Source organism: Ruditapes philippinarum, unplaced genomic scaffold (assembly GCF_026571515.1).
Source record: "Ruditapes philippinarum isolate M1 unplaced genomic scaffold, ASM2657151v2 ctg275_1_1_1_1, whole genome shotgun sequence".
Lineage (NCBI taxonomy): Eukaryota > Metazoa > Mollusca > Bivalvia > Venerida > Veneridae > Ruditapes > Ruditapes philippinarum.
Genome location: NW_026852998.1, coordinates 1 through 54,753, shown reverse-complemented (window position 1 = coordinate 54,753; position 54,753 = coordinate 1). Strand labels below are relative to the sequence as shown.

At 33.4% G+C, this 54,753-nt stretch overlaps 2 protein-coding genes across 2 annotated transcripts; both read right to left on the bottom strand.

Annotated features, from left to right (window-relative positions):
- Positions 1 to 1,719: 1,719 nt before the first annotated feature.
- Positions 1,720 to 8,666, bottom strand: LOC132730659 (cornifelin-like). The gene is made up of 5 exons (XM_060716637.1): positions 8,516 to 8,666; positions 7,619 to 7,816; positions 4,527 to 4,644; positions 3,056 to 3,195; positions 1,720 to 2,129 (listed from the first exon to the last, which is right to left on the bottom strand). Exons 2-5 carry the CDS (start codon positions 7,802 to 7,804, stop codon positions 1,977 to 1,979), a joined length of 597 nt encoding a protein of 198 aa, XP_060572620.1. The 5' UTR covers positions 7,805 to 7,816; positions 8,516 to 8,666; the 3' UTR covers positions 1,720 to 1,976.
- Positions 8,667 to 14,697: 6,031 nt separating this feature from the next.
- LOC132730648 (nucleolar and coiled-body phosphoprotein 1-like) lies at positions 14,698 to 37,703 on the bottom strand. Its single transcript, XM_060716626.1, has 6 exons — positions 37,536 to 37,703; positions 29,100 to 29,161; positions 27,248 to 27,346; positions 22,945 to 25,933; positions 19,163 to 19,246; positions 14,698 to 17,678 (listed from the first exon to the last, which is right to left on the bottom strand). Exons 1-6 carry the CDS (start codon positions 37,635 to 37,637, stop codon positions 17,520 to 17,522), a joined length of 3,495 nt encoding a protein of 1,164 aa, XP_060572609.1. The 5' UTR covers positions 37,638 to 37,703; the 3' UTR covers positions 14,698 to 17,519.
- Positions 37,704 to 54,753: the final 17,050 nt, after the last annotated feature.

The window sequence follows — 54,753 nt, the reverse complement described above, 5'->3', positions numbered from 1 at the left end:
TTTCCTCTGAGTTCTCTAAGGATAGAACTTTATATATTTTGGATAAACATTTTCTAATAGACCTCTACCAAGGTAACGTTGTTCAAATTTTATCAAAATGCATAGATCCCTTACCTGTTTAATTATAATTTATTATAATTATAATTCTAATATCAGATTATTGGATTAAACTAGAAATGTGTCCATAGGACACGGGTGCCCCCACCGCGCCACTGTTCTGTCAACCTTATGACTCTAGGTCACATATTTTTTGAAAACTAAAAATCTTTTACTAAGTTAAGGGCAAGAACTTTAAAAAAAAACTGAATAAATCCACAAGCAAACCCGAAGGTGCACATGTACACATGCTGACCAACATTTTTTGTAAATTTCATACCTACACGTGAAATACTTTTTGAGCTATGCATGAACAAGTTGAAAATTGCAAATTTATACTATTGTAAGTGAAGGGCAATAACTCTAACAAAACTGAAAATATCCATATGCAAAGTCCCAGGTGCATAGCTTCACAGTGATGTGAATCATTATTCCTGTAATTTAGTGATGGTGATCATTATTCCTGTAAAAGTTGGTTGATTCTAACTCAAGATCTCAAGGAACAAATAACAACATAATGAAACGGTTTTACTAAGTCAAGGGAAATAGCTCTACAAATACTGGATAAATCCACAAGCGAAACCCCAGGTGCAAAACTAAATATGCTGAGCAACCTTCCCGTAAGGTTTAATGACTCTATGTCAAATCCTTTTTGAGTTACATGCGACACAAGTTGAAAATTGCAAAAAATTTCTAAGTCAAGGGCAATAACTCTATAAATACTAAACAAATCCAGACGAAAATACCCAGGTGCACAACTACACATGCTGATCAACATTCCTGTAAAGTATCATGACTCTGGGTCAAATATTTTTTGAGTTACATGCATACAAGTTGAAAATTGCAAAAGTTTTACTAAGTCAAGGGCAATAACCCTAAAAATACTAAATAACTCCAGACGAAAATACCCTGGTGCACAACTACACATGTGATCAACATTCCTGTAAAGTTTCATGACTCTAGGTCAAATATTTTTTGAGTTACATGCATACAAGTTGAAAATTGCAAAAGTTTTACTAAGTCAAGGGCAATAACCCTAAAAATACTAAATAACTCCAGACGAAAATACCCAGGTGCACAACTACACTTGGTGATCAACATTCCTGTAAAGTTTCATGCCTAGGTGAAATACTTTTTGAGTTACATGCGACACAGTTGAAAATTGAAAAATCTTACTAAGTCAAAGGTAATTACTCTTAAAAAAACTAAAATATCCAGACGAAAATACCCAGGCGCACAACTACACATGGTGATCAACATTTCTGTAAAGTTTCATGACTCTAGGTCAAATACTTTTTGAGTTACGTGTCACACAAAAGAGAACGGAAAAAAGGACGGAAGGACGGACGGAATGTCCTTTATGTATAGTATGCTGTTATTACATCTTTAGTTAAATTCAGGTTTAATGAGATCAATGTTTGAAATTACTTCAATTGTAAGATTACATTCATTTAGTATATAGTAAAAGTAATAGTCCAAGAGATGGCGGGGTTTTATTGCAATTTACCGTATCACCAAAAGAAACTATCGCCTCGGGATGTCGCGCTGATAAAAAGTTGTTGCGCAAATGCAATTTTGTAGCTAGAGTATTATAGTTAACAGAAAACAGAAAAAATCAAAAACAAATTTTCATACACAATGTGTTATATTTCATTTGAAATTGCATGCTTTTCATATAGAAATACAAAGAAAAAAAATAAATGTTGAAATAATATAAATGTTTTAGCACAAGAAAGAGAATATGAAATATTAAGCACAGATCGACTATTGAAACAGTATCAGATTTTCTTATACATATCCACAATTAAACAGGAAATGACGTCTTGTCATACCCGTATGTTATTTTGTGATGAAATGTAGGAGTCCTTTAACTTCATCATTTACATCATTGCCCCAGGCATTGACCCAGGTACTGACCCAGGTAGTTGTGTCCCAGGTTTCTTCAGAGCAACATTGTCCATTTCCCTTTTCATCTGACACATGGTCAATAATGGACAGCAATTTGTCAGAAAAAAGTCTTCCCAAATACTTCCCTGCAATAAAATCAATCCAAACACTGCATATGTTATGATATGAACAACGACGACAGTAGTTACTGTAATTAAGCACACATCCCTGCTATAAATTTTATTTTTACATCGCCACCAGTTTTGCTTATCTACGCTGTACATATACTGTAATGTTTTATAGATAAAATGTTCAGGTTTTTAATGGCATAGAAAGACGCCAAATACTACTCCATGCAGACATCATATTCAATACTAAGTAGTCCTCAGGGACCATCATCAACCAGTTATAGTGTACGTGTATATGCTGAATGGATATAGCTTATTCCCTTGCATAAATTAAATTTCTCCTAATTTTATTTAAATCAGCAAAGTTGGGGGGGGGGGGCATGTCATTCGGAGTTAGCTTCATTCACTATCTGGAGACGAGGGTCCCTTTTGTCATATCAAAAAATACATTTTTTTATAAAAAAAAATAGCTATGGAAAATAAGATATGTACCTTGCAAAATCAGACAACTGTTAGCTATTTACAATTGATAACGCTCATACATATTTTTGAATTCACTTTCTTCTACTTTTCAATTAATAAGACAACTTTTTGAGAAGTTAACACAATAATTATCAGTTTTAAACAAAATCATGTCATCATACACTGTAGTTAATGATATAAAAATGAAGAATAGACGGTATTTGAAACATATGAGCCGCGTCATGACAAAACCAACATAATGTGTTTGCGACCAGCATGGATCCAGACCAGCCAGCGCAGCCGCGCAGTCTGATTAGGATCCATGCTGTTCGCTTAAAAACCCTATAACAAGTAGAGAAACTGATAGCGAACAGCAAGGATCCTGATCAGACTGCGCGGATGCGCAGGCTGGTCTGGATCCATGCTGGTCGCAAACGCACTATGTTACTTTTGTCGTGACGCGGCTTACATTATTTACTTACCCTTATATTATTAGCTGCTCTGACCTGAACCCTCATGGCCATCAGGGCGGTGGGAATACAACAAGGTGTACACACGCATTCACCCATCTCTTTCGCCAGCCTTGCCAAGAAGCACGGTGTCAGACACCACGCCATCATACCTAAAATCATAGATACATTTCATGTGCTCTAAAAACATTGGTAACTAAATTCAACATTGACAATTTTGACAGAACTTTGTTAATTCAAGTAGAGGCATGGTCGAATGGTTAACGCTTCGGACTAGTAACCTTATGACCGCTAGCCGTATGGGTTCAAACCCTGACAGGGGCAAGTCGTTGTTTCCTTGAGCAAGAAACTTTACACTCATTGCTCAGTACTGCATGGTTGGTTCCAGGAACAGATTCGAAAGTGTGTTTATAAGCTAATAACTTCCTACACAATCGAACTAAAATAAATTCTGTATACACCAAAATGTTAATTCAAGTGCAATAAGGATTTTATATGGAATTATTATACATGTACTCTCAAAAATGAAAACAACGCTATATGGGATACACTTTTTTTGACACCGGAAGTGAAAACGAAGCTTAATTGATCTGACTGGATCCAATACAGATTTCAGTTGGAACACCACGTGATGTGAGGACTAAAAGTTCATTGGTTATATTTATTAAGATGTGAAACAATTTAAGATAAAACATTTATTTTTATCTTCAGTCTCATTTTGTTTTGAAATTTTCTATTGCGAGACGGCCTGCACCAGATGTTTCCAAATGATTCTTTTGGACTTTGATTCTATCAGCCGGTCATTACAAGAGTGCCAGCATTTCAAGATATGCACCTTTGTTTAATAACTGAAGTAAAGTCATGATGTGTATTAAATGTTGAAAATTGCAATTAAAATGAGGTAAATTGGTTGGAAAGTGTTAATTTTGGAATAATCAATACTGGTGCTGTAACGAGATTATTGGTCTACATAAGGCGTCCCTATTACCTTTAAAAGTGTATGTACATGTGTGAAATGTTTGTCCATGTGTATTTGGCCATTTTCTGCGAAATAATGCCAATAAACAACACGAGATTCACTTTTGTTGGGATATAAATCAATTATACGTTAACTCAAGTTATTGAGCTATGTCAAACTATTTCAACATTTCTTGACATTTGATCTAAATACAAGTAGAGACATGACTTAGATATTGATGAACTCAAGTCATTTCAGGGACATTCCTCTATCCCGCTCACGTCAAATATGAAGAAAATAATATGTAAAAAGTGTTAATCTATAAATAATGAGTTTTTTTAGACGGTAACATATCTATCAACTGAACATGTATCGGACCGACTTTCTTCTGAGACTGGCATGTTTTACTCACAGTGGAGCACATGTATTAAATGTACATCGTATTAAAATGTTTACGTCATGCACTCGCGCTTTTAAAATTTATCCTTATATCGTAAAAATAATAATACAAATAGACAAACTTACAAACTTCAATGTCTTGCATACAGGCACAAAGGTTAGTGGTCCAAGGTCTCTTTGGTATTACTCCTACTACCACTCTATTACCCACATTTACATTCAGATTTGATGCTTGACTGATTGGCTGAAAACGAAACAATTTTGTTGCACAACAACCATTAGACAAATTTCTCGTTTGATAAATGCACCTAGATTCGTTATAAATTTGGAAGTTTTGGGCTGTTTGGCTGGAAATGATATAATGTTGTTTTATAACAACAATCTGATATATTTGTCGTGGAACAAGCAGATTCGTTATATTTGTTATAAATTTTGCAGTTTTAGCTAAAAATGTGAGCGGTGGCATAGTGGTGAAGGTGTCTGCCTCTCAACCCATATGATACCAGTACTGGTTGGTATCATGAAGCGGACTCGAAAATGATTATTATAACTTGCAAGGACTTGTTTCGCAATCGAGCTTAAATAAGTATGTTTAAACCAAATTATTACGAACATGTTATATCAATTTCCTAAAACTATGTCATGAAAATTCAACAAAGGAACGTTATTTCTACAATTCTTCTAAATGTAAAGTAGTAGTTTTTAATGAGTATAGTTCATGTAGCAGAAAATGGTCAATGGGCGGAGAGGAAATCACAGAAGCAGACGAGTATTTACATCTTGGTGTAAAATGTACGAAAGACCTCACGCTACAAGAAAATATCAAAGACAGCTGCAATAAACTAAAAAAGACCTTTTTTGGTATCTTTGATATCAGTCTTAACCCATTAACATCAAAGAAAGTGTACGAACTTGTTGTCCTCCCAAAAGCCCTATACGGGTGTGAGTTATGGAACGGCGTTACAGAAAAACAGCTTCTACCGATAGAGCGAGCACATAGACAATGTATCAAAACAATGTAATCTGCACCTATATATACACGTACAGATATAGCCTTGAGCTCTTTGGGAATCTACCCGGTGATGAATATTATAGATCAGAGAAAACTGATATTTTTGTGTCAACTCTGTCATGCCCATGCAAAATTCAAGGTGAAACAGGTGTTTATAAATAGACTTTGTATGTATTTGGCATCACCCCTGAAATCAAAAGGTTTTTTCCCTGATATATTTAAGATCTTTGGCAAATATAATCTCTCAACTTTTTTACTTGACTTTCACAAAACAGGATGTTTTCCCGATAAAATAGCGTGGAAAAGAATAGTTAAACGTGCAATACATTATAAAGTAGAAAGTGAATGGTTTACAAGGATAACTAACGATAGCACAATGAAAAACTATATATTGATACATTCAAAGTATGAACCTAGTAGCCTCTGGATATTTTGTCGTAAATACACAAAGCTTAAAGTACAATGTTGCTCGGCGTTTAAATTACTGTGCCTATTTTTCGCGAGACAATACGACAAAACATGCTTTAAGTGCAAGCTCGTCGTTATGAACTTCGCGATCCATGCCGTATTTTACTGTGGAAACAATGAGATTGAAAGATGCCAGTTGTGGCAAAAACTTGTATGAGTTACGTGGAATGGAAAACTATTTGGAGTTTTGTACATATAGCGCAGACAATCAATTACTTGAAATGTTCAGCGGTTTTATTTCATTTAATGTGACAGACGAAACAAGAATTCAATCTTATATCTCTTTTATAAAATTCATTGATAAACTACTCAATTGATAGACTATATAATGATATTTATTTTGACTTCTTACTATTTACCATATTATTATTTACATGTGTGTAAAAAAAAATAGATAACTACATTATATTAATGTGTGTATATATTTAAATATCTATGATTTCCATACTGTAACCATAGATCTTCTGTAATTATTTGCATTGTAATTGAATATTTTACTTGTTCCATTATAATTGTATAATTGTAAAAATGTGCTCTTCTTTTGGAGGAAATAAAGATATTATTATTCAAAATTCCGAATTTGATCATGAAAAAATTGTGATGATTTTTTTCTTGAACTCTCAAGTTTAAAGTCATATTTGGCTTTCATACGAAAATAACTACATGTATGTATGTTTAGTACCCTTTGAAAAAAGTGAATGTTGTAATAGGTCTGTTACTTTCCCCACATTTTTTAAATTATGGTTTGAAAATCGCGCTAAAATAACGTACTTTTACCGCATTGCTTTCAAGAGAAAACAAGGAAAATATCTGGTATTAACATAATTGAAAGATTCTAAAATGCTAAATATCAAACAAAAATTATTTAATAAGGAAAACATAAGTAAACACGATGGGTTGTACTGGGCACACTTCCTCAGCTAGTGTTCGAGATATAGTATCTTTAACAGGACAAAACAGAACAGAAGCTTATTCAAACCTGCATGCCTCAAGGGGAGCATAAATACAAGAAACTTGACAAAAAATGTACAAAATTTAAAGAAAAAAAATCAAGATTCAAGTGAATCTAGTTAGAGTTATGCCACTTTAAGGCCATTCACTTACAAAAAGATCAGATTTTTTTTGTTTAACATTAACAGTGACTGTTAGCCATCAATTATTAGAAAAATCTAAATCTTTCAAAATATTTTTAAGTCCACAGAAAAACAAAAATATTTGTTTTTACTGGCAGTATTATTTTTGATGATATGATTCGTGTTTTTGATCTATAGATATAACTGTAGCTGTACAAGGTCTTACACCACGCAATTTGGAGGACAACTTTCAAAATTTAAATAAAATATATTTTATTAACTCGAATTGTATTTGTTCTGTTATTTCCAAAATTTTAATTTTCCATATCCCCAGATATCTCAATCATAAAATAAAATAAATTTAACAGTTTTAGAAAATGTATCTTATTGTAAGTCATTGGGTAAACACACTGATTTTTATTTTAGCCTTTTCGCCTTGTTTTGTTAAGGTAATGAACCATTTCTACTTAAAAACATTCTTTATAAGTTACATTATTCTACAACCTGTTACAAGTCATTTCTGAAATGGAAATTAAAGTGATTACGACGACTATGAAAGTGAACAATGTAACAAATGTATCTAAATTAAACAGTTTTTCTTAACTTTTCAATATGTAAATGAGAAAACAAATCAAAGATTTTAGATGATTAATAAATATGCTTACCTGGTTTGTTACAGGAGCGAATGATATGTTTTGATTATGTGCTGGTGCCGACGTTTGATGATGGTGTTGATGAATAGGCTGAGGTTCTTGAGGTGGATGGTAATTACTTTGTGTAGGGTAGGAGTGGTAGCCTGGTGGTGGGTGTGGAGCGTAAACCTCAGCTGGTGGTAGCGCTGACTTACTCATCTCTTGATGTTACTGTAAAGATATAAACAATTCAGAAATCTGTAGCATGTTGAGGGGGGGGGGGGGATATTTTGGCATATTATCTGATAATTGCCTTAGAGTATTAAATAGGTTACCATATACATGTAGTTTTAGTATATAAATGATATAGTCACTTTGAAACAACGTAGATGGAACGTTTATTCAACAGTGTTCAATAAATGTAAATCTTCGTAATTGTTTCAATCATATTCTTAACTTGGATGTACAAATTTTAGTATTAGTCTTTCAACTTTAATATTAACAGTTATAGTGATAATCTTATCCAATATAAGCGATAGCTTAACTAATTCTTGATAGGTTTTAAATTTCAAATAAGCTCAGTTTAGCATCCATGAAAAAATGATGTTCCGGTCTACGTCTTTAGCGTATACAGATAGATGTACAATGTACTTATATGTAAGTACTCCAGAGACCTTTTTCTCGATTGATCTTTGAGAAAAAAATGGGAAAACATGGTTGGTATCATCAGCTCAACTACAATACTTTGTCAACTTCTTAAGCGATGGTTCCCTCCGGATTTGTAATAGCGTTGCTTTCATCGTTTAAAAAAGCTACAAAATGTATATTGCAACTTGATGAATCAAATTACAAAACGAACGAATAACCTGCTTACATACATTTTTAATCAATTTTAAAACCTACAAAAATTAGCAGCAACAAAGACCTTACCTGATGAATGTGTCCTACTTGCTATAACTGAAGTGTTTACAACTCTGTGAAATACATGGTTTTTATTGTTATATGATTCAAGCGCGAAATTCACGTGCTAAAATTGACAACTGCTCAAATAAGCAATCACTGTTATGGATACTGTACGAGGTAATGTTTATCAAAGTGAGTCTATTATATTCGACATAGCCTGTAGGTAATGCATAGCCGGAAGGGCATAGGAGGTCTTCCTTCACCAGTAAAGCTGGAACGTCGCCATACGACCTGGACTGTGTCGGTGTGACGTAAAATCCACTCAAACAAGATATTAGATTTTGGCCAAAAGTCATATGAGAACGAGGCGTCAAATTTAAAAAGAACTAGATCAGCTTATTATTAAGCCCGCGTATATTATGCCTTTAGTCAATATTGGAATAAATTTCAGCAAGATTATCAGTTAAAAAAATCGTTATTGTTCTTCGATGTTTTGTACCTTGGCTAAAATACATTGAGTAAGAGTTGGCCCATCATTTTTACTTTATTTAGATTCATGTTTGTTACAATACAGGAGTGCAGCAAAATGTAGATTTCCGTGTTGCATATACACGCATTGATTCCCGATTCTTGGAAGTGTGGGTGGTCAAGCGTAAATAAGGAATGTTATAGTATGTTGAAACCGGGTCAATTTATAACTGTACCTGGGTTAATATACATATATGCTCTAATTTTGAATTGAAAATATCATTTTTTGTGTCGCCTGCTACAGAGTAGCGGCAACATATAAGGGTCATATCGCCGTTGTCTGTCTGTCCGTCTGTCCATCCGTCGCAAAACTTGTTCGAACTACTCCTCAAAAACTACTGGTGCAATTTCATCCAAACTTTACAGGAATGATAAGTACCAAGTCTACTTGTGCAAATCGTCGGCATTTTAAAGTTTGAATGAAACCATAGTAGCTCAAATACTTGCGTATATTATACGAGTTTCATTGATTTTAGCTAAATGAAATTGCTGAATGGCCCTTGAATGAAAAAGTCGTTTCGATTCGTAGTTTTGTGTTGCCTGCTACCCAATAGCTGATATATGCTGCAACGTAGCCAGGACTTATACTGACCATTTTCCATGGTCTGCCTGTCTGTCGAAATATTCAAAAACTACTGGTGCAGTTTCATCCAAACTTAAAAGGAAAAACCAATCGTGCATATCATCAGCATTTTCCAGTTCAATAAATTATATTTTGATTTTAAAGTTTTGTCCAAACTACTGCTCTTATATATACATGTACTTCTTATGCAATTCAGTGAAACTTAACATTCAAGTACTTGCACATATAACACGATTTTTTTTCACTTGGCCCTCACCTCTGGGTTCGAGTCCCGCAAGGGACTTAGGATTGTCATGCGAGGAAGCTATCCAAGTAGCTTACGGAATGTCGGTGCCTGTACCCTAGGTCCACCTCCACCAAGAAATCGTCGGTTTGACTGAAAAAACAGTCTGCGTGACAATATCTATTTTCAGGAACACGCAGTGGGTGGAATCTTCAATTATGTGAAATAGATCGGAGAACAAAACGAAATAGGTGCCTATGGTAGAATTCCTTCAACATTATCTAATTACAAATAATCTGTGCAATCGCTAAAATTCAAGTGATTTAAAGGTATGACCATCCTAACGCCAACATTTTAAAACATACAATTTGTTATTACATGATATATAAAGTAGTGCATAAGACATAAGAATATGCAATATTAAACGATTTTACCGCTTCATTTTAGAGAAATCAATTTTTTCGGGTTCTAACCCTCATTTTATCAGTTTCCAATATGGGCGCCCCTGTCAACGTTGTTTAATTTGTTTTTGTTTTTTTCTCAATAAATAACCAAGAAAATATAAAAGTATTTGGTTTCTATTATCAGAAGCGTATAATTAAAGCTAATATCTGATGCAAAAATTATTGTTTGAATTTTAAAAAAGTATACATCCTAAATGCTTGTATGAAATAAATATTGTAATTTATTGCCTTAAAAGCAAATGACGCATGCACAAAATAATTGCTTAACTAAAAATAGCAAAAAAAGAATTGTTCCGGAACATACATTTTTCATGTGTATTAAATAACAGAGACATTCTATGTTACAACTTTTTCAGAAATCAACCATATGATAATGGAACCAATATAATTTTACTGTTGATAATTTTATTTAAATATTACATAAGATATATATTTATACCTTATGAATAAAGAGGTAAAAATGCATTGTACCACACATTTAGTAGAAAATTATCAAATAAATATGTGCACATTTCATTTTATGTTCTCAACATAAGAACTTCAAGAAAGTGCTTTTTCTGAAATTATTTTTGAAATGACATATCTTAAACACATACCAACATTTTCCTCAACGCTTATATGCCGAAATAAATTTTAAAAAAAGAAACTTTACCGTCTAAATTTCAATAAATTAGGATGGCCATACCTTAACATTTAGAGTCTATTTTAAAGAATTACTGTTGTTGGAAGATTTTATAAGAGTAATGATATTAAAGAACTAATTTTAATCCTATTGTGACGACATGCAGAGAAAAATCACCTATCAACAACAAACAGAAGGGTCATATGCCCCTTATTGCTCACCTGATTATTAAGGCTCTGAATACATAATTATTATTAGCAATAAATGAAAAACAGATAAATTATGTCATAAACTTAACTGCTAACTTAAAGCTTCTATCCCACATATTGTAGTTTGGGCGTTATTGAAATAAAATGCCATCAAAAGATAAAAATTTCACCACAGACTCGTGAATTTATATGAAACTTGATGACTGATACATGTCTTGTCCGAAGAAAAAACATAAAATTAAGTTTTAGCCATGTATATGATGCTTTAATTTCATGACTATAGTCACTAGGTAATTGTGACCGCAAAGGTTGTGTGCAGAAATTTTATGACAAAGTTATTTCAAATCTTACCAAATAATATATGCATAAATTTTATGAATCATGTACGCCTCATTAATGACAGCCAAGTTGTTATATTACATAAGACCTTGAAATGTGTATACCAAAAGGATTTTTAGTTTAATAAAAAATATCAACCAATGTAACTTGAGTTGTTGAGTTATTGGTCAGAGACAGTCTTTACATACAAGGTCAATATGACATTGACCCTTAACCAAAAGGGGTTATCTACTGGCCAAGACAATGCACCTGTGAAGTTTGAAGGTAAAGGGCCCATGAGTTGGGATATTGATCAGAAAGCGTTGTTACCTATAAGGTCAATGTGATCTTGATCTCTGATCCCTTAACGCCAAAAAATCTATTGAGGTCATTTTATGACCAAAAGCAATAAATCTGTAAAGCTCGAAGGTCAAGGGTCCATAGGTTGTCCAGTTACTGATAGAAAACCATTTTGAAATACAAGATCAATGCAACCTTGACCTTTGTTCCCCTGACCCACAAATCATTAGGAGTCATCTAATGGTCAAGTCAAATGCACCTACCAAGTTTGAGGGCCAACAACCCATGGGTTGTCAAGTTATTGATTGGAAACCGTTTTTACCAACAAAATCAATGTGACGTTGACCTTTGACCCCTTGGCCTCAAAATCAATAGGGGTCATCAGCTGGTCATGAACAATCATCATACCAAGTTTGAAGTTCCTAGGCCTAAGCGTTCTTTAGTTATGATCGGAAATTGTTTTACCTACAAGGTCAATGTCACCTTGACCTTTGACCCCAAAATCAATAGGGGTCATCTGCTAATCATGAACAATCATCAAACCAAGTTTGAAGTTCCTAGGCCTAAGCGTTCTTTAGTAATTGATCTAAAACTGTAATTACCTACAAGGTAAATGTGATCTTGACCTTTGACCCCTTGACCCCAAAATCAATAGGGGTCATTTGCTGGTCATGATCAATTATCATACCAAGTTTGAAGTGCTTAGGCCTAAGGGTTCTTAACTTATCACTCGGAAACCGTTTTTACCTACAAGGTAAATGTGACCTTGACCCCTTGACCCCAAAATCAAAAGGGGTCATCTGCTGGTCATGAACAATCATCATTACAAGTTTGAAGTTCCTAGGCCTAAGGGTTCTTTGGTTATCACTCGGAAACAGTTTTTACCCACAAGGTTAATGTGACCTTGACCTTTGACCCCAAATTCAATAGCGGTCATCTGCGGGTCATGAACAATCACCATACCAAACTTGAAGTTCCTAGGCCTAAGGGTTCTTTAGTTATCACTCGGAAACCGTTTTTACCCAAGAGGTCAATATAACCTTGACCTTTGACCCCAAAATCAATAGGGGTCATCTGCTGGTCATGAACAATCATCATACAAAGTTTGAAGTTCCTAGGCCTAAGGGTTCTTTAGTTATCACTCGGAAACCGTTTTTTTCCTATAAGGTCAATGTGACCTTAACCTTTGAAGGGTCATCTACTGGTCATGAACAATCATCATACCAAGTTTGAATGTCCTAGGCCTAAGCGTTCTTTAGTTTTCACTCGGAAACCGTTTTTACCTATTAGGTCAATGTGACCTTGACCTTTGACCCCAAAATCAATAGGGTCATCTACTGGTCATGAACAATCATCATACCAAGTTTGAATGTCCTAGGCCTAAGGGTTCTTTAGTTATCACTAGGAAACCGTTTTTACCTACAAGGTCAATGTGACCTTGATCTTAGACCCCAAAATCAATATGGGTCATCTACTGGTCATGAACAATCATCATACCAAGATTGAAGTTCCTAGGCCTAAGCGTTCTTTAGTTATCACTCGGAAACCGTTTTTTACCTACAAGGTCAATGTTACCTTGACCTTTGGCCCCTTGACCCCAAAATCAATAGGGGTCATCTTCTGGGCATGAGCAATCATCATACCAAGTTTGAAGTTCCTAGGCCTAAGCGTATTTTAGTTATCACTCGGAAACCATTTGGTTTACAGACTGACGGACAGAAAATGCAAAGCAATATATCCCCACTTCTTTGAAGGGGGGCATAACAAGGCTTTTCAATATATGCCTTTTTATGTGCCGTCACCTAGTTTTTTATCTCAGATGAGCCATATTCGACCTTAGGCTAGAAATAATTTAAACATCTTTTGTAACAAATTTCAAGGTTTGTTTGTTTCATTTTACGCCTTTTCCCCAAACAGTATTTCAGTCATATAGGCAGGTAGTTTCCTTACAATTGTTCCTGGAGAGTTTCACCTGAACTAGACTACCTGCCTCCGTGCTTAACTACCAAAGCATCTCCCGGGGATCAAACCCATGCCAGAGAGGTCACTGGATTAGAAGTCATCGACTCTAACCCCTCGACCATGGAGGCGGTCGATATTTTGATTGAAATACGACATCTATAGTGTTCTCCCAGGGCCGAGATGACCCATATTCAAACTTGAGCTAGAAATCATCAAATCAAAGTTTCTGATTTTTTAAAACACATTTGGGGTGAAAATGTTACCTTTGTGTGTCAACAATGTTTTTTATCTCCACATACGGGCTGCCACCCATATTCGAACTTGAGCTAGAAACCAACTAAACAACCTTTCCGATCAATGTCCAGGACATTGCAATCAAAACAGTAAGTAGCCCCGAGGGTGTTAACAAGGTTTTCCATTATTTGGGTTATGTGACCTAGTTTTTGACCCCTGGTGACCCATATTTAAAGTGGAGCTAGAATTCATCAAAACCTTTTGATCAATTTTCCGGATATTCAAACAAACTGTAGTAACTAGTGTCAACCAGATTTTTCTAAATTTTTTTTGGCTCCTATGACCTAGTTTTTCATGGCTCCCGTGACCTAGTTTTTCATCTGAACTAGTCCAGCAATTACTTGGGCAAACAAGTTTGATGACAGTTGAGGCAAAAATGTGACCACTTGAGAGTTAACAAATTAAATGTTGATGGAAAAGAGACATTCATCAATCCTTAAAGCTCACCCCGAGCCAGTTCAGGTAAACTGAAACTTCAAGTCATCACTTGTAATAGTCATAACTACTATATACAAGTTTGGTTAGTGCACGCAAGTATCAATGGTTCATTACCCTATGCATCTATAGCAACCAGTTGCACTATATTAAGTTAACAATGAAATGGTTTCCAAAATACAAATATTTTCAATGAGGAAGTATCCATCGCCCCTCCCCCAAGCTTGCACCTGGCTGGTTGAGTATCTTCAAGAGATAACAATGTCATAGATTTATTTTGAATCTTTTAATCTGCAAACAATCATGATCAGAAAGCATTACAGAGACTCTTTTAACATGCCAATTACCAATACTATGGAAAATTTCAAAATAAATAACTAATTTCCAACCTGACATGTCTGAAATTTGTGATTGATAATGACAGATTGCATTCTTAAGTAACATATAATTTTGATATATCTGAGCTTGAAATAAAAGATGGACTTAAGTTCTATGACAAAACAGTTATGAACAAGCATTTGATAGTATTGCGGGCAATACAGTAGTCCCCTACCGGTCCCTCAAAAAGTTCTTTAATTGTCATACACTCCTGTGTATTGCCATTTATAATGAATTTGAGGATGAAGTCTGTATTTGAAAATATCAACCACAAAACATAATAAAATAAGTTTGTCTATATCACAGTAATGTGTTAAGTTTCCATGCTTAGTAAGGAAATTATGTTTATACAACCTTGTCATATTATTACGATGTGGGATTTTAAAGTAAATCCTATAAGGAATGAAGAAGTTGGAGTGAAAATACCAGTTTCTCGAAAAAATCTAAGTTCAAGGGGGACATAATTCTGGAAATAGTCTTGCTAGAGTATTTAACCTTCTCAAAAATGTCGAGGGATAATAAGAAACATATATATGAAGTTTGAAGTAGATACATTAGGAAATAGAGAAGTTATTTAAAAAAGACAACATTTTTCCCCTAAAAAATCTAAGTTCAAGGGAGGTAATACTGATATTTTTTGTGCTAGAGTTATAAACCTTGTCACATATGATGTGGTTGATGACCAGAAACTTATATTTAAAGTTTGAAGTAAACACCTTAAGAAATAAAGAACATACAGTAAAAAAGCTGAAAAATTTAAATCAGAAATCTTGAAATTCAGGCTATTTGTTGCCATAGCAACCAGAATTTTCAACATAGGAAGAAAAGAAAAAGATGTGCATAATCTCCAGACTGCCATCTACCCATATTTCAAGTTTCATAAAAATATTTTCAGTACTTTTTGAGTTATCACTGGATCCAGTTTATGTGTTAAATTTGCCATATTTTCAGACTATTTGTTGCCATAGCAACCAGAATTTTCCACATAGGAAGAAAAAAAAAAGACGTGCATAATCTCCATACTGCCATCTATCCATATATCAAGTTTCATAAAAATATTTTCAGTACTTTTTGCGTTATCGCGGGATCCAGTTTTGTGGACGGACGGACGGACTGACAGACAGACAGACAGACGGACGGAGGGTAAACCTAAAGTCCCCTCCGGTTAAACCGGTAGGGGACTAATAAGGTATTATCATAAACAAAGTGTACCTTTATTGAGAGTCAATACAATACAATGTGTATGGGTTATTACAATTTGAAGAACCTTTACTTCCTGTGACTGTCTCGTAAATTACATGATTAAACAATTTAAATTATCATTTTTGCCAGCATATAAAGTAGATTTGTTTACCCACAGTGATAAACAGTCATTACTGCAACACGTGGAATTACCAAGAACATAATACTTATCGTCAAATACACATCTCCATCCATAAACCTAGCTATTTTCGTACAAATTTTATTTTACCTTTATGAAACAAACATTTTAACAAAATGTCCTTACCTACATAATACTCCTCATTAAAGACATCCTTAAAACTGGACTATTTATCTGTATAGAAAAATCTTCACTATGATAACACATGGAGAGTAATACTATTAACCAAATCATTACAACAATAATTTATATGCAAAATTTCTCAAATAATAATATGAGCCTGATATTAAAGCCCTCCCCGGCAACAAAAAATATCTACTATGCAAAGATAAAAGTAAATAGAAAACAAACATGTGAATGTGTTGTTCATTCATGAATTAAGTCAATAAAAATAATTAATTCATTTTTACAATAATCACACACAAATTATATAAAAATTAGTTTAATTCAGGGAAAGCAACATTTACTTTGCTCTCAGTTCAATGTTTTAAAGAATGGGATAAATTCAATTTGTACAGTACTTTTAAAGAATGTCCCAATGAATATCCTGTTATATACATGTATATCAATAACAGACGAGGTTCTGTCATAATTGTTAAATAATATAATATAATTATCCACAATCTCATCAAAACATCATATCTTGTATATCAAATATTTTACATGATCATAAACTATATCATATCTAAATGAATTCAAAATTCCATACAGTTCAACAAATAAAGTACATAAATGCCTCAAATGAATATTATCAAACATAGATAATAAAGAACACATGGTGAATAAATCATTAAATGTTAAGAACAATGTGGCTATTGTGCATCGAAAAACTATCTGTCAAGTTCTGTGACAACAGTAATAATATCAAACATTAATGTTATCCACATGACTGTTATAAATGGTTTCCAGGCAACTTTCCTGCATTATTATCAAAATACTTGACATGAATTGGAAAAAAATAAATTGTTTGAACATTATAAAATATCGATCAAAACTCAAGCAATACAGAAAGTAGCACCAGAGCACAAAGTTCCAAATGATGACAAATAACCACTGCTTTTATACAACCATTCATACATATATATGCCATACCTAACCATATATTAAACAAGCACTTTCACATAAATGTTTCAATAAATCTTTTACACAGTTATACCATAGATTGTGCATTTACTTTGTAACAGAACAACACTTTCAATATTTATCTAGCCATTCAAAATAATTATTCTTGACAAAAAGTTGAAATAAAATGATCATGTTAATACTTTTTTCATGTGATAAATCATTCTTTAAATTGATCAATGTTCTTTTAACATCAAGTGAACAAAAATGGCTTAATCATCAAATTTAATAGAATGTACATTGCTGGTGTCTATAGCTCCACCTCTGTAACTGCCTCGTTTTTTCTTCGTTTTCTCGTGTCGGAACGATTTACCCCTCGTCACAATGAGGTCTTTGTTGGCTTTCTCACCCCATGATCCATGTGCTCCTCTCTGAAAACACAATATTGTTTTTAAACAAAGGTTTTAGAGTTATTGTTAAGTATATTAACATGTTGTTTCAAGGACTATCTCAGCTATTTATATACAACTTTATTTTCTAGACGTGTGAATTTTACTCTCAAGTTATCGCATTGATTTTCAGATATCTATTCAAAACAATTTAGTTAAAGGTCATACTGCTACTCTCCAGCTTTTCTGTTAGAGGAAGCCCTTATGATGTCTCTCTTTGCATTATATCAGGCACACGGGTAAAACTAACCACCGTTCTGTAAGCTAGCTGGTTATCTTCCTCCAATGAAAAGAGTCAGAAGTTCAAGGCAAGATTCAAACCCACAGCAGTGAGGGGCAAGTAGTTTGAAGTCAACTACCATAACCTCTCAGACATGGACGCCCCCATTCTCACAGTATCAATTATATTATTATCACATATGCAAAACATTATGTTTGTGTAATTTATTAAATTGCTAGACTTTGCTACTCTTTCATGAAAACAAAGTCATTACCAAGTTATAGAAACACTATGGTGATCTTCAAGTGGCCCAACAATAAAGCTCAAATACTGTTCATTACAGATATATCATGTATACAACAATGATAATTTGCCTCAGATATTAAGATTTTCCTCAAGAAATCTAGGTTCTGAACAACTTTTAATGTAAAACATCATTGGCAAAATGAACAAAAGCCATCAATAGTATTGTCTGCTTGACTTTTTCTGCAAAATAGTAAAACAAGAGCCTGGATAATATAGAAAGTTCTGCAAGGGCAATCGTTACAATCAAAGGACAGTAGAATTTTGCAAAGTCAAAGGGAATTGCATAAAAACTTCGGGACTTCAGACTCATGTATTGGTGACAATTTAATGACAAAATTTCAAGCTGTATACGTTTATAACAAATGGGGTAACAAAAGGAAAGGGCGATCACTTAACCAGCTTATAGTAAATATATCCAGTACGATTAACATCCAACACTGTGTTTTGAGATTAAATACATATATGGCAATTTTGTTTCAGTAGTTTTGAAGATTTGCACATAAAATTAACTCCCCCATTAGTACAACAGTTCGCCTTATTCTTTAATTAGTTGAGCTAAAAATCATTAAATGAAATGGTGCACAATTTATTGAAAGACACTTTCAGACAAAAGAATAAATACCATGTCAAATGTGACGTTTAATAAGTATAAAACTTTGCCTCAGATATTTTGTTATCCTCAAGAATTTTAGGTTCTGAACAACTTTATTTCAAAATACATCATTGGCAAAACATATTATGTCAATATTGTCAAAATTGCCTTTAAATTAAGCATAAATCAAAACTATCACCTTTTCAATGTCACACAAGTTTAAATTTGCAATATACTTAAATGATGGCGAATTCCATCATAGAAATTTGAATTTGTAACCCCCCCCCCCCCATCTTTAACTGAATATGATGGTAAATCAAGTCAGTACAGCATGCATGCTAAACTCACCTTCGCAGTAAATGAATTATCCTTCAATCTATCATCTACTTCAACTTGCTCCTCCCTTACACGTCTGAATGGACTGCTCCTTCTCTAGAATAACCATCAATAGATCATGTCATATTTCAGAATAATGTTTTTATTAATACCTAACACCAAAGCACTCAAACAATGCTGCACTTACTCATTGGAAATTTTTTACAAATAATTTTTTACTTGTATAAGTTCTTTCTCAATGTCCAGAGGAATTTAGGACCATAAAAACTTTTTCAATGTTCATCTTAGAATTCATTTCTTAATTACAATCAATGTCAGGCCCCGATTTTTTTAGAGCCAGTGACCGTCAAAATTTACTTGCTCTTCATAAAATGCACTATCCCTGCATTTTGATTAAAAATCAAACACAAAACTCAAATTTGCCAATTATCAGTCTATATAGGAATATACTTGTTCCATTCAAATTTTAACCCACTCAGCTTAAATATCGACCTCTAGGCTAAGTATAAAACATAACTCTGAATGCGTATGTATAAAAAGTTGTTGAATGCTGCTGTCCTTATGGAATCGATTCAGCATACGCATCCGGTAAAGTTTTATACTTAGTCATAAGGTCAGATTTCGTTTGACAGTATTACGATTAAAATGGCACCTGCTATTCCATTTTTTTACAGAATAACTTCATTTATATTAAATGTTTAAAGAAACATCATTTGGATCTGGATAATCTTACTCGGCCAGCTTGATCAATTTTTTACTCCCCCGACGAACTTTTCCTCGCAAATGCAAGCGGGCAAGTAGATATGTCGAGGCCTGAATGTATGTCTCACAGTAACTGAGACCATCCTTAAAAAAATGTTTGTTTGCAGTAACGCGACCGACTCACAAAATTTGCCCCTACTCAAAATTTTTTTTTCATGGTCTGGATAAAAAATTTATTTTTTTTTAAATCAGAAAATTATGCCTTGGGCCATCCTTAAAATAATGTGTTTGCAGTAACGCGACCGACTCACAAAATTTGCCCCTACTCAATGTTTTTTTTCATGGTCTGGATAAAAAATTATTTTTTTTGAATCAGAAAATTATGCCTTGTGCTTTGTTTTTGTTCTTTTAAAGGTTAATAGAAGAAATAAATTGTAGGTCTTATCAAATTAGAATTCAGTTATCAATTTATTAATTATTATCAGATTATCAAAGCATATATTGTCCAGCATTTTGAAATTCCATGTTTATTTGGGAGTACAGTTCAATAAAAAAAAAAAAAAAAATCGACCTATCTACCCACCTTAAAAATTCTGGGTCGGGTTACTGCAAACAAACATTTTTTTAAGGATGGCCTTGTGCTTTGTTTTCATTCTTTTAAAGGTTAATAGAAGAAATAAAATGTAGGGCTTATTAAATTAGAATTCAGTTATCAATTTATTAATTGTTACCAGATTATCAAAGCATATATTGTCCAGCATTTTGAAATTCCATGTTTATTTGGGAGTACAGTTCAATAATAATAAAAAAAAAATCGACCTACCTACCCACCTTGAAAATTCTGGGTCAGGTTACTGCAAACAAACATTTTTTTAAGGATGGCCTGATCCAATTACATGACCCGAGATATGAACAGTGTATCAATGTTTACATGCTCACAGCCTGGCAACATATTTTCCCCTTGGATTTACCAATTATGACAGAGAAAGCCTTGCATTTGACATAAAACTGAAAGATCATCATAACACCCAGTTATCGGACTTCTATACAAACCTCCCCATACAAATCAGATAATCTGGTTTTGTTGGAATTTAAGTCACAATGACACTGTACAGTTTATATGGCAATTTCCAGCTTATTGGGGGAGAAAAACTTCAGAAGCCCCTTTGTGCATGATTTCAGGCATTAACAGGCACTTCGGTAGAACCACCAAACTTCCATAAGCTAACTGGAATCATATAAAACAGGCTGTCCAGCACCTTCCGACATAAAATTAGGGCAAATTTTAGGGCAATATTTTAGAAATTTTAGGGATAAAATTAGGAATTTTAGGGTACATAATAGAAATGTTAGGGCTACAATTTGGAATTTTATAACTAAACTAAGGCCCAAAAGAACCATGATGTGGGCAAACCTTTTCATATTTGACACAAAAGTAACTCACAAATAATGCTTTAGTTTAGTTAGAGCAAAGGTGTCTACCAGTGTGGACTCACTGGTCAACTGCCTCCCCTGTGGAAATGGTCATAGTCAAACCATGTTCAAACCATATATGAAATATGTTTTTTCAATGGCTGAACATGTCAAAAAGAACATGCTCTACCTATGTTTTGGGAATGTTATAACCACGAGTGTCTAAAAGGAATTCTTATACAGTGAAATTCATGCACAATGCAGCCTTTGAATAGGGACAAATGAAATTTTTTGTACAAGTAGGAAGTAAAAAGGCATTAGCCTTAGTACAGTCATTTGAACAAATGGGAAGCATCATTAATCAACACACAGAATTGCACATCAAAAAAATTCATCACACAGACCATTCAGTTGCAGTTTATCTAGATCACATAATTACAAAATGTGTGTACATGGTAACTGGAAATGAGCTTTATATTAGTGAACTTCCAAATTATTTTGAGTGTGATTAATTAAATTATATGAGCCTGCATTTTCCTAAATTACACCATATGTATGAAAAGAACAAGAATTGAATGAAATTGCAAAATAAGCAATTTCCCCTACAGAGGCATCGGAAAGGATAAATAAGTATGAGGGAAAGAATTAATTTTGCAAACTCTCAGTTAACACATTTAGTACTTGACAATGTTGTTTTGAAATTATGCAGATTTAAATAAAAGAGTTGGGAGTAAACAAATTGTACATTAATTTTTGACAACTATTTATACATGTTTTTAATTAAGATTGTGTTACAAGTTACAACAGCTTCATAATGATCATTTTCAAATATGATATGATATAAATGGACCACTTCAGCCATTTGGAAAAAAAGAACAAACATAAAATTCAAGATATCTGGAGTTGGCAAAACAGTGTCAAAATATTCCAGAATAAGTGGACCTCTTATGGTTATGATTTAAGTTTAGCACCATGATATGGTAGTGTTTTTGTTGTTAACTGTCAACATGATTATTAACAACTGCTTTGATTATATGATAGCAATGTTACGGACATAGTCAAAGTAACTTTTAGTTGAAACGAAACCATTTCAATGTCACCACTTCTGAGTTGGCAAATCATGGCAAATCATTTTTAACCATGTTCAAAACATGGTCAACTTTGTTATGTCGCAGGGTTACAAGTTATAAGTATGTTTATAACAAAAGATAAAAAAATTAGGAATTTCATTGAAAAAATAGGGCATTTTTAGGAATTCCCTTTGAATTTTTCACTTTTTTAGGAATTTTAGCCAAACTGAAAAAAAATAGGATTTTTTAGGAATTTTAGGGACGCTGGACAGCCTGTATAAAAGAATTTTAGGTATTTGCTGGGATTCAAGCCAACAGTGGGCAAGTGAGCAACCATATTACTACTCAGCCACGGCATCCCCATATTATCTTGTGTTTTCAATGCTTTATTATAAAAATTTAATATCATGAAGATAAAGTAGGCAATGGCAATAGCAGTAGTTAAAGCTAGATAAAGATATCATTATTTGGGTATTTTAAACCAGATGAAAAATACAAGTGGCAATAGGCCTAGAAAATGCATAAAATTACTTTTTAAACTTTTCTGCTGACAATATTATCAAATATCTATACAAACGCTGCAAATGAATATATTAGGACAATACTTACTCTCTGTGTTTTACTGTTATTCTGACTGGTATTATTCTTGTTATTAGAGTTAACTTCATGTGAGCCTGAGCTAACTCCTGAATCATCAGAACCCTCTTCAGCATTCCCGTTTACCTTGGAATATGGTGTAGAAGTTACTGGACCATTTTGTTTCCCCGCTTTAGTTTTACCAATAACTGGTGTTAAACCAGGTGATTTTGAAACAGATTTGGATTTTTCATTGTCAGAGTCTGAGGAGTCACTGTCTGAACTAGAGTCTGATTTATTTTGTGATTTATTTGGAACACTTTGGGATTTATTTACTTTAGAGGTATTCACTGTCTTTGTATTTTCATTGTCTGATTCTGAGCTAGAGTCACTACTACTTGTATTGTCCTTTTTATTTATCTGTGATTTTGGAGTAGGAGTCTTTACATTTTTATTTTGAGACACCGGGGATTGTTGTTTATTTAATGATGAAGATGCAGCTTTCTTGGGGGCTTCATCTTCTGAACTAGGGTCTGAACTACTGGAACTTGAATCTTTAGCAACTGCTTTTGGTGTTACTGGTTTTGCAGCACCTTTAGGAGTTAATGGTTTAGCAGGTGTAGATTTTTTAGGGGCTTCATCTTCTGAACTAGATTCTGAACTACTAGAACTTGAATCTTTAGCTGCAGCCTTGGGTGTTGCTGTCTTTGCTGCAACTTTAGGAGTTACTGGTTTAGCTGGTGTAGCTTTCTTGGGGGCTTCATCTTCTGAACTAGAATCTGAGCTACTAGAACTTGAATCTTTAGCTGCAGCCTTGGGTGTTGCTGTTTTTGCTGCAACTTTAGGAGTTACTGGTTTAGCTGGTGTAGCTTTCTTGGGGGCTTCATCTTCTGAACTAGAATCTGAGCTACTAGAACTTGAATCTTTAGCTGCAGCCTTGGGTGTTGCTGTTTTTGCTGCAACTTTAGGAGTTACTGGTTTAGCTGGTGTAGCTTTCTTGGGGGCTTCATCTTCTGAACTAGAATCTGAGCTACTAGAACTTGAATCTTTAGCTGCAGCCTTGGGTGTTGCTGTTTTTGCTGCAACTTTAGGAGTTACTGGTTTAGCTGGTGTAGCTTTCTTGGGGGCTTCATCTTCTGAACTAGAATCTGAGCTACTAGAACTTGAATCTTTAGCTGCAGCCTTGGGTGTTGCTGTTTTTGCTGCAAATTTAGGAGTTACTGGTTTAGCAGGTGTAGCTTTCTTGGGGGCTTCATCTTCTGAACTAGAATCTGAGCTACTAGAACTTGAATCTTTAGCTGCAGCCTTGGGTGTTGCTGTTTTTGCTGCAACTTTAGGAGTTACTGGTTTAGCAGGTGTAGCTTTCTTGGGGGCTTCATCTTCTGAACTAGAATCTGAGCTACTAGAACTTGAATCTTTAGCTGCAGCCTTGGGTGTTGCTGTTTTTGCTGCAACTTTAGGAGTTACTGGTTTGGCTGGTGTAGCCTTCTTTGGGGCTTCATCTTCTGAACTAGATTCTGAACTACTTGAACTTGAATCTTTAACTGCAGCTTTAGGTGTTGCTGTTTTTGCAGCAACTTTGGGAGTTGCTGGTTTTGCTGGAGTTACAGATTTTGCTGCAGCAGCTTTATTGGGAGCTTCATCCTCTGAGCTAGAATCTGAACTACTTGAACTTGAATCTTTGGTTTTTGCTTTAGCAGCAGCTGGCTTACCACCTACAGCCTTTGGAGTTACAGATTGTGCTGTCTTTTTAGTGGCTTCATCCTCAGAGCTTGAATCAGAACTACTTGAGCTGGAATCTTTAGCAGCTGCTTTTGGAGGTGCTTTAGGAGTTACTTGTTTTGAAACAGCAGGTGATTTCTTTGGTGCCTCATCTTCACTAGAAGAATCAGAACTACTAGAACTTGAGTCTGCCTTTGCGTTTTTAGCTGGTGTTGACTTAACTGCCACTTTTGCAGGTGACGCAACTTTTTTAGCAGCTGGAGTTTCATCTTCACTTGAACTGGAATCACTGCTACTACTATCAGCCTTTTTCACTGTTGCTTTAACAGGCACTGGTGATTTAGCAGCAACTTTTGTTTTAGGGGTTTCCTCTTCAGAACTGGAGTCACTACTACTACTGCTGCTGCTATCTTTCTTTGTTACAACTGCCTGTGGTTTTTTAGGACTTGCAGGTTTTGCTTGCACTTTCTTTGGTGCTTCATCCTCACTAGAGCTTGAATCACTACTACTACTTTCTTTCTTTGCTGCTGCTTTTGCTGGAGGTGGTTTAGCCTGAGTCGGTTTAGCTTTAGGGGCTTCATCTTCGCTTGACCTGTCGCTACTGCTGCTGCTACTGTCTTTCTTTGCAACTGCTTTTACTTCTGCTAGCTTTGAAACTGCTGGTTTAGGTTGCACAGCCTTTTTCTTTGTACTATCATCACTGGAGCTATCATCACTACTACCACTGCTCGAATCTTTCTTAACGGCAGATTTGACTGGTGTAGCCTTTTGTGCTGGAGGTGGTACATTATTGTATGTTTTTGCCTGTGGGGTTACTTTCTTTTTAAGTACTTTCTTCTTTCCTGAAGACTTCTCATCGTCTGTACTTTCAGAATCAGCATCAGAGTCAGAGGTTCCACTTGAATCAGAGCCTTTGTTAGCAGTAGCAGTTTTCTTGTTAGCAGGCACAGTTTTCTTTGCTATGGGTTTCTCGTCATCTGAAGAATCAGAGCTAGAACTTTCTTCTTTCTTTTTGGGGACTTGCTTTGGAACTACTGTTTTCGCTGGGGCTTGTTTCTTAGGCTTTTCATCTTCACTAGATTCACTACTGCTATCGGAGCTGGAATCTGCCTTCTTTTGAGCTGTTGGCTTGGATACTGTTGCTTGTTTTTTAGGTGGAGGTTTTGCATTATCACTATCAGATGAAGACGAATCACTAGAGCTTGATTCGTGCAATCGTTTGACAGCCTCAGTTCCCTTCTGGCCTGCTTGTTTCACTGTAGCAGCTTTTGATACCGGTGCTTTAGGCTTTTCATCTTCACTGAAAGAACAAAAAGCATATAAAGTATATAATATTAAGATAGGACTTTGCTTTTAATTAGAGTTAATGATAATGCTTTCAAAACAAGAGGGCCCTGGATCGCTCACCTGAAAATAGGTTAAACGGTCAAAGTCGAGCCTCTTTTCACCCCAGAAAAAATAGCGAAAATTAAAACATCACAAAAAAACACCGGATTTACAGTACATAAAAGAAAAATCAATGACCCCCCCCCCCCGGGACTGGCCAATTTTGACCCTATGGCTTTAATTTCAACAAACATGGTAGATATACACTAGAACACGTTTCGTGCCAAATATGAAAGTTTTTACTCTTTTAGATTTTCAAAAGAAGATTTTTCAAGTTTCTACTATACACATATAAGGAAAATCAATGAATGACCCCCTGGGACGGGACAAATTTTGACTCTAGGGCATTTATTTGAACAAACTTGGTAGGCATCCACTAGAAGATGTTTCATGTCAAATATCTAAGCTCTGACCGTTTCCTTTTTTTTTTTTTACAAGAAGATTTTTTAAGATTTTTTGAAAAAAAAAAAGTCTTTCAGTTGCCATGGCAACCAGAGTTCTTTATGGAATTTAATTCTTTGAACAACTTTGACCAAGTGGTTTAGAAGAAGTTGTTTAAAGAAATTGTTGATGCACAGACAGATGCATGGATGACGGACAATGGGCCATCACAAAAGCTCGCCTTGAGGACATTGTCAGATGACTTTTATGTAACGCAGCTGGTGAGCATTAAATTTTGTGCAGTTAAATAAAAATCCCTCGATGTATGTAGAAGTTTTGGTGCAGGCAAAATAACCCCCCCCCCCCCCAGCAAATCTCTTAGTGCAACCTTGGATTAATCATATTTATTTCAGCTTGATTGCGAAACAAGTTCTTGCAATTTATATAAATCACTTTTGAGTCCACTTCTGGAACCAACCAGTACTGGTGTCATATGAAGAAACATGGTGTGAGTCTCGTGACCAGATTAGGGCTCGAACCCATGATCCCTGGGTTGAGAGGCAGACATGTTAACCACTATGGCTCCTCTTTAAGTGCAACTTTGATAGGTGATGACAAAAAAGTGTGCATAACTTGCACAAAATATTATTTTGATTATCTACCCTTTTGATATAGTGTCACAATATTATAGTGAACAAGTACACCAAGTCTGAAGTGAATAGCTTCCGATGACTTCTTATGAAATGGTTAGCCAATGCAGTCATTGAAATCGTGAAAGGTCTACATTCCACCCTCCACAAAAATGGAGCTGCAAATCAAATGAGGTCTTGCAACAAGGCAATTATACCTTTCAGAGCTGCTACTGCTACTACTAGATTCCTCTTTCTTTGCTTTCTTAGCTGCTGCTGGACTGCCTTCAGTACCCAACTTTCTTTTCACACCCTCACTGAAACAAGGATATAATAACAATGATGAATACAGCAAAAAATTATAAAGTATATTTCTTTTAAATTGGGATAAAAAGAGGTTTTTTTGAGTGCAAATTTTGTGAGATAGGGTGATTTTGTTTGTTTTTCTAAGATTTTGTCTAATTTAATATGTCAATTTCACCTATGATTTGGTAGTATCATGGCAGTGAATCCACATAACCATCTTTCCTTGATAACTTAACAGTAATTACCAATTTCTCTAAAAGTAATAAAACTAGGAGAATTTGAAAGAACTTTGCCCTGGGCCCACTTGTCTGAAAATGATGGCCATTTTGTAAAATTTGGGTCATGGGTAAATACTTTGATCTAAATGATTGTATTTTGGTTTAAAGTATACAGTGCTGTCACATGATCAGTGTGTGGTAAATAGTGTTAAGCATTATTAAATATTAACTGTACTGCAAGTTCATACTACAACAACAGTGACAAACTTTATTTTGTTTCTATTTACGAATACACTACACTCAAAGAAAATTTAAATGCTGTGAAGGTTTTAAATACAATCTTTTTTATAAAAACATTTACTGCACATTTTATTTCATGATATTCATCTGGCATTTTCCTGCTTATGATTATCAACTGCAAATTTAGAGATAGGAAGAGTTGATAAATTATTTTTGTCAATTATGTGTAACTTTAAAATAAATTTTTTTATCATTTCTTGTATTGACACACTTGACGCCATGTTATCGTAAAGAAGAATTTGTGGCATCAGTATAAAACCTGTTAAAGTTTGGCGCAAACCTGTTAAAGTTTGGCGCAGACTTTAGATGCACCTATTGCCCTGTATTGCTGGTTTTTCCTGCCATTTTAATGTCGTCCTCAGCAGATCATCTCCGAAACAACTTATCTAATATGATTTCTAGATCATTGGTGAGAGACAAATGAGCCGTGTCATGACAAAACCAACATAATGGGTTTGCGACCAGCATGGATCCAGATCAGCCTGCGCATCCGCGCAGTCTGATCAGGATCCATGCTGTTCGCTTTCCAACTCTATTACAAGTAGAGAAACTGATAGCGACCAGCATGGATCCAGATCAGCCTTCGCATCCGCGCAGTCTGATCAGGATCCATGCTGGTCGCAAACCCATTATGTTGGTTTTGTCATGACACGGCTCAAATGACCATTTGACTTATCGTACCTGATCAATTGTCACATAGAAATTTCAGCAGTCTGATCAGGATCCATGCTGGTCGCAAACCCATTATGTTGGTTTTGTCATGACACGGCTCAAATGACCATTTGACTTATCGTACCTGATCAATTGTCACATAGAAATTTCACCTCACTTGAGGAGCAGACTAGACTATGGCTATGATCTATGCAGGTTGAAGATGAGGTAAAATGCCCTTTTTTATGTTTTAAGTAGGTACCTAGTAGACTGTACCAACCTTTCATAAACTGCATCTGTTAGTTCCTCATATCTTAATTTAATGCAACTTACTCAACAATTTATTGGACTTGATAAATATAGAAGGACTCATTTCAAAATATTAATTTGGATGCACATTAGTCATTACTGGTTAAAAAGATTTAAATACATAATAGTGTAAAATATTGTATCCAGATTGAGCACTCTTATCCTGGATACCTGTCCCAAGTAACAGGACCAAAACTTGGACCACAAGCTGTCAGATTTTGAAGGGTTTCACTGTACTAAAAAGTACAAATAATATTTTCAATTGAATCATCAAGTTTCAACATACCTCTTCCATTGAGCAAACACCTCTTCAAGTTTAGGACTGCCATCTGTCTGTACATTTTTAAACTGAAATTAAAATGTAAGTTAATAATAAACTTTAATAATCATGATTTTTATTTATTAAGTTTTGTCTTCTCTTACACTTCTAATGCAAATTAATGAGACTTTACAGGATTGATTAGTACCTCAAGTACTTGAGTATATTAAAAGGGTTTTCTGGTTAATATACGAGTTATGGCCCTTGAATAAAATAGAAATGTGTCCATAGGACACGGGTGCCCCCACACTCCACCGATTTGTCAATCTTATGTCTCTAAGTCAAATTTTTTTTTTTGGCTACATGTGCCCAACGGGAAAACTAAAAATCTTTTATTAAGTAAAGGGCAAATACTACAAATACTGAATAAAGCCACACAAAAACTGCAAGGTGCATAAGTACACATGCTGACCAACATTCTTGTAAACTTTCAGGCCTACAGGTCATAAACTTTTTGAGTTACATGAAACACAAGTTAAATATTGTAAATTTTTACTCAGTCAAGTGCAATAACTCTAAAAGTAATAAAAATATCCACACGAAAATATCAAGGTGCACAACTACACAAGCTGAGCAACATTCCTGTAAGGTTTCATGACCTTAGGTCAAATATTTTTAAGTTACGTGCGACACAAATTGAAAATGGTTAATTTTTACTAAGTCAAGGGCAATAACTCTAAAAACAGTCTGTGCGAAAGTCCGTCGGTCCTCGGTCCTGGCTGAATAAAACTCGTGCGGTCCGAGAAAAATTCCTTTCCGTCAGTCCTCGTGTCCGAATAAAATTTCAAAAAGTTAAAAATATCAATGACCCGATTGATAACAAGTTCCCGGTGATGCAAAGAATTTATTATAGAAGATATTGACCAACCTTAGATCTATTTTGTACATGTCAAATAAATAACAGTCAACTCTGTCTTCAAAAAGTTTCATCAACAACGGTAAATTTTGCCGTAAATTACAGATTTGAAAATTTTGTTTTATGATGCTTGTTGAAATAGCCGATTAGTAACAATCTTAAAATAATCAAAAAATATTTAATCTAATATAATCAAAATCAACAACAAGTAGAATTGTGAATGTTTCTGCAGGAAACAGACAAATTTTCAATTGTCACATATTTTCGCGATGCCGCTTTTTATAATTAAAAAAATCGTAACCAAAAGGAAACTTTGTTTTGTTAAAATGTGTGTAATAACACTTAAATGTAGTTTAAGAATTAAAATTACTAAAGATATTGTTCACATTAGTTGAGATGGAGGTATTTAACCAGTATGTGTTTGTCACATACAATGAATATTTTTTTATGGGAGGGGGGTGTGTGGAGTGAATCTGGAAGAAAACAGCATAATGGTCTAATGATGTAGGGTTTTTGAAATTATATTTCAAATCTTTTCAATCACTTTTATGGTACAGTGTATTCCATTTGGGACATACTACCATTTTCCTGAATAAGCTTTTTCTCTGTTCAAACTCCAACTCTTCAAAACCTAGCTTACTCCACTAATATACATCATATTTGTCAACTGCATAAGTGCAGTAAAGATGGCTTAACATATTCAAAGTGCTCTGTGCTCCTACTTTTCTGTGCTTGGGAGTCCAAGGACTCCTCCTTTGAAAATCCTAGTGAGCACCCTGCTTAAGTTATTTCAATTGGTCAGCATCTTCTTATGTTTCTATATTGATGGTCTCACTAATTTAAAGAAAGACAATCATTTTTGCATTCAACCGTGTTAATATAAAATAATGCTTGAAATGTCTGGGCCGGAAAAATATCATCAGGGCCGGAAATAAACCTAAGGGTCTCGGTCCTTGTGGCCTGAAAAAAAAATTGACTTTCGCATAGACTGTAAAAATACTAAAAATATCCACATGAAATAACGCAGGTGCACAACTACACATGCTGAGCGACATTCTTGTAAGGTTTCATGACTCTAGGTCAAATACTTTTTTAGTTACATGCGACACGAGTTGAAAATTGGAAATTTTTACTAATTCAAAGGCAACGACTCTAAAAATACTAAATATATCCACACAAAAATACCCAGGTGCACAACAAAAAATGCTGATCAACATTCCTGTAAGGTTTAATGACTCTGGGTCAAATGTTTTTTGAGTTACGTGCGACACAAGTTGAAAATTGGAAAATTTTACTAAATCAAAGGCAATAACTAAAAAAATACTAAATATATCCACATGGAAATAATCAGGTGCACAACTTCACATGCTGATCAACATTCCTATAAGGTTTAATGAATCTAGGTCAAATATTTTTTGAGTTACCTGCGACACAAGTTGAAAATTGCAAATTTTTTACTAAGTTAAGGACAATAACTCTAAACATACTAAATATATCCACATGAAAATAACCAGGTGCACAACTTCACATGCTGATCAACATTCCTGTAAGGTTTCATGACTCTAGGTCAATTACTTTTTGAGCTACTTGCAACACAAAAAGAGAACGGATGGAAGGACAGACAAGGGCAAATCTAAATGCCCCCCCCCCTATAGTGGGGGCACAAAAACACGTTTTGGGCTGTTAATGGGACTTCAAGTTTTGGGAATTCTGAAAGTGGCATTACTCTGCAAAAAAACATTGAACCATGACCAAATTCGAACTTAGCCTGCGCATTCCTTTAACTTATCCATATGTCAAATTTGAGTTGAATGTATTATACAATTGGGGAGATAAAGAACAGAAACTGAAAATTTCATATTTTTTTTTCAAAGTGAAAGGGGCATTACTCTGCCAAAAATCATCGAACCATGACAAAATTCGAACTTGACCTGTATTTTCTCATGATATATCCATATGTCAAGTTTGAGATGAATGTGTAATACCGTTGGAGAGATAATGAACGGAAACTGAAAATTTCATCCTTTTTGTATTATTTTCAAAGTAAAAGGGGCATAACTCTGCCAAAAAAATCATCGAACCATGACCAAATTCGAACTTGACCTGTATTTACTCATGACATATCCATATGCCAAATTTGAGTTGAATGTCAAAGGAACTCTGGAACAGGACTGCATATTGCGGCGCATAAATCTGAATCCGTACCAGCTTTACATATTGTTTGTCCGACCTTTGAATATCTTTTCATATTATGCGAGCGGGTGGTCTTTAATTATCAAATATCAATAATAAACAAGCAATTATCATAGTATTGCAAGCAATCCATAAGTCCCCTACCGGTAAGAGCCAAAGCAACATTCTGAAGGGCCATTCACTTAGGTTCCTATTTTAAGTAAATTTGTTGAAAAGTTCTTTAAAAGTGATCGCAGGAAACAGTTTTTATGTACAGACAGATGGACTGAAGGACACTCTAAAGTTATTTTTTAAACATCCCTGTTATCAAAATATAACATTTTTAAAATCCTATCATGATTGAAGAAGTTGGAGTAAAAATTACCAATTTCTCAAAAAAAGTCTAAGTTCAAAAGGGGCATAATTCTGGAAATAGTCTTGCTAGATTATTGAACACTCACAAATGTTGAGTGACAATAAGAAACATTTATATGAAGTTTGAAGTAGATACAATCAGAAAAAGAAGTTATTAAAAAAAAACAATGTTTTTTTCATGAAAATTTTAAGTTCAAGGGAGGTAATTCTGATAAATTTTGTACTAGAGTTGTAAACCTTGTCACATATGATGTGGTTGATGACAAGCAACTTATATCTAAAGTTTGAAGAAAATACCTTAAGAAATAAAGAACTTATAGTGAAAAAACTTAAAAACTAGAATAAGAAATCTTGAAATTCAGTCTATATGTTGCCATAGCAACCAGAATTTTCAACATAGGAAGATAAGAAAAGGATGTGCATAATTTCCATACTGCCATCTACCCATCTGTCAAGTTTCATAAACATATTTTCAGTACTTTTTGTGTTATCACTGGATCCAGGTTATGTGTAAAATTTGCCATATTTTCAGTCTATTTGTTGCCATAGCAACCAGAATTTTCAACATAGGAAGAAAAGAAAAAGACGTGCATAATCTCCATACTGCCATCTATCCATATATCAAGTTTCATAAAAATATTTTCAGTACTTTTTGCTTTATCGCGGGATCCAGTTTATGTGTAAAATTTGTCATATTTTCAGTCTATTTGTTGCCATAGCAACCAGAATTTGCAACATAGGAAGAAAAGAAAAAGACGTGCATAATCTCCATACTGCCATCTATCCATATACCAAGTTTCATAAAAATATTTTCAGTACTTTTTCCGTTATCGCGGGATCCAGTTTTGTGGACGGACTGACGGACGGACGGACGGACAGACGGACAGAGGGTAAACCTAAAGTCCCCTCCGGTAAACCGGTAGGGGACTAAAAAGTAGGGATAAAAGTAGGATTTTTTTTGTAAAAAAGTAGGGAAAGTAGGGATTTTCAGAGCCTAAAAGTAGGGAAAGTAGGACTCTACTCACCATTTTTCCAAAGTTGATGCAAAAACAAATACAGACCCTTATCAACTAAAATCCATGGCAGTTTCTTCATTTAGGAAACCAGTCACCAGTGTCTCAATAGGGATTCCACAACAGGATGAATCTGGACATGAACTGGAATTGGTATTTTTTTTTATTAGATCCAATTCCAAATAACAAAAGAAAACTATAAACAATGAATATGTCAGAACACAGACTATTAGCAACATTAAAAATTAAGTAAGCATGTTTTTTGTACACAGACTAGATACAGGAAATGTGTAAAAACCTTGTTTAACCCTTTCACTGCCATAGGGACCTTCCCTGTTATTTTTGGCATATTTGCCATATGGACGGCTTAAGCCGTTTCTATAATAATAATATTAATAATAATAAATTAATAATAATAATAATAAAAATAATAATAATTATAAAGAAAATTATACAATTGACAATAATTTTGATTATACTCACAGATTTGGAAATATATATAATCATTATAATATTAATAACAAATAATAATGATTATATTAAATAATAATATAGTAATTTCTTAGAAAACCCTCTGGCAAATAGGTGATCAATAAAACAATAACCCTCTGGCAGCGAAAGGGTTAAGATAGCATGGTTGTTACAAAATACAAACAAGGAAAATGTTATGTGCAAAAACATAGTTTTAGATAGCATAATACATGTACATGTATATATGAAACACAGACTAGAACAAGGATAGGTTTTAAAACATGACTTTTTAACTAGCATTATAACACACTAGAAAATGAAAAGGAGTAAATGTAAAAAAGCAAAGGTTTACTAGCATCCTAGTTGTGCATGGAGTTTACCTAGGCATGCAAAATAGATACTTGTAACAATCAAAAGTAAATTTTAAGATATATACACAAGCAGTTAGTATGCAAAGTAAGTACATGCAAAACTGACAAATCAAAGCAAGGGTTTACAGTTCATAATGTATTACTTAGCCATTGTATTCAGAGTTAAGAGTCCTTTTTACACCAGGAATGGAGTTCATGTCCATTTTCATCTTTTTGCATTAACCATGCATTGTTAAATTTTGTGTGTTCATGACTGTGGCATTGTGAAGTTTTTATAAATTAATGGGCCTAAAATAATAGATTGAGAGTAAAATGGAATTTAAAAAGAAACTTAATGACACTTGCGAGACATGTAAGTAGGTCTCAGATCATTCCAAGGTAGAGATGAGTATTTATGCCATATTATATATTTAATGATAGAGAGCAAAAAACCTGTTATGCAACAACAATCTCTCACAACTTTAATGATTATATTACTAATAATTGGCACACTGAAAGCCTAAACACACAGTTAGTTATTCTTAAATTATCTGTTATAAAGATTCTTCATCCCCACCATATTAAAGCTATCTAATTCTATCTAATTATGCATATGTATTTTTCAGAAACACTCCCTACATTTTTCCAGTATCTTTCATTTAATGAAAATTCAGGACAAAATGATCACAGTGTGCAACTTCAATACTTGCCAATATGCCAAACATTGCCTAAAATCTATTTATGCTCAAAGATGTTGGCAAGTATTGTCCCTCAGCATAAGAATCATTGGGAAACAATTGAGAAGCTAGTCTGTGTACAAAAACATATTATAATTTTGAAAGGAAACAATTGAGAAGCTAGTCTGTGTACAAAAACATATTATAATTTTGAAATGAAACAATTAAAAAAATAGTCTGTGTACAAAAACATATTATAATTTTGAAATGAAACAATTGAGAAGCTAGTCTCAGTGTAAAAAAACATATTATAATTTTGAAATGAAACATAAAAAATAATTGACCATTAAGTAATATTTCTAAAGAAGCAAACTCACCTAAAGTCGCTGATTCTGCGATGTCAGCTACAACCATCCTCATCATGGAACCCCTCTTGCACCACTGATGACCTACTTCCATCAACATTTTCCTACAATTAAACTAGCATCTGATTCTTATTAAATTTGAGATAAAGATTATATCAAAATCAATCTACAACTTATACTGGATTTTTTATCAATTATCCTCGAGCTTTTTTCTTAAAAAAGTAGGGATAGCAGGGCATTTCAAGAAAAAAGTAGGGAAAAGTAGGGGTCAAACAAAAAAGTAGGGAAAAGTAGGAAAAGAAGGAAAAGTAGGGCCCGCTTGAAAGCCTGAATTTAATATAATCTGCTAATTTAAAAATCAGTCAAATTCAGGTATATTGAAAAAAGAAAAGGAGTGACATCTGCCATTTACCGCAACATTCGGCGTAAGTTGATATGCTTGTTGATTTTTGTTTTAATTTTTAATTAATGAGTGCCTAAAATATTTATCTATGAATCATGTTTTAATATTCCTTTTTTCAGTTAGGCAAAATCAGTTGGGCCATCTTACAAAAGTGTCTGTTTTCTCCATGTTTACAAATCAAAACACCAATACGCCTGTTATAATGCCGCCTATACATGTCAACTCGTGTAAACAATAAACCTTGACGTTATATTAGGACGATACCTGATAGTTGACAAAAATAACGGGAACAAAATTCTTAAAATATAGTAATCGATTGTAGCCAAAGGGGAAAAACTCATGCAGAAACATTTTTAAAAACCGTTACACGATCGAAAATATGCACCGCAATCTGCGGTCCCGTTCTCGAGTTCCTATGTTGAATGTGGGCAACCGTTTCTAAGATAATGAAAGGAACCAGATGATGATGGAATGACGGAACAGGGCAACACTATATGCCCCAGCCATTAAATATTAAGGGTGTAACGGTTTACCGGTATACCGATATATTGCAATATGAAAAAACAAATTTCGTACCGCGGTACGATTTTTGGAAAACCGGTATTTTATTAAAATCATATTTTTCAATTAATTGCCTTCTAATTTTGTACAAATTTCACATAAAATCTATAATTGGCGAATTTGTTGGTGCCAACGTAAGATAAAAGTATTCAACAACCAGTACACTTAAAAGTCAATAAGCGGCCGCATAATTTACATTAGCGGCCCAGATGTGAAAGGTCACACGCAACTAGTTTTGTTGATCAAATTGTGTGACACTTTACTTCCTATTTATTCCTTACATTTTTATTAAGTTTCTACTAAAAATATATACATGTAATAATAATATATAAATGTTACTCCATCTTTACATCAAAACATATACATGACAATACGTATTGCAATATATTGCAATATGCTTCAGCAAAATGGCAATATATTGCAATACGGTTTTTGCTGTATTGTTACACCCCTATTAAATATAATAAAAAGTAATAAAAGTAATCATTACCAGTAATATATAATTATAGGCGAGTTGACCCATGTCGAATTGGAATAGGTTCGAGCTGACTCGGGGGACCGAGTACGTTTTAGGGCCGAGCTAACCCTGATTCAAGGGATTTTTTTAAGGATTTTAGGAACATGACCCATACCCATGAAATTGGGAATTTCAGCAGTGTTTTGTTAAAAATTGGGGAAAAAATGCATGACTGAAATTTTACAGTGAACAGTTACTGTCTAGGATGCCATCTTCAAACATTTAAGCACTATTACAGTAAAGGAGCCCTTATTTTGAAAGATTTAAGAGTTTTTATTTAATATTTTAATTTTGTAACTTTCAATTAGGATTTTATTCCTGTGGATTGGGAAAATAATATACTATTTTCAATTGGGAATATAACCCAATAACGGCTATAAAATAAGCAAAAAAAACCCTGGATTTTATAATTTCATGTTACTCCATGTCAGTCACATTTGAAACACAATTTAGTTTGTATATAAACAGATAAAGGTCAATTTATTTGTTTTATGCATTATAAGTGAATAAATACAATATAATTACAAACACAAATCAGACAATAAAACGTGGGTTGAAACACGTGGTAAAATATCGTGAATTATAAAGCGCTTTAAACCTTTAATCGGAGGTAAAAACCCCAGAAAATTAAACCGACCATTACCTTGGGTGACTTGTTCAACATTGGAACAAACTCTTTGCATTTTCGTTTGATGTAATCAACAACTACTGGCAATAACGTGCTCTTGTCATCAGAATCTGCCATTTTTTAATGTCGCAACGTGCCGGAAGTTGTCGATTACCTTTTTCAAACGCATGCGCCAAAGACTATTTTTATACCAATCATCAATCGCATCTTTTCGGCCCTTTCCGTCAGTCTTCGGATAAGGACAATAGCCGAGGCAGTTCCGAATGGGCCGAGAAGATTTTAATTAAACGAAATTTGTATAAAAATTTTATCGGCAACAAAGATACGAAATGACAGCTTAACAAATCAAAGCACAGAAGTGGGTCTCAGAATGTCAAAAAGGTGAAGGTTGTGAGATTATAAAACAATTTTGTTTTTGTATAGTGCCACCAATGCTTTCCAGTAGATTTGCTATAAGACTAATTGCAACACTGATATTGAATCCAATGTTTATTTGACTTTAATAAAAACAATTTGAAAAAAAATGAGTTGTCTCAACTCGGAATTGAACTCAGTACCTCTCGCTTCCTAAGCGAGCGCGCAAACCCCTCGGCCACGGTGGACATATATGAATAGAATAGAATAGAATAACTTTTATTTCCAATCAAGGGTCATGTTAAATGACATGTGAATCACAATAATAATAATGAGATCAAAGATCAAATAAAGACGTTAAAGAAACTATGTAATTGACCTGAAGAAAAGCATATTATTCTTAATTAGGGTTTGTAACGACGCTAACTGTTGTTTAACACTTGTCAAAAAAGCGAACTACTTTCGGCATTTGCAATTAACAGCATTAGAATCTGAAATTTCGCTACCATTATTTGTTTGGTCTGACGACCCAAACAAATAAAAATTGATTTTAAATTGAGAACAATTTATACCATAGAATAGAATAAAATGGAATAACTTTTATTTCCAATCAAGGGTCATATCAAATGACATGTAAGTCACAATAAAAATAATGAGATCAAAGATCAAATGAAATATTCCTAAACTTGAGACATGTACTCTATGTTTTGAAAAATTATGTAAGCATAACACTCTCAACTTTATCATTGTATTGTGTAAATATTTCATATTTGAAATGGAATATAACAAAAATATTCATATACTTTTGAAAAATCCTTGCCTCTCCTTAATAATAAGATTAGTATTGAAAAAGAAATGATCTTCTATCTTTTTTCCTTTTTTTTTCTTGAAACAATATGTATCACGATACAGGGTCCCTGGTACAAAACATATCACGATACAGGGTCCATGATACAATACGTATCACGATACAGGGTCAATGGTACAATAAGTATCACGATACATGGCCCACGAAACTATACGTATCGCGATATGAACAGGGTTCATGAAACGATACGTATCGCGATACAGGGTTCATGAAACTATACGTATCGCGATACAGGGTTCATGAAACTATACGTATCGCGATACAGGGTTCATGAAACTATACGTATCGCGATACAGGGTCCACGAAACTATACGTATCGCGATACAGGGTTCATGAAACTATACGTATCACGAACAGGGTTCATGAAACGATACGTATATACATGAAACGATACGTATCACTTACGATACATTGTCCATGATAAATACGTATCACGATACGGATGGACGAAGGAAAATTGTCTTATACTCAACAACACTAATTCCGCGTCATCACTTATTTCACGGTATTGGCATATTTTCATGTGACCTGTGTTAAAATTGGTCAGAATTAGCATATTTTATCCATACAACTATACAACAAAGTTTTTGTACAAAATATTTTAAATCTCTTGATATTTACGTAAAACAGAACAACATTTTACAAATTTCTGCAAAAAACAATAATAGTCCATTAAATTGTGCGTATGTCTGAAACAATCATCATTTTCTAAATGCTCTTTGTTTGTTGATAAAATAAATTTTGAGTTACAAAGTAAAGATGATTTTAATATTTAAAATCAAGCAAAATAACATGTAGAAATTTTAACTGAAACATGAAAAAACTGAAATGTAACACCAATAATTACACCATTAACGCGACTTAAATGATGACATAGTGTTTTCAGTCTTACCAAAAGTTCATTTTAAACAAATCTTATGATACAATCAATTTCAAGAGCAATCAAAGGACTACAAGCTCTGTGGTATTTTCTGATCTTCGCAATCTAAATCGTACTGTATATATGTATGTATTTTCCTGTATAAGTTTATTTTTCTAAACTATAATTCATCTTACATGGCACCAAGATGCAGCGACTGCGTTTAGATTTTTTACTATAACAGTTTTAGTTTGATACATACGGAATTTTGCATGACTAGAGTTGCATCAAAAAATCATTTATGTTCATTTTGTATGACAGCCGCACTTTTCCTTGCATATCGTGGCTACTTCCTTAACCTTTTACCCCATGAGCATATTGCGAAAAATGGCCGTTTTCATTGAAAAGCCTCCTGTAACAAGTTCAAACTGCTATGAAACTATGAAAAATGCTTCAATACTAATGAAACTTGGCACAAATGTTGACTACACCATAGCCTCTGTAACATCATGCTCAATGGTAAATTTCCTGTTTCCATGGCAACGGGGGGACGTCTCAAAATTGCCAAAAATCAAAAATTGCCAAAACACTGATATAAAAAAATTAAGTGAAAATCTTCTCGCCATAAAAGTCCAACATGTATATATTCCACTACTCGACAGTCAGATTTATTTGTGTAATAACAATGTGGCCATACCACGTGACTTTTCGGGTACGGAACACGCCGATTTTTCACCCGATTCAGGTATGTTTTTTATTCATAACTTATTTATTACTCAACCGATTTTGATCAGATAAGGCGCAGAGTACCCGTAATTATATCAGCTATCCACGGTATATCAAAATTCTGAAAACCCTTGAATGGTTTTTGAGAACATTCGAGTACAGTTTTCTTTTCATAGCCTGGGCCGAGGGGAACGGTACACACTCATTTGTCATAACAAGCAATTTCTAGCAAGTCATATGTTTTTTGACACTATTTCATAGAAAAATACATATTAAATCTGATATATTTACTATATCCAATGTATCAAGTGAATGCAGTGATGTTTTAGCATATTTTCATAAAGTTATGTTGAAATGGTACGGAACACACTGTTATTTCAAAAGATACGGTACACACACAATTTCTGTCCTTGTAATAATTCTAAAATAAAATATATTAAAATTTAATTTCAATTATAATGGGAGTGATTTTTTTCATAGTTATACATTTTATTAATTAAAACGAGAACCCAGGGACCTGTTTTGCAATGTATCATAATGCTTACTTGTAATGTTTATATGTATTTGTGCACTATATTTCAAGAGATCACGCTTAACATTTACAACCTCCATGTAATTGTCCTATTTAAAATAAACTAGGGTATGTTAAACACTTCGATCTTCACAGAATCAGGTAGTTGCGCTCTATAGAAAGAAAATGTTGTTATATAATGCTATGTTCATTGTTGTTTATTGTTATTTTTATTTCTTTTAGTTAAAGTGAAGTAAGATACATCCTGAAAAAATAAAACAAGGTCATAAACTAAATCGCTGAAAAGTATCATAACTTGATAACAGTTTATATATATTTATATTTTGTTAATAAGCAAGTCTACAAGGTACAATTTTGCAATATCATGGTCATGTTTAATTAAATCAAATCACAGAAGGCGCTGAATTTGTTTGGGTCTCAGAATGTCAGAAAGGTGAAGGCTGTGAGATTGTAAACCAATTTGTTTTTGTATAGTGCCACCAATGTTGTTTCTAGTGTCATAACTAGTAAATTGGCTATAAGGCTTATTGCAATAGTGATATGTAATTCATTGTTTATTTGGCTTAAACAATTAAAAACAAAAACAAAAAACATGAGTTGCCTTAACTAGGATTTGAACTCAGGACATCTCTCTTCCTAAATGAGCGTGTAACCCCTCGACCACGGGGAAGTTATAAGATAACAGTCTGAAGAAAACCATATCATTCTAAATTAGGGTTTGAAACCCTTATTAATTTCGTTTGACACTGATGTAAATAATCATGGAGCTTAATATTACATGTATATTTGTAAAGAATTACACAATATTTGAAATCTGACCAATCGGGAACTACTTTTTCTTCTCCCGAGAAGGCTTGAAAATTAATGCGCCCGTCATTTGACAATCATATTACAGTGATCCCCCCTTATTTTTTCAGCGTTAGAGTACATATAAAGGTAAGTAACCGCTTCCAGGGGTTCGGATTACTTTCTTATTTTGCAAATAAGCATATCAGAGCCTGAAATTTCGCTACCAATATATATTGGTTTGACGACCCAAACAAATAAAATTGTAGTCGCCATTGCTTAAATTTTTAAGGTTTAAAGCATGAAGCTTTAAAAATAACTTTTAATTCATGTAATTATGTCATTTTCGATTTGGTTTCACGCCTAATAAAACTGACATTATCATGTGGCGACTTTCGAGTTTTACAAGTGCCCCTTTGGGTATAAATAAAGGAACGAACAGGCACCTGAGTAAAACGACCGCCATTCTGTACGGAAGTAAGAAAACTTTCTCACATAAAAAATCGAAACATCGAAGTCACTTGTGGTCTCGTACCTACTTCATGAAGTATATAAAACAGAACGCAGCCTCCAAAATCCATAGCATTTGATTGATAAAATGGGTATTATTAAAATATCATTTTATTTTTATCACAAACACGCAAGCACACATATCCATGAACTCGAGTGTTTAATGCATCTTGAAATGAAAGTCCAAGATAGGCATAATTTTACCAAATTTCCTAACATTTTTATCCTTTCATATATATGTAACAAGGTTACCTTGTATAAACTACGTTACGATATATAACAGGCCTTGTTCCCATATGGGTTCTTCAAATTATTAATTTTGATTGCATATAAAACTGCGAAATATATTTGTCTATATGTAGATAATTTGATAATTTAGATACATGCAGTTAGTTTGGGACCCTGGCAGATTATTCATACCAAATATCATGTGGCCGCAAAAAACTTTAAACTTTCCGTGATCCACTTACATCAAAACCAGCGTTTTTTCTCCAAATTCGATTATTTTAACAACATGTTGCAAGGAACATATATTTCCAACTTGTTTGTTTATGTATTCATACAACGTTTAGACAGTCATTTATATATTCGAACAAACAAATTAAATTAAATAATAATCGCACATAACAGATGTCCATGAATTTCACAATTCGTTTTATAATCCAAACGAATATACCTAATTGTTTCAAATGAAAATAAAAAAAAATTTTTTTTTGAATGTCTTCCGTATCCCTCCCTAAAATTTTAACATTCTATAGCCAAATATTAATTGCTCAACATACAAAATCGAATTTTGCGCAACATACTCTCAAAATGTTCTTTTATTTTTTGAATAATCCTGTTCACATCAAACTGTAGGCATAATGATACTTTGCAAAACAGGTCCCTGGGTTATCGTTTAAATTAATAAAATGTATAACTATGAAAAAAATCCTCACATTATAATTCAAATTTTTTTTTATATTTTTCATTTTAGAATTGTTTCAGAGACAGAAATTGTGTGTGTACCAACAGTGTGTTCCGTACCATTTCAACATAACTTTATGAAAATATGCTAAGACATCACTGCATTCACTCGATACATTGGACATAGTAAATATATCAGATTTAACATGTATTTTTCTATGAAATAGTGTAAAAAAACATATGACTTGCTAGAAATTGCTTGTTATGACAAATGAGTGTGTACCGTTCCCCTCGGCCCAGGCTATGAAAAGAAAACTGTACTCGAATGTTCTCAAAAACCATTCAGGGGTTTTCAGAATTTTGATATACCGTGGATAACTGATATAATTACGGGTACTCTGCGCCTTATCTGATCAAAATCGGTTGAGTAATAAATAAGTTATGAATAAAAAACATACCTGAATCGGGTGAAAAATCGGCGTGTTCCGTACCCGAAAAGTCACGTGGTATGGCCACATTGAATAAGCTCTGAAGTATTCGGTAATCGACATCGCTAAAATAGCATTTTCATTGATTAAAATGATATTCATCCGCGTAATTTGTGATTGTGCATTTATTGACAAGACTGTAATTTGATGGATACTTATAACAAAATAAAAATATTTTTTTCTTTTACATCGCAAGTTTTAAGCTGTTTTGACAACTACTTGTTGTTAGGTTTGTCGTGAAGTTCTGTGCCAGAGACTGAATGTCAGAATTGTATTTCCTGATCTGCGATCAAAAAATACAAAAACGTATCTATCCACAACCCTTTAGACATCTTAGTCAGATCTATTTACGGTAACTTCACTGTCCCATTTGATTATTCATTATTCAATAGGAGAGTGATTGAAACCACAATATTTGTTTTCATGTTTTTTTAGTGTGTCAAGTTTTTTTGAAATCTTTTACCTTCAACAGTAAATGATAGTTATGGGGGTTTATAAAGGGTATGTTGTTTTGTGCTTTGCAAGCCCCGTGCATTTTGAAATCCTGGGTGGATAATGGGTATTAATTACATACATTATAAGATTTCAAATATCTCTCTATTTGACAAAAGGCTTTTGATAAAAAGGTAAAGGTAAAGCTTTCATATGAAGTTGATGTTGAACATTGTCCTGGAAAGATTGACAGCCTAGTAACAATAACAACCATAACTAAAATACTCCACCCACCAGGAAAATCTAATATAAATACAACGATCTATCGCAGAACAACGTTTGAAGTTATATAAGTTTGTTTATGAATAAAACTCAAGACAGGAAAAGAAACATACCGCCTACTAAAACAAAATAACTAAATTGGGATAGGTAGGCTCAGCATGTTTGCCATCGTGTACATGTAACTTATATAATATGGAAAACATTATTCCAGACTTAAGATATTTGCTCTTTATGTTCAGAAAATTGCTTTTTTGGGAAAATTTCTTACAGCAAAGAAAGTATCTATTCTGTTTATCATGTTTGTTGCTTCGAATGATTAGTCTTAACCATAACCTTATTGGCAATAACTTTGTACTGAATTATTCGTAATCACATCACATTTCATAAAAAGTATTGTACTTATAAAAACAAGTGTGCATGTAAAAACATGTTTTTATAACCTATTTTGGCAGTAACATTGTTGTTCATGGTGGTGAATATCGAACGTTTTACTCTTGTTTTGTTTAAGCCTAAACGATAATATGGACTTTGTTGACAAGTATGTCAACTTTTAAGCTATAACAATAACAACAAAAAAAACACATCCGTCACACATTGACCCGGGTGTTGTTTTGTGCTCATAAGCATGATCAAGAGCTAGCAGGATTAAGAGAAATACCCGAGCTACGTCATGTTTTATGGACAGCAAGGCCATCTTATATAATTTTAAATGTCCAATTCCGTAACCGCCTTGGAGTTGATGGCGTTCTTGACTTGCGTTAAAAAAAAAACGGTGCCAATGTATGACAAATTATCCAGCAGGTCCGTTCATTTTTTTTATTTTACTTGATATGGTAATGAGATAAAAATTCCCAGTCTTCATAAAACAGGCTGATGGCTGATGTTCTAAGATAAAAACTTATCAGGACGGCATGGACACGCCTTTTGAGACGGTCATGAAACACAGCAACCAAATATAATATTTTGTGGCACAGGCCACCGTAAGGGGCACCGAACTGGACTTTGACATATAATTAAGGGTGATGGTGGCCTTAACGAAGGAAGAGGAGGTATTTAATCATTTTTTATGCATTGAGAATGTACATAAACGTCGGTTTTACATTTTTCACAGTATTGAGTTAGTGTAACTTGGGACATAATAATATGTACGGGCTAGCAACTACTAACTAGATTAGTCTTAAAATTTGGTGTCAAATTGGCAGTTAATCAATTGAAAACCAATGTGTAGTGTTTCAAAGTAGTTATTTAATCAAAGATGTATCGAAATCAAAGTCTGTAAACCAAACATTTCTACAAAATAATCAATCCATTTGTATGCTTATACAACAAATACACGTGTGTTTTCACGGAGAAAAAGGAATAGTTTAGAATGATCTCGATAGACATGGCATTGTATTAACTAAAACACATACATTGTACTTTGACAAAAAGTACATAATATACTTATATATAATCATGGATTTTTATTACAAATAATAATTAAAGTAATATAAATCCGTGATATAATATATCATATATTTCTGCCTATTTTTTTCTTGCCAATATTATACGAGTAATAATGTATTACAATGATTCAATTTTATATTAGTATGATATGACAATTCGAGTACTAAAAAACTTAAAATCTTCCATAACTCTCCATTGGCTTATACAGAATTTATTTTAGTTCGATTATGTAGGAAGCTTTAAGCTTATAGACACACTTTCGAATCTGTTCCTCAAACAGTGAAAAAATGCCCTGTGTTAGGCCCCAAACACTGTTTTTCGTTTGAAAAATGTTGTTAAAAAATTGACCACTTTTTCGGCGCCGCCCCCCATCCAAATGTTACATTAGGGTGTTGCCAGAAGGAGGATGTGCCCCCTTCTGTTTGGGAGGGGGGTTTGCAGGGGGGCGGTAGTCCCCCTCATCGCCAAGAAATTTTGGACATGTGACAGGCTAAAAATGGCATCAGGTCGATCTTAGGGTAACTAGTAAGCGACACTGAAAAGCCTTTTACTCTATCTCAATTCATTGAGAAGTTGCAGCACTTTGAAATCAGTTTTGATGAAAAAAACAACAATGCAAAATAGTGATTTTTGGCAATTTTGAGACGTCCCCCCGTTGCTAGGTAACATGAAATTTACGATTGAGCATGCTGTTACACAGGCTATGGTCTAGTCAACATTTGTGCCAAGTTTCATGAGTATTGAAGCATTTTTCATACTTTCATAGCAGTTTGAACTTATTACAGGAGGCTTTTCAATGAAAACGGCCATTTTTCGCAATATACTCACGGGGTAAAAGGTTATAATACCATTTCACAACTATCAACAAGATAAAATTGCGACACGTGCACCTTCCTAGTTGGGCAGATAAGATAGCGCTTATCATGTGTAAAATATTATGTACTTTTGCTTCATCTGATTAAGTATTTCCTTCTAATGAATTGACATTGTAAACAAAAAAAGTAAATAATGTTTTAAAAAGATGTCTTAACATCTTAATAAGACAGTTATCTTAATAACTCTACCATATTTAATTCTGAAGTATTTTTCCCCAGACTGACTGAACTATTAATTATAATATATTTGAAAATGCCTCGATACGACGTGTTTGCCAGGCAATAGACATATTTAAATGCGCTTGAAGTGTAAATCATACAAAAGTGCAGGTTTTATCAAGACTTCAAAAAACATTGCCGATGTGCGTACATGCACCTGACAAACCATAAGCAAGTTATTGGGATACGTATATTATATTTTTATGAAACTTATAGCAATAAATTCCATTAAAGTTCGGGCATGAGCTTTACCACAGCTTTTCACAGTGTCTGAAACGCTGTTGAAGATACATGTACCAAGTAATTGAACATATTTAGTAATAAAGTACCGGAACTATAAATTATATGAATTATATGGTTACATATATATACAACTTGTTTTTCTAAATTTGATCAATAAGTTCGTTTACATAAATAATACCGTTTTTAGATCTGTTTATTTATTTTGAATACTTTTTATTAAAAAAATAAATGCAAAGCAACGTGTTTTTCATATTTTACTACAAGTATAAAAATAGCACTGTCAAAAAGCAAAATCTATATAAATACACACAATTTTGTGTATTTGTACATGTACATTATATAGCTATAATATATTGTAAACAATAAAAAATCTTAAAAACTGGTATCTAGTTGATATAAACTATACTAAATACAAACTTTTCAGTTACATATACTTCAGAAATTATGTCTATAAAATAGGAATGATTGTCATATTAATTCAATATATTATTTCAAAATAACAAGAGCCACCGCCGGGCGGGGGCAACGCTCAACTTTTTACTTTTTCTAAAAGTAAACATAGAAAGGTTTGAACATATCTTAACGTTTCCTTTTTATAAATTTAGTTGGCCTGTCTTGTCACATTAGTTTTGTTTGTCTATTTTGTATATATATATATATAAATAGAAACAAGCAATTCTATAAATAGAAACACGCAATTCTATAAATAGCACAATTCTATAAATAGTAACACGCAAGTCTATAAATAGTAACACTCAATTCTATAAATAGCGCAATTCTATAAATAGCAACACGCAATTTCTATAAATAGCAACACGCAATTCTAAAATAGCAACACGCAATTCTAAAAATAGCAACACACAATTCTAAAAATAGAAACACGCAATTCTATAAATAGCACAATTCTATAAATAGCACCACGCAATTTCTATAAATAGCACCACGCAATTTCTATAAATAGCAACACGCAATTTCTATAAATAGCAACACGCAATTCTTTAAATAGCAACACGCAATTCTATAAATAGCAACACTGTTGTTGTTGTTGTTGTTGTTGTTGTTGTTGATGATGATGATGATGATGATGATGATAGATATGTATATATACATATATATATATATATATATATATATATATATATATATATATTATATATATATATATATATATATATATATATATATATATATATATATATATATACACACACACACACACCAATAAAATATTTAATTATGGTCATTTAATGCACAAATCTGAGAAAATTCAGTAATTTAACCTTCAAGGTCAAGGTCATTAAAGAGCCCAATCAAATTTGGGTTTGATAAACAGGTCTGGTCCTTAAGAATGTTCTGTTATAATATGAAGTTGATCCCTTCAATAATAGCAAAGTTACAGTCAGTTACAGCCAAAACAATGAAAATTTCAATTTGACCTTCAAAGACAATGTCATTAATGAGTGAAGGTCAAGGTCTGTCGGGTTATTTTTAAGAGTTATCCTTGAAGATTATTATGTTCAAGTTTGAAGACTTTCCATTCATAAATAACAAAGTTACAGCCAATAATAGCCAAGAACATGAAAATTTCAATAATTTGACCTTCAAAGTCAAGGTCATTTATGAGTGAAGGTCAAGGTCTGTCGGGTTATTTTTAAGGGATATCCTTGAAGATTATTATGTTCAAGTTTGAAGACAATCCATTCAAAAATAACAAAGTTACAGCCAATAACAGCATGAACAAGCAACTAGCAAAATTTGGACTTTTAACCTTAAAGGTCAATGTCATTTATGGATGAAGGTCAAGGTTAGTGTGGTCTACTGAAAGGTCTTGTCCCAAGGGTTGTTGTGGCCATGTATGAAGACAATACACCAAGAAATAAAAAAGTTATGATCCAGGTACAAGTTTGCGGACGGCAACGGCAACGCCGCCGCGACTATAGCAATACCTCTACTTTAAAAAAAAAAAAAAAAAAAAAGTCGAGCTAAAAATGGAAAAGTATACAAAGGGTGCTGTGATTTCTGTATTATCTCGTTTTGACAAGTGAAAATGGCATGTAAAATGTAAATACAATCAAAGAAAATACCGATCAGACATGTTTCAATATATTTTGAACAAATGCAAATGAAACATATAGTAGATTCTAAAAGTTAGTAACTGCATGCCTAGCTTTGTTGCTACGCTACTATGTCGTTCGAAGAGATACAATATACATGCGCATCATTCACAGCTTAATGAAATAATATTTTGTATCATGACTAAAACTTCTAATAATTAAACCGTGCACGCGAATACCACGCCGACATACAAAATTAACTAAGTCATTATTCTAAAGGATCAAATAGGATACGAGGGGCACAAGGATACGTTGATCTCTTTGCATAATTCTATAGATACATTTTGTAAATATGTGCTATACTAATCTGAGATGAAGGCACTTTCAATGGCAAGACTTATTAGAGCATACTAGAAGTTCAAATGTTTAACTAATTAATGAATGGATTTCAGTTTCTGCTATCCCACCTTCTCTAAAAGCCCAATTTTTTGTTTTAAGTTAGAAACATAAAATTGGACCCCTCCTATCATATGCACCGAAGAGTGGTGGGGGTTAATTTTCATTGTAAAATTTTCTATCATCGTCCGTTTTTTCGATGTATAAAAAGGGGTGGTGGTTTATTCAAGGGAAAAACTTTTTTCCTCTCGGAACGGGGTTACCTTTCCCCCTTGAGATTATGATACAATGCCCAAAGCTTGAAACGGGGGGTGGATTCTTAAAAATTTCATTATTTTTTAATGGTTTTGAAAATTTCAAACATGTAATCGTTCATTGGGAACGCCTTCTCCCCTTTGGGTTTTTCCCAACACAAAAACTTCTGTACAAATCGATCCCCCAAAGGGTCGCTTACGGCACCAAAATAAAAACGGGAAATTTAAAATAGCACATTTTAAACATTTTAAAACCAATATTATTCCTCGTACAGATGTTGGACCTCTTCGTTCATAACGTTTGTTTGTAGTGCTGCCCGAGCTTCTTTTACAATTATGGAAATCATTGTTACAAAAATCATACACATCACTGCAGGCCAAATCTGCTTGTACGCACCGAGTTCCATTTAAGCACCTTGTTTCAAAAGAGGTGCAATTTACTTCACCGTATTTAAACATCAACAAACGAAAGAAATCAGGCGCGTAGCTGCCTATACGCGAGTACGCAGCTGAATCCACATTATTTTGACCAAAAAAATTTTTTTAGTAAAAAAAATGTGGTTTGAAATTCAGCCGCGTTCGCCAGATCTGATAATTACCACACTGAATACTTTATAAATCATATAGCCTAAATCGTACACCATACCGTAGTATTTTTTTGAAAAAGTTGTCGGCCTTTGCAGCTCTTCAAAGTCGGAAGTTTGCACGCGCCGTATTTTTCGAAATGTAAAACAAATGTTTACATCGAGTTCTAAAGAAGTCATCAGCAGAATCAGCGATAGAAAAGAGGTAATTATAAACTAAAAATGTTACTATGTATGCCTAGTGTTTGTTTGTTTCGGTCTGTTTGTTTGAGTAATGACATGTTTGACCATGTCTGTGAACCGATTCTAATGTAGACTAGTTAAATAAAGGAAAGATAAAAGCTATTCATCTCCATTTTTATGCTAAAATAAATGGATTTTTCGTTGTCAAGAAAGCTCTCCGGAGCCCCCAAACGCACCAAATTGCATCCATTTATTTTCAAAATTTTCAGGGGGGGGGGGGGGGGCATGCCCCGAAACCCCCCGATTATTTTTGGAATCCACATTCTTTATAGGCCTAGCTACGCGCCTGGAAATTAATATGGTGTGATTTCGATACATTTTTCAAATTTTTAATTTTCAACATTAACATTTTCCGTACTGTTTCATTAATTCATTTGTTAGGGAAAACTGAATAGACCGTTTTGTTCACACATGTTTTCAGAGAGAGCATTTCAAACGAAACAGTTAATATTCCACTTGATTACTATCATCGCCTGTAATCCGATACAACTTTTCATTCCAAAGAGAAAGGCGGTGTTCTGCTTTTTAAAACCAAAGAGTTACATCCGTTTTCAATTACGTTTTTATCGAACGGTCTCATGAGATTGAAAAGTCCAAATAAAATCCTCTATGTCTCATAATAATGACCATATGCATTTATCCAACCAACGAATCTTGAAAAAAAATATACAGAAATATGTTACAATCTGTCCGTTTAAAAAAACTCAAAAGTTAAATTTCAATTAAAAATGGTAATATCCGTATATGAACGGGTATCATTTTTTTTTTAAAAAAAGGGTGCTTGACTTGAACAATATTTCCCTTTTTTCATAGAAGAAAACAAATTTAGGTGTAAACTGTGAAAAAGATATAAATAAATTGCCAGTCGGTCTTTAAAGGTAAAACACAGTAACATAATTATATTACTTGCAGATAATTACATTTTAAATTTCAAAACTGAAAATTTCCCGTTAGCTGTTTGAAAGAACAGAGACAATCATATGATGTTTACATCTGAAATTTTAAAAATGAAAATACAAAAATGGGACAAAAGACCGAGAAGGGCGCCGGGTTGCATTTGTATACCAAGATATTCATTGTTACGAAAAATTTACCATTGACCATTAATTTGGAAAATTTTAACTTGGTAAAAGGAAAGTGGATGACGAAAAACCTAAATCGAATTCCCCACGGCATATGACCCCTGCAATACTGTATGTCAAAACCAAAGAACGGTGGTGATATTACGAAATTTTCCTAAAACCATTTGACCAAATGCGAAAATTTTAACTGAAAGTGATAAGCACAAACCTGGAAACGAATTTCCCACGGATGGACCATGTTTAAATGATGCCAAAAATTCAAGAAAACTGGAAAGTAGTGCTGAAAAACTTTTTTAAAAATTTGTTCCCTGCCCGCCCTGTGCCAAAAGTTAGCTGAGAGCTGAGACGCAAGGATGCCAGGCTGACCTAAGCTCTAACTTCATTTACTTGATTGTAGCAAAGCTGATCAACTTTGGTTCCGGCAAGTTAAGAGTTATAAAGTGTACTATATAAATATAGTTAATGATTCACTGTGATAATTAAATATGAAAAAATAATTAAAAAAAAAAGGCACTTCATTACAAAAAATGCCGCCAGGTAATGATTTAAGACTGCAGAACTGAGCATTAAACGATTAACGAAATACTTATATCATATTTTTGACCTTTAAAAGAAAGATTTTTAATACTATTTCATTACAAATCATACACGGGGTAAATAACACACACGACAATCCATCGCTTAATTTTTCCCAACGAAAAGTAAAAATAATTAAACTACAATCCAATAAATCAAACTCTATATCCATTCTGCAAAATGTGTCACTTCCTTTATATTACCCTACTTTATTTATTAAATTAAAATCACTAAAACGTTGAAAACAATCATGGATCAATACGCGGAATACAAAATAGTTAAGATAACCACAAAATTCGTAAATAAAATAGCTGATTTTATTTAAAGAAAAATTTCCAGGTTTTAATGCACAAAAGGAAACGATTCTTTAAAAAGAATGGAATAATTGAAAAAATAATAAAGACTGTCCGTATTAATTCGAATACATTAGTTTCTCAAGGTTTCTGTGCCTGTTACATATTGTTTTCGCTATGACGTCACATATAAAAAAAGTCGAACAAAGATAACGTTTACATTAATCGGTCAAACATTATAGAATAATGGGTTGTGCAAGTTATTCAGTTAACTTTTTGCATTTCTTGCTGCAATTAAAAAAATTAAATGGATAAGGCACGTAAATCCGAGTAGCGTTGTGGTTAGAAGTTCGATTATGACATGTATGAAAGAGTCATTGTCTTTTCGAGTTAAAAAATCTGGAATTTTAAATGATTCTTTATGCTGTATGTTTTTACATTCAGAAAACTTTTATAAACCTGTAATTATTAAATTTTTTGTACAAAATTTAAAGTTAAAACTTATAACGATTTAGCAAAATTAAATGTTAATTTAAACCGTCATCAAACAATTGAAAAGTATTGTCAAATTTAATTCTATTTCAGTTTGTACATTTTTTAACAATTTTCGGCTATCTCATGTATATTTATATTAAAAATTCTTACATTCCACATTTTCAACATAATTACGACTCTGTTCTCATTTTACTTGTAAAGCGAGATGTGTGTTAAACCAAATTTCCCAATGTAGAATTGTGTAAAATAAATTCACGAAGAATAATCCAGTTCTTTGAAAATATCTAAAAAAAAAATAAAAAAAAAGAAAAAATGCTTTCCCAAGAATCGAACCACGGTCTTCTACACTGACGAAGCCAAACTCAACGACTACGGCTATTACGCAACGGTTAAAAAATAAGTAATTTGCTTTGGTAGTAAAGATTTTAGGCAATATTTAATACTACTTTAATCAGAAGAGCGACAGCCCTTTTGTCAATATTGATGTAAACAGATAATGAAAGGAATAGCGAATTCGAGCTGGTACTGTGGTTTATTTATAGCGTATCAATTGACGATGGCGTACTTAGTTTTTTATGGTATTTCAAAAAATTAATTATCTTTTGTAAGATTCTGACTTCTTTCAAGTTGGTTTGAGGGCCTTGAGGAATAAAAGACCTTCTAAAGAGATTTATTTTAAAAATAATATGTAATAGTAATATAATATATTTCTTAATCTAAAATGAATAAATAAATAAAGATTTCAATTCTTTTTTCTATAAATTAAGGATTTATTTTCATCGAGTTTTGAAAAATAAATATTCCACGAGATGGTGGTAGTCACGAGTGAAATAGATAATTTTTTAAAACCACTATGAAAAAAACCTATATTTGATAGAAACACTTAAATTTTGATAATTGTGTACATTTTTTACCTTTCCATTCAAAAAGACTTCCAATTTTATCTTTGTGTAGGCTGCATTTAGAAGAAGTAGTCCGGAAAGACCCAAGCCAAATACGGAACAAATATGTTTCACTGCATTAAAGACAAAAATTATTGTGTACAGTGAAATAATGGAAATGAAAAATTTGCAAATTATTTAATCAATATTTCTCAAATAATTCATTGAAAAGGGGTATTATAATAAAGTAAAGGTATGATATTACAGAAAATTTTTCATTTTTCAATTTTATCAATGTTAATCTGTCAATTAAAGTATGTGAGTTTCTAATGAATTGTATATGAACATCTATCCTTTAATTTGTGAGACATAGACCGTCTGTAATTGTACATAATTACATCCTCAACAACATGAAACATCTATTCTTTTTTTGCAATTTAAATAACAAAAAACGGGGATTTTACGTGATTTTAAAAGTGATATTTTACTGATGTTTTTTCAAGTTTGTTGACATAATTTTTTGACAATAAATCCAAAATAGTAATTTTTTATAATATAATTCATGCAAACTAAAATTTTATTCTGTTTGCCTGTTTTTTTCTCTATTGTTCTTTAAAGCAAAAAAATTATACAAATGAAAAAGTTTAAATTTAAGGTGATTTGGTGGCCCAATGCTTAAATTAAAATTTTTTATTTGTTCAAAATTATTGTTCAATCTTAAATAAACTTTCTTTAGCCATATTTTTTGATTTGAAAAGTAATGGAAATTTATTGCATCCAGGAGTTTTTTTATCTACAAATTATTTTTAACAAAGTTTGTATACGCTTTAAACACGGAAAAAAGGATAA

Excerpts from the sequence above, each read along its gene's own strand:
- LOC132730659 (XM_060716637.1), bottom strand. The coding sequence starts at position 7,804 with ATGAGTAAGTCAGCGCTACCACCAGCTGAGGTTTACGCTCCACACCCA. Across the intron at positions 4,645-7,618 it reads TCGCTCCTGTAACAAACCAG|CCAATCAGTCAAGCATCAAA; the intron begins GTAAGCATATTT and ends TTTCGTTTTCAG. Across the intron at positions 2,130-3,055 it reads GAGCAGCTAATAATATAAGG|GGAAGTATTTGGGAAGACTT; the intron begins GTAAGTAAATAA and ends ATTTTATTGCAG.
- LOC132730648 (XM_060716626.1), bottom strand. The coding sequence starts at position 37,637 with ATGGCAGATTCTGATGACAAGAGCACGTTATTGCCAGTAGTTGTTGAT. Across the intron at positions 27,347-29,099 it reads GTGTTTGCTCAATGGAAGAG|TGAGGGTGTGAAAAGAAAGT; the intron begins GTATGTTGAAAC and ends TCCTTGTTTCAG. Across the intron at positions 17,679-19,162 it reads ATAATTCATTTACTGCGAAG|AGAGGAGCACATGGATCATG; the intron begins GTGAGTTTAGCA and ends TTGTGTTTTCAG.